The 70646-nt window shown below is 32.4% G+C and overlaps 10 protein-coding genes and 1 long non-coding RNA gene across 12 annotated transcripts; 8 read left to right on the top strand and 3 right to left on the bottom strand.

Moving 5' to 3' along the window:
* The first annotated feature begins 13921 nt into the window (after positions 1 to 13921).
* LOC108472407 (glycine-rich domain-containing protein 1) lies at positions 13922 to 18973 on the top strand. Of its 2 annotated transcripts, none has more exons than XM_053020963.1 (8): positions 13922 to 14252; positions 14332 to 14449; positions 14525 to 14905; positions 15982 to 16257; positions 16581 to 17104; positions 17862 to 17986; positions 18116 to 18276; positions 18349 to 18973. In XM_053020963.1, exons 1-8 carry the CDS (start codon positions 14062 to 14064, stop codon positions 18838 to 18840), a joined length of 2268 nt encoding a protein of 755 aa, XP_052876923.1. In that variant the 5' UTR covers positions 13922 to 14061; the 3' UTR covers positions 18841 to 18973. The 2 variants fall into 2 exon arrangements, with proteins under 2 accessions (XP_052876923.1, XP_017629407.1); XM_017773918.2 differs by having other exon boundaries at positions 18346 to 18973.
* On the bottom strand, positions 17990 to 18419 carry LOC128283556 (uncharacterized). The gene is made up of 2 exons (XR_008273926.1): positions 18382 to 18419; positions 17990 to 18274 (listed from the first exon to the last, which is right to left on the bottom strand). It is a non-coding gene; the product is annotated as an uncharacterized LOC128283556 (long non-coding RNA).
* A 5855-nt stretch (positions 18974 to 24828) lies between the features above and the next one.
* Positions 24829 to 28553, top strand: LOC108474240 (F-box/LRR-repeat protein 3). Its single transcript, XM_017776182.2, is given in 8 exon segments — positions 24829 to 25534; positions 25537 to 25835; positions 26061 to 26186; positions 26295 to 26399; positions 26519 to 26918; positions 27064 to 27193; positions 27292 to 27586; positions 28028 to 28553. Coding segments are annotated over 8 exon segments (1980 nt in total). The 5' UTR covers positions 24829 to 25155; the 3' UTR covers positions 28274 to 28553.
* Positions 28554 to 30561: 2008 nt separating this feature from the next.
* On the top strand, positions 30562 to 32593 carry LOC108472613 (pectinesterase-like). Its single transcript, XM_017774158.2, has 2 exons — positions 30562 to 31632; positions 31724 to 32593. Exons 1-2 carry the CDS (start codon positions 30633 to 30635, stop codon positions 32416 to 32418), a joined length of 1695 nt encoding a protein of 564 aa, XP_017629647.1. The 5' UTR covers positions 30562 to 30632; the 3' UTR covers positions 32419 to 32593.
* Positions 32594 to 34009: 1416 nt separating this feature from the next.
* On the top strand, positions 34010 to 36051 carry LOC108472117 (putative pectinesterase/pectinesterase inhibitor 28). The gene is made up of 2 exons (XM_017773633.2): positions 34010 to 35054; positions 35177 to 36051. The coding sequence occupies exons 1-2, from the start codon at positions 34010 to 34012 to the stop codon at positions 35896 to 35898; spliced, it is 1767 nt and encodes a 588-aa protein (XP_017629122.1). The 3' UTR covers positions 35899 to 36051.
* A 683-nt stretch (positions 36052 to 36734) lies between these two features.
* LOC108470721 (uncharacterized) lies at positions 36735 to 38952 on the top strand. Its single transcript, XM_017772155.2, has 6 exons — positions 36735 to 37059; positions 37695 to 37770; positions 37858 to 37920; positions 38290 to 38334; positions 38419 to 38475; positions 38576 to 38952. Exons 1-6 carry the CDS (start codon positions 36833 to 36835, stop codon positions 38666 to 38668), a joined length of 561 nt encoding a protein of 186 aa, XP_017627644.1. The 5' UTR covers positions 36735 to 36832; the 3' UTR covers positions 38669 to 38952.
* Positions 38953 to 40668: 1716 nt separating this feature from the next.
* LOC108473464 (uncharacterized) lies at positions 40669 to 42319 on the top strand. The gene is made up of 3 exons (XM_017775032.2): positions 40669 to 41276; positions 41358 to 41599; positions 41680 to 42319. The coding sequence occupies exons 1-3, from the start codon at positions 40812 to 40814 to the stop codon at positions 41924 to 41926; spliced, it is 954 nt and encodes a 317-aa protein (XP_017630521.1). The 5' UTR covers positions 40669 to 40811; the 3' UTR covers positions 41927 to 42319.
* On the bottom strand, positions 42080 to 43835 carry LOC108473465 (60S ribosomal protein L18-2). Its single transcript, XM_017775033.2, has 5 exons — positions 43626 to 43835; positions 43433 to 43522; positions 43211 to 43339; positions 42934 to 43116; positions 42080 to 42417 (listed from the first exon to the last, which is right to left on the bottom strand). Exons 1-5 carry the CDS (start codon positions 43719 to 43721, stop codon positions 42259 to 42261), a joined length of 657 nt encoding a protein of 218 aa, XP_017630522.1. The 5' UTR covers positions 43722 to 43835; the 3' UTR covers positions 42080 to 42258.
* Positions 43836 to 46098: 2263 nt separating this feature from the next.
* LOC108473466 (uncharacterized) lies at positions 46099 to 48642 on the bottom strand. The gene is made up of 8 exons (XM_017775034.2): positions 48352 to 48642; positions 47810 to 47891; positions 47637 to 47704; positions 47466 to 47563; positions 47080 to 47216; positions 46928 to 46995; positions 46558 to 46621; positions 46099 to 46387 (listed from the first exon to the last, which is right to left on the bottom strand). The coding sequence occupies exons 1-8, from the start codon at positions 48360 to 48362 to the stop codon at positions 46370 to 46372; spliced, it is 546 nt and encodes a 181-aa protein (XP_017630523.1). The 5' UTR covers positions 48363 to 48642; the 3' UTR covers positions 46099 to 46369.
* A 2576-nt stretch (positions 48643 to 51218) lies between these two features.
* LOC108472577 (bidirectional sugar transporter SWEET16-like) lies at positions 51219 to 53606 on the top strand. The gene is made up of 6 exons (XM_017774122.2): positions 51219 to 51363; positions 51464 to 51500; positions 51812 to 52022; positions 52121 to 52282; positions 52747 to 52866; positions 52948 to 53606. Exons 1-6 carry the CDS (start codon positions 51330 to 51332, stop codon positions 53284 to 53286), a joined length of 903 nt encoding a protein of 300 aa, XP_017629611.1. The 5' UTR covers positions 51219 to 51329; the 3' UTR covers positions 53287 to 53606.
* Positions 53607 to 60815: 7209 nt separating this feature from the next.
* Positions 60816 to 61761, top strand: LOC128283948 (acyltransferase Pun1-like). Its single transcript, XM_053021367.1, has 3 exons — positions 60816 to 60972; positions 61064 to 61299; positions 61420 to 61761. The coding sequence occupies exons 1-3, from the start codon at positions 60816 to 60818 to the stop codon at positions 61759 to 61761; spliced, it is 735 nt and encodes a 244-aa protein (XP_052877327.1).
* The last annotated feature ends 8885 nt before the right edge of the window (positions 61762 to 70646 follow it).

Raw genomic sequence — 70646 nt, 5'->3', positions numbered from 1 at the left:
GATCCATAAAAGCAGCAGGGGCATTTGTCGGTCCAAATGGCATCACTAAAATTCATAATGCCCATACCTCGCATGTTAATGCCGTCTTCAATATGTCGCACTCTTTTACTTTCAACCGATAGTATCCCGACCTTAGATCAATCTTTGAAAATACGGAAGCTCCTTTCAGTTGATCAAACAAATCATCTATTCGGGAAGTGGATACTTGTTCTTGACAAATAATTTGTTGAGTTGTCGATAATCAATGCACAATCGCATCGACCCATCTTTCTTCTTAACAAATAACATTGGAGCTCCCCATGGTGATGTACTAGGTCGTATAAAACTCTCATCCAATAAGTCTTGCAACTGTACTTTTAATTCCTTTAGCTCAAGAGGGTGCCATACAGACGGAGGTATCGATCACGGATCTCACACTGGTAGACTTCAATCACAAATTCTACCTCTCGATCGGGGGTAATCTAGGTAATTCCTCGGGAATATATCGAAAATTCACATACAATCCAATTTTACTACATCGACTTTCAACCGAATCCAATTAATCACATATGCTAAGAAAGCATTACAACCTCGATAGAAGCTTGCTAGCTTTAATGGCCGAAACAATACGAATTGATCCACTAGTCCGAATACCATTTACTTCAATTCTATCTTCACTTTCATTCTGAACAATAAACTTCTTCTTATAACAGTCTAAAATCACTCCATGTTCTGATAACCAGTCCATTCCCAAAATAACATCAAAGTCGCCAAATGGCATAATCAACAGATCAACAGGGAATATTCTATCTTGAATCATTAACGAACATCTTCGACATATATGGTTCACTAAAGTAGTTTGTCCCAGTGGACTAGACACTTCTATTATAACTTTAGACAATTCAAACTCTAATTTTTTTGTCTCAACTACTTTCATATTAACATATGAATGTGATGACCTGTGGTCTATTAAAGCATAAACGGGTGTCAATTCAATAAGAATATACCTGTCACCACATCGTGAGCATCTTTCTCTTCTCGAGTCCTCACAACATACGCCGAGCTGGAGCTCTAGCTTCGATTGTTGTGTAGCACTCTCACTAGTTCTTCTAGTACCACCTCTAGCAACGAACTACTTGCCCGATCCCGACCTCTGGAAGCAAATTCAGATCTTTGCACTCATCTGCTTGTTGTTCCAGATATCTTTGCGCAATCTTTAATAAAGTGATCGGTAGCTCCACAACGGAAACAACCTCCAGTCAATTTTCTACACTCCTCTTTGTGTCGGTTTCCACAATGCTCACATATTGGAATTTCAGATTCGAATCGGACTTGGATATCGCCAGAGAGACATGATGATCGTTTTTCCGACCTCGATCACTCCTTTCTGATCGAGAACTAAATCTCCAATTACCTCGTGATTCCTTTGACCGCTTAGGCTGCGGACTTGAACTAACCATTCCGAGACGTTTTTCAGTCGAATGAGCAACTTCAGACTTTTTATCCCTTCCAAGAATTTGTTCAATCATCTTAGCTCTTTCCATTAAATCCGCAAACTCAGTGATTCTAAGAGGCATCAACTGTAGTCTAAATTCATCACGTAATCCTCTTAAAAATCTTTTACATCGGTCGGCTTCAGTCGGTACAAACTCAAATGGCATATCTCGCTCAATCTCGTAAATTCTCGCTCATAATCCACTATAAGCATCTCACCTTGTTTCAGGTGTTAAGAACTCTTGTCTTTTGTCTTCTATGTACATTTCTCCCAAATACTTATTTTGAAACTCTTTTGAAAGAAGTCCCAACTTATCTGTTCCTCAAGTACATTCGAATCACCGATTCCCACCATACTAAAGCTTCCTCTTGCAGTAATGAGACAACACACACTAAGCTTTCTTGTGGTGTACATTCAAGTTGCTTGAGAACTCTCTTTGTAGTCTTTAACCAATTTTCAGCGATGAGTCGAATCAATTCCTTGGCACCCAAAAATTCTGTAGCTCCATATTTTCTCAATTCTTTAATTGGAGCTCTTGGTAGTAGGGATAGAGGACGTAGCAAGCATAGTTCCTACCGCTTTTGAAGGGCATCGGCGATTATTCTAAAGACTTGAGATTGTCACTTCCAACATTCGGTTGATTTCCTCTGGATTCACACTTGGAGTTGCAGACTCGATTCATTCACATTATATGGTTCATCATCTTCACTATACATCTCTTGATCAGTATCCTCAATGCTTTTATCGACATTCTTAATGCTATAAAACAAAAATATTCAACAAACATATCAAGATCCAATCCCAACTCAAATTTGACTCAAGAATGGCATGTACCTCTAGATTCCCATTGACATTCGATTTAGTCCTAGAACCGACTAAACCTAAATAGCTCTGATACCAATCAATATTGTAACGTCCCCCTACCCGAGACCGTTGCCGGAGTCAAGCAGGAGACATTACAAAACTTATCTTAGCACTTAAACAGTTTTCGTAGTAAACTATCCATCTGCGTCACAGTCGCTAAAAAAATCATATCTCGAGTTACGAAACTCGAAATCCAATTCCGTAAATTTTCCTGAAACTAGACTCATATATCTACTTACTAATTTTTTCTAGAATTTTGGTCAGGCCAATTAGTACAGTTTATTATAAGAAGTCTCCCCTGTTTCAGGGTTCAGCTACTCTGACCCTTGTGCACTTCGAATCAAATTTCTTCCTGTACAGAAATCCAATGACTATTCCATTTGTTTCAATTAAAAATAGACTCAATAATGAATCCATACATATAAAGTTTGAGTCCTAATTCTTAATACACAATTTATGGTGAATTTCTAAAGTCAGAACAGGGAATCCAGAAATTGTTCTAACCCTGTTTCACCAAAACGTAAATATCTCATAAAATACAACTCTTTTACCAATTTTGTTTCTTCCATATAAAAATAGATTCATTAAGCTTCAATTACATATTTTATTCATCATCTAATTCACTTTATACTATTTTTGGTATATTTTCAAAGTTGGACTACTGTTACTGTCCAAATCTGTTTTAGTATAAAATGTTGATAACTAAGTTTATAACATCTTCATTTCTTCTTTCTACAACATTTACCAACAATTCCTCTTATTACTCTTCACTACCATATCAAAACATACCATTCTTAAGGTTTTGGTAACATTTACAAAACATACCAAAATATCATTTAACAACTTAGATACTTTCAATATAACCAAAAGACATCCTAGGTACAATGCCATTTTCCAAAAGATAGAAACTTCACCAATTTGAGTTTGGGGATCGGCTTGTATGTGAGTCCTTATACTTTCAGTACCTAGCTCAAGACGGAAACAAACCGTGACGCTGAGAATACTCTCATGGTATTTCTATAAACAATAGCTTAATCAACTTTAAAACATGGTAATTCAAACACATTATTGCTATTATTCAATATCAATCAAGACTTTAATAACCTTTACTTTATTTACCCTTATTAACATAACTCGGACACTAACGGATACACGGATCCAACCCACACTCCGGATAAGCACATAGTGCTTCATCGAACAAATCCGAACTTTAACATTATAGTACACAAAGTACTTCATCGGAACAAATCCGAACTTTAACGAGAGTCGACACATAGTGTCTCATCGACTCAATGTCGGAATATCCCAATACTTCCAATTCCTATGACATGTCAACTATATCCGACTAGCCCGACATTGTTAATAGGGTATTCAAAATCACATTCATTTCAATATGGTAAAAATACTTACCTCATTCACATTTTCATACAATATAAATATCAAATATAGCAATAACGATTAAGCTCGGTTTATAGAAATACAAACCACTATTTATCGAATTTAATCGATATCTTCGCTCACTTTCTCTTTTCCTTCTTTGATGACGATCCGTGCTACGCTTGCTACTAACAATCATACAATTAAAATTCATCAATATACTAATTCATAAAACTCATTTTCACTTTCTATCAAACTTTTACAAAAATTCCAATTTCGTCCTTTTTCCATTACTAATCTTTTTCTTTAACTTAAGCTTCATATTCTCTTTAATCAACTCATTAACAATTTCTAACTCATAAAATTCATTATAAAACATAAATTTTGAGCTCTATTCAACTTAATCCCTATTTAAACCTAACTTAGAATTCTTTTAATAAATCACTCAATTTTCACTTCTAACTTCAATTCCTATCAATTTAACCCATAAAACCTCAATTTATTCAACTAAATCAATATCTAAAAATTTTCTATTTTTCTTCATTTTAACCTCATACATGTAGAACTTTGAATTAGGCATCCATAAACATAAAAATCATAAGAAAATGAGCTAAAACAACTTACCAATTAAACTTTAGGGCCTTAATCCTCAAATTTCCCTTTTCTTTTCTTTCTTTCTTTCCTTCTTTCTTTCTCACGTTTGCTCTCTGTAACTCTTTCTATGTTTCTTTACTCATTATTATTTATTCATTATACTATATTATTATTAACCTATAAAAAATATAAATTAACATGTGTAATAGCTATAACATAAAATATCTTATAGCTATTACACATATATACCAACTATTACACATGTTATATCATACATTCACACACATGGCACTTAGGGTCTAATTGCTAGATTAGTCCCTTTTACTTCTTTAATCTATAATTAAACTTTTATTCCTTATGCAATTTAATCCTTTAAACTAAATTCAAGCTACTTCACTTAATTAAACACTAAATAACCATTCAACTATAATTCATAAATATTTCTAATAAATATTCATGAATAAATTTCACGGAAACAGTACTCAAGACTCAATTTCCGATACCGTAACTTTCGGTTCATTACACATCCAGTATATCCCGACTCCGCCAATGCAGTTGAGGAAGATCCACGGGATTAACAAGAGAGGAAAACATGGAAATAATTGGAGGTTGTGCAACAGAAATATATTGCAGTGTGGGATAATCGGATGGTGCGGAGACCTCAGATGGATATTTCTTTCAATTTGCAGCCATCGTTAGAGTACATACAATGATACTATAGTACGGGAAAACCATATTTACTAGGTGGACAGTCGACTGTAGTCCCCCCGCACATGCATCAACTTGGAGCATATGAGCTAGAGCTCGAGCTAGAGCTCGAGCTAGAGGTCAAGCTAGAGCCAGAGCCCGGATTATTTCCCGAGCTAGAGCATCGACTTGGAGCATACGAGCCAGAGCTTAAGCTAGAGGTCGAACGATCGCATACACATTCCAGGGATAGTTTTTATCATCCGGAGTTGCAGGTCAATGACTATTTCCCGGACTTGTCAAGACACGGATATCATTCCGGGTTTAATATCTTTAGTCCAGTACCACCACAGTACAACACTCCTCTCGACTCGTATCCACCTCATTACTCCACTTCTCTTGGGTCGTATCCATCCCAGTACAGCACTCCTCCAAGCTCAAATTCATCGATGGCGTTCAGGGCATATGATTTTTCTTCTATGTTTTGCACACCCTCACCTGCGACTGAAGAGAATATTGATTGCCGCGAACACTCACAACATAAACTTCGACCCCGCAGAAATATACCTCTAGGACCACACCATCAAACCATCAATTTTAGGGGGGTTTTTTGCAATTTAAATAGTACAACGTTTGTACTTTTTTTATTCTAAAAAAATATAAATGAAGAAAAAGACAATCTTTGTATTTATTTAATTAGATTAATTGCAACATTAAAACTTAAAACAAACTTTCTGGTCATAAATTACATTAATTGCAACATTACAACATTACAACATTAAAACTTGGAACAAACTTTGTAATATAAATTAAATATATTACAACATTAAAACTTGGAACAAACTTTGTAATATAAATTAGGTACATTGGATTACATAAGCTCAATTCCTACCCGATCGTGACAATTGTCCAATATGGTAGTTTTGCTGTGGGTATTTACTCCAATTATGACTAGCTAATCTGCATAATCCACAACGCTTACCTTCGAATTTCTCCCTAATGTCTATTTCATTATGGATTTTGGATAATTGTGGACGACCTTTCGAATTCCTACGTAACCCTTTGTCTGGGACAAACTCGAAAGTCGTTGGAGGCACCTTCCATGTAGATAGATCATGCAGGACGAGAACTCGTTCTCCCAGACAGGCAACATGCGCTTGAGGGTGTACACATCATCGATAAATTGTTCAACATTGAGCGAGACTTTAGCATATGCTGCCACGATATGCACACATAGATAATAAACTGTTTCAAACCTCCTGCAATCGCACATCTGTTTTGAAGATCAACTCCATAGAATCTAGGTGGTATACCGGGTCGACGACCGACGGTCTCTGTAACTCGAAATGTAATAGTCTAGTTTAGACCCTAGTAAGAACAGTGGTTTCGGGACACGAATCCGAGTAAAAAAAATATTTTAATATTATTTTCTGTGTTTAAAGTATGTGAATTGATATGTGTGAAATTTTCGTACGAAAATTTTATCGTTGTGTGCTTGATTTAATAAAAATGACTAAATCGCGAAAAACGTAAAAGTTGCATGCTATTAGTTAAAGGTGTCAATTGGCCTTCGCTTTTTAATATGATGGCCTTAAATGGTAAATAGCTCATTTATAAGATAGTGGATGATATTTGGTTTGGCATTTGTGTATATTTGAATTTATTTTAATGTTAAAATGGTAAAATGTTAAAAAAAAAAAGTTTAATTAAATAAATCAAAAGCCATGTGTTTTTGTCTTTTTATGCTATCATCTTTCTCCATAGCCGAATGTGAAAAGAAAAAAGAGGAGTTTGGAAGCTTTGAATATTCGGCACTTTGAAAGCTTATTTCGGGTATGTGTTTTACTCCGTTTTTTTATAATTTTTACGTTTTTAAGATCGTTGCTTCGAGTACTAGTAAACCCATGCCTTAATTTTTGGATTTAATGAAGAATTTGAGATTTTCTATTGTTTATTATGTGATGAAATTGTTGTTTGATGATAATTAATAAATCTTTGATGTTTGATTTTCATGTTTAATTAAGTGAATTTTTTTTATAAAAATGTGGATTAAGGACTAAATTTAGAAATTTTTAAATTGAGGGGTCAAAATGTGAAATAAATAAAAGATATGGGTTGCTAGAGACCTAAGATTTATTCGGCCTAACAGGGGTTTGATGAAATTTTGAGTAATTTGTGTTATTTTGAAATAGGGATTAAATTGTAAAAATGTGAAATGTTAGGGGATAAAATACAAAATGCCCAAATTACGTGTCTTTAGATAAAATTTAATGAAATTTTGAATAAGTGAGTTAATTTTGATATTAATTAGATTGGCAAAAGTGGAATTCGAATTTGGATCGGGGGGAAAATCAAAGTGGTTGATTAGTCGTCTCGTTCCGATTATCATTGTCCGAGGTAAGTCCTTAAGTAATTAAATTTGATTTGCTGCGCGCTTAAGATTATATAAAATGATAAGTAATTATTTGACCTTTACAAGTTCGATTTGCAATAAGTATATTGTATTTAGGATATAAAGCCGAATATGAAATGGATGATTTATGTATATAATGTGGCCGAATGACTATTAAGTGATGATGTGAAAGTGTTTAATATGTGTATACAATTTTATTGTACTTGTTTGTATAAAGTCGAATGTGAATTGAATGGTATATATGTGGTGACCGAATAGCTATTATGAAACAAAGTCAAAGAATGGGATATTTGTATAATAGATGAATTGGGACTATTGTTCCTACTTGATCGAGGTTGTGTGTGAAATAATTTGTGAATATGGCCTATAGCCGAATGGTTATTAAAAGTGAAACTGGGATAGTGAAAAGATTATGTGTTCCTTGTGTATGATTATTGAACTGAAAGTTAAAGGGTAGGTGTACATTTTGTGCTTATATTCGAATGAAGCAATTGAATTGCTAATGTGATATGTTATGTGAAATGTGTTTACATGTGAATAAATATGCAAGACACTAGAAATGTATCCGGCTAAAGTCCCATGAGCTTCGTCTTTGGGAATGTATCCGGCTAAAGTCCATGAGCTTCGTGCTGGAAATGTATCCTGCTAAAGTCTGCAGCTTCGTCTTTGAAATGTATCCAAGCTAAAGTCCTGCGAGCTTCGTCTTTGAAATGTATCCGAGCTAAAGTCCCGAGCTTTGTGCTGGTAATATAATTTCGGGTTTTATACCTAGCAGGTCAAGTGCCGATGAATTTGATAAAAGTATACAATTACAAGATCCTACACTAAGTTGACAAATTGAAAGTGCATTACATATTAAGTTGGTCAGGTATGTATCATGTACTCGTATGTGATTTTGATTTGAATTAAATTATAAATATATAAAGTGATGCATCTGTGAATAAGTGTTATGACTATAAATGTGATCGTGATATATTCGGTAAATGTGTGAAGTTATGTGAAGTGATTTTATGTTTATATTCAAATATAAACACTTGGTCCTTGTGGAAAGGTTTGTGGGAGTATATGATTTTATTTTTAGGTGATTACGATCATGGAAAATTAAATGTGAATATGATATTGTATTTTATTCGTTTCAATTGAACTAAAGCTGATAGTGAAGCATTTTAATGCCTATGTTATATGAGTTTGATCTTGAATGACATGATATACATGTTTAGATAATTTGAATGCAAGGAATGTGTGAAAGAGCAAATTTGTAATAAATCTGCTTGGGACAGCAACAGTAGCGTGATTTTGGAAATCACCATAAATTGTGGAAATTGAATTAGAAGCTGAATAAATTATGTAATTAAAGCTTAATGAGTCTAGTTTCTTATAAAAGAAACCGTGTAAACAAAAGAATTGTAGATAATGAGATATTTGAAGTGGCGTGAGATAGATTCAAAATGACTTTGAAATCCCCTATTTTGTTTTTAGAAAATCATTGTAAATTGTACAATGATGATTATAAGATAAAATTTATATTCTTAGACTCGCTAATGAGTCTAGTTTCAAATGAAATAAAAAATAACATATTTCGAATTCTGTATAATGAGAAAATTGATTCGTAGTGAAGAGTGGTCAGATTAGTCAAATAGTGAAACAGGGGAAACCTCAATAAAAATCTAGTATTGATTGGTTAAACCAAAAATTCTAAAAATTTGATGGATGGAAGATATATGAGCCTATTTTCATGGAAAATTAACGGCACTTGATTTGGAGTTTCTTAGCTCCAGTTATAAATAATTTAGTGACTGTTGCTCAGGAAGACAGCTTGTAGTGAATTTGTGATTTTGTTGCAAACATGGTTAAAACTAGTTAATGAGATGCTTTTCGAGTTCTTATGATCTTATTTGTGATTTCAATATTTGGTTTTAATTGAGTTCAGATTCAAGTGAGGTGAATTTGCTAAAAATGCATTATGTTCATGGATACTTGGCCAAAATGGCAATTATCTAGGAATGATTTCTTGAAAATTTGAAATAATCGATCTATAAGTAAATTAATTGTTTGCATTGCTTAAAACTTACTAAGCATTGAAGCTTACTCTGTGTTCTCTTTTCCATTTCTTATAGGTTTATACTTTAGCTCGAGTTGGAAGAGCCGGAGATATCATCACACTATCGAGTCATTATGTGAGTTGAGAAGATTGTATATTATCATGGTTTAAGGCATGTATATGATAGACTATAGGTAGAATGATATTTCGACTTTGTATACTTTATAGCCATGCGAAGATGGCTTGCTCATTTTGTTTAGAGAAGCTTTATAATTGAACTAATATGTTGAAATGTTTTAGTTATAACTTGATAGTAGTTAATTTGTTATTAGATATTTGGTTATGTTTTGATAGTGAGTCATTTTGGAAATTTATAAGAGCTCTTATGGAAAATCAATGAGATAGGTTTGCATTGTTGATAATTTATGTCTGGTAAGTATTTTGACCTTATAGAAGTTTTGTTCAGTCAAGTAATACCTCATAACCTTATTCCAGCAACGGATACGGGTTAGGAGTGTTACACGAAACATTTCAAAACGTCATGAATATACTTTTACATTTATCAACCTCACCATCTGACGGTTTACAACCATTACATTCCTAACATCTCCGATAAATACGTGTCCCGGCTCCATCTGGTTGACTTGTTGCTGATCTATTTTTGGCATCAAGGTAGCCAGCCTGTAGAATGTAACCAAGAAGACAGATGAAATTAGAAGATATCATGTTTTCAACAACAAGGAGTTGATCCCCTTAGCCAAGTTTGTGGTTATATGACTATAACAAAAGCCCTCATCAAAACTTTAAACCTATTTCCACGACTCCATGGTACTCAACCACTATAAAAAAGATGTGTTTGTTTAACCCTCCATGTCACTCTTAAGTCGAGTCATTCTTTGGCGAAAAATGTATGGCTCTAGCTCGTGCGCTGTGTATGTATTAAGAAAAGATAAGTTACAGTATTACCCTAAAGCTTTAAAACTTATATTGAAAAAATAAGGTTATCATTTACCTATTCTCACAACCTGTCTTCACCAGTCTACATTTTTATAATCTTGATGGAAGTTAGTCGCGATGTGTTGGATGTAGTAAACGGATCTCTATGGCACACCGGAATGCTTAATGGCAGAAATTAATCCTTTCCCTCTATCGAAGATGATGCAAATATTATCGTTGTTAATAACATACCTCCGCAGGTTTGTAAGGAAGAATTCTCACGATTCTATGTTCTCCTTATCTACAATGGCAAATGCTATCGAGAGTATATTTTTTTTCCCGTCTTGAAAAACCGCAAGAAGTAGGATATGTGTATATTTTCTGCATAACTCTATTTGCACAAATGGCATGTAGTGGGGAAATGCGTGCACACATAGATCAAACATCCAGAACATCCGATGGAAAATTCTTTTTCCCTGTTGTAGTTGGTCATCCAGGCTATAATAAGGTCATGTTTGTAACTTAATGACAGTCCCCGACACATATTCCCGCATAGCGGCTATCCATCCTTGTAGATCATTGTATGACTCATCGAAATCCCCGTACAATTGCTCTATTACCATCTATTTAGCTATCTACGTCTTTCGGTATGATACTCGATACTGGAATTGTGCCTGGATTTTGGCAATCAATACCTTAACTTCAATGGTCGGCATGTCCTTCACCATTAGCATGATACACGTACAAATAGTTTTAGAATCAAGTTTTAGATGATTTTTTGTCATACGTGTTGACATGCATGTGTGAGGCCCAACAAATTTTCGTATCTCTCACATTTGCGACTTTTGAATAAATACGGCTTGTACCCGCTAATTGCAGCCTTTTGCCGACTTCCAACACTCCTCAATATATAATATCAGTTTAGACACTGCGACTTTGTAGTCCACTGATATATTCATGCTATATCGATTAATAGCAAATATGCATTCTTCCTCACTTTCGAATCTCTGGCCCACGAACAACTCCTCAGGATCGGAATCTACGGCCAGCCAGTGAGCAGGGCGTATTTTAGGGTACTCCGGGAGCTCGACTCCATGCGCCACGTCGGGGTCTATAAGTGAAATGTGTGCCCCAGGATTATTGTGTATCATAATACGTTGAATCTGGTTCCAGACTGAAGACGCGTTAATGTTTCCATTGTCATTCATGTCTTCATCGTCAATATCATCGAAGACTTCTTCCATATTAGGATCATTATCACTATTGACCTCGTGATCACAAGGATCATCACTATCGTAACCATTATTACCAACTACATCAATATCGGGTGCAACATTAAGATCGATATCGATCTTACGTATAGTCGATTGACGAGCAACGTACAATATTGGAGCGACCATACACGGTTCTTGAGCTCCATGTTCTTCACCTAATGCAGTGAGATCTTCAATTAGCTCCACACCAGCTAACTCAGCAAATAATTGAATTGGTGCATTTTGGTCACTCCGATTCCCACAATAAAGAGCGATCATTGTCTCTATGTCTTCATCATCTACAAGTTATATTTCGATAAATTTGATGGGATCTGTCGAGACTGGAAACTTATAGAAAAGTTTCGAGTTCCTTCTCCCACAATGTCTAATAATTTTTGCGCTAATCCTTTCCTTCATATCATTGAACGAGACATTTCTATTAAATCTCATTGCTATTTGTTGGTGACATTCAAATAAACATCCAACGGTTGTTTTCAAGATTATTCCATCGAAATAAACGTATATAAAAAACTGATTATCCATTTTTACTCAACCTATTAAAAAATAAACAAAAATTCTCAAAAAAAATTCGAACAACAAAAAAATACTTACATAAAAAAATTAGTGAATAAAAAGAGACCAAAATTATATCAATATGCCATTTTTTTTCATTCATAAGCTCAGACTTTTTCAATTCTCATTTTGTACATGAACAACATTTATCTTTACATTTAACCACTTAAATTCATTTCTACGTTTTCTTCCATTTTCGATCCTATATCTTCCTCTGGGAAATTCTCTATATTAAATTTTGAATTCTCTTCAAATTCATCTTCTATAATCCAATTTGGAAATTCCTTAGGATCTTCTTCCTCTTTAATCTTTATAACGAGTATTGAATTTAGAAATTCTCTTGGTAATTTCCTAACAACTAATTTATCCATCCATAGTATGTCAAACACATTTTGCTTCACAGTTAACTTTCGTGAACCTACATTTGTCTCGCTATTTTCTTTGCTCCATAAGAGATTATAAACTTCACGAAGTATATAACTAGATTCCAATAGGTTCGTGGTACCAATGTCTTCCAAAGTTGGTCTAAAATGATTTGATGCTTCTGTTCTGTTAATGTCCCTTTTAAGGGTTAAGTATTGCACTTTATTCTTTCTAATCAATTCATGACCCTTCCATAACACTTCTTGCATATTTTGATTTACGGTAATAAGGTGTTAAACGATGTCTTCTTTTAGTTTCATTCTGTAATCTTGCAATTCTCTCATCATCTTATCAACTTTCTCCCTTCGTGCTTAATTTATTATCTCATCAGGCAATATCAAATTTATTGTCATTTCTAACAATATCTATGACAGAAAATATTTTTATTTAGATTTTCAGATTTATCTATTTTTTTCGTTGTTGTCATTAACTAACAATTACATTATAATAGTTACTAACAAAATAACTTTCAAATATATTAAAAATTTTGAAAACATAACATTCACAACCTAACAAATCACGATTAACCTTAAACAAATAATTAATCTAAACATAAAACTTACTAACAAAATAACTTAAAATTAATATAAATTTACATTTATATTCTAACAAATCACAATAAACAAAATAACTTTAAAATAAAACATAAAAATAACACTAAACAAACTATATAATACTAACAAAATAATTTTTTCTCATCATAATCTATTCTATTTGAAAATAACAATAAAAATAAAAATACATTTTCTTTCTTTCTTTCTTTTCACTCTCTTCTTCCTTATGTTCTGTTTTTTTTTTTAATAGATATTTAGTATTCAGTCGGATGGGCGGGGGGGAATTGGTATTGGTGCCGCCTATCAGATAGGCACCATACCCTTGTACTACATCCGTATAAAAATACGGGTTCTATACTATTCCAATACAAATGTGGAGTCGCCTATCAAGTAGGCACCACTATTAATTTTTTTTTTTTTTGTAGTTAAACATGTCAAATTTTTAGGGTGGTGCCGCCTATATACCACTCTCCACTTGCTTGAATATACCATTTCGATACATAATCTCTCGGACATACCATTTAAATATTTTTATTTTATTTTATAATATACAAGTAAAAAAGCCTAACCCCTTAAAACTAAATAATTACTTGATTAGGTTAACATTTTGGATTAAAAAAGTAAATTCATCATTAAGATGATTAGGATAAGATGTTATCACCATCATTAATTTATTACAACTACAAAACAACTATTATTTATTGAACTATCCGAATCATCTAAGCTCTTGTCCTTTCTCAATGCCCCCCGACACTTCCCACCCAAAACCACACCAAAACTAGCCACGTGGCTTCTTCCTTCTTATAAAAAAAAAAAGTTTAACTAATGTTTTTCGGTACTTCTCTTACATATTATTAGTTCAACGGACAATTATGTCTAAGCAAACCTTAAACGAAATGTCGTCGTCGACGATAAGGAGTCTCAGCGATATATCGGAGACGGAGACGATACATCTCAGCGTCGATCTCGTATCGGCGGCGAGACGAAATATTGGGTTCTTGAGAAGTGTTTATGAGTGTCAGTGGCTTCACCAAAGAGCAACAATTATTGAAGCAATAAGGAGGTCAGTTTTTTTTTAGGGAAAGAAGTAATCTGATCAGACGGTAGAGGTTGAATGTGATGAGAGTTCTTTGTTTGTGTAGGTATGATGAGGTATGGATGCCGTTGATTTCTAATCTAACGGTGGAAGGGTCAACACCTCCTATGGTTCTGCCACCTTTCGATGTCGAGTGGGTTTGGTTCTGTCACACCTTGAACCCAGTAAGTCGAAAACTTTTGACTGTAAATTCTGTTTGGTTGACGAGAAAGTGTGAGAAAATTAACTTTTTTTTACAGGTTGGTTATAGGAAATACTGTGAAACAAGATTCTCAAAACAAATCGGAAAACCAGCAATTTTCAATGAAGAAAACGAAGAGTATGCATTGATGAGATGTAAACAAATCTGGGTTCAAAAATTTTCATCCGAGCCATTCGAGAATGAAGTGGAATCAGATTCTAAAAACCCACCATTGATGAACAAAGATCTTTTCAATCAAGTTGAAAAGCAAAAGTTCTTGTACTCAAAATTTGCAGAACCATACTTGAGTGAGCTAGTGTATTTGATAGCAGCTAGACAAAGATACAAAGGATTTCTGTATATGATGCAAAGATTTGGAGATAGGTGCTTCAGATTTGTGCCTGCTTTGGATATTCTACTAATGCTGCTCACTCATGAGGTATATTATCTTATATTATCATTTGTTTTAGATTCTCCAGCTTTGACCTAATTTTCATTGTTTTTGGGTTTAATTTGGTAGCTATTGGCTTTAATTTATGTTTGCTTTAGGTAGTGTGATTCAAGGTTGTCTTAATGGACTTCATTTCTTCCAATTTTCTTCTTTGATATAATTCTGCATTTAGTCCCTATACTCTTTGCATATGTGAAATTTAGTCTTTTTATTTTTATTTTTAAGAATTTAATCCCTCCACTGTTTTAATTTAGAAATTGAAGTTGAACTGATAAGTATTGTTTTTAGTCTCTATACTCTTTATCTATTTGAAAATTAATCCTTTTATTTTTAATTTCAAGAATTTAGGGTGCCTTTAGTTTTAGAAATTGGAAAATAGTGAAGGAAAATTTGTTTGGTTAAAATTTTGAAAAATGATTTTAGAAAATAAAAATAAGTGAAAATTGGAGAATAAAAAACATGTTTTCAATGAAAATGTTTTGGAAAGTTGGAAAAAGTTGAAAAATAAGAGATTTTTTCAATTTTATGCATTAAATTTAATTGCATTTTATTTTATTATTGTAATACATTTTAATAAATTATACTTTAATTTAATTATTTATTTTATTTCTATTTTGAAAAATAGATGTCAAACATGTTTTCATTATTTTTATTGTTGAAAACAAATTTTAATTGATAACATCCTCAAAAGACTTTCCTTCAATTGAATTACGTGACATTTTTTAAATTAAAAAAAAATTCAGACCATTAAATTAAAGCCATGTAAACAAAAGAAAAAAGTATAGACTTTTATTATGCTTTTTTTTTTAAATAGTGCTAAAGAATTTTACAACTTAAATTCATAAGAAAAAAAAAAAAATCCCTATAACCCAGGATTCAACTTTCTTATGTGCTTACTTGACCTTTCAATGTGTGTAATATTGTGAGGTAGTACTTTTTTTTTATTTTAAAAATGTCACAGAATCTGCTCTAACTTAAGTCTTTTTACGTCATTATCAATTAAACTTTAATTATTAAATCGAAAAAAATAGATGGATAATGCTTTATGATGTGCAATGAAGCAGAGCTACCCAAGAGAGTATGTAGAGGATATGAAAGAGATGTGGGATAATATGGGCAAAGTAGTGGGGTTATGGGAAATAGTAGAAGAAAAACAAGTAGAAGAAACCAAGAAGCTATGGGAGACAACCTTTGATGAACCTTATGAGAAAGCTGGGGGAGGGATAGCAGTGGGAATGGAGAAGGTGGTCTTGCCCAACCCACCAATATATTGGGAGGTTTCAGATGTTGATGTCAACACTAGTAAATACAAGTCCATGATACCAAGGTTTCTCCTTGAGGTAATTATTATGGCACTATCCTTACCTTAATCATTTCCCCTCTTCATTAACTCTCTCCAACAATTCTTTAATGCTCATGGACCATGTGGTCCATAAACATGTGGTCCATAGCTTTGAAAATTTTCATATTTTCAGTGGCATTTCATGAAAATGCCTCTAGAAAATTGTAATGTAAAGTAAATTATTCCTAGGAGATATGATTTGATTTTCATAATTTGACCTCTACTTTTCATAGTGTGTATGTCTAGTATTAGCCAATTAGGTTACTCTAGCAACTTATAAACCTTACATATATAGCTTGATTTTGTTGCATAACAATGCAGGCATGTGTCTTTGTAAGGCTCAGTGATCGGACGAAAGCAACAAACGCAGATAATAAACACAAATTTCTTCGTCTTCGGATGTTAAGATGCCACAGGGAGCTTAAACTTGATAAACCGATTACCGATTTTTCATGCGATTCATGGCGGAAAGCCTGGCATTTATATTGTGAGTTCGGGACTAAAGGGCTCATGGTTGAGCTTCGATGTCGCGGTGGCAGCGGTCTTTACTTCAAAGGAAGTAAATTGGTGAAGTCGATGGTGTTTTGTTGGAATGATTTGGTAAGGGCACCGTGTATTACGTTGAGGAGAGATGTAGATGAAATGAGGGTTGTTGCATCTATAACTTCCCCGGTTCAAGCACCGTACTTGCTGAAATGTGTGCCGGATAGAGTGACGGATGATTCAGGAGCCATGGTATCAGATGTGATTCTGAAATTAAACAATTATCGACCCCAGAAAGGTCGTTGGCTGTCTCGAACTGTTCTAGACCATGCTGGGAGAGAATGTTTTGTTGTTAGAATCAGGTATGTTTTTATCCTACAACTTTCAATTTTTACTATGCACCAAACTCGAATCCAAATCCGAAAAATATCTAAATTAGAAATCAAAAAATTATAAAAAAAAATAAAATTAAATGATTAGATTTGTTGGATGGTTGAGCTACCGTCTAAACTCAAAACCTGACTTGAATTTAGGAGGTAGAGTTTGAACAAAATATTATTTTATATTTATATATTAATTGAACAAATAAAAATTAAATCTAGAATAATATACAATATTATAATCTTTATTTAAATTTTTAATAAAATATTAAATATTAAGATAAAAGAGCATAAATTAATTTCTTTCAAGGAAATATAAGTGTCCTTAGAATAGATTTACGTATGTACTTTCAACAAAAAACTGAGGTTTATATTTTAGACTAAGCTGTACTTTAATAAGCATAGATTATTTTAATAATATATAGTTGCTAGGACCAGACCTCGCTCAGTGTGACCCATGTCAACCACGAATGACAAATCTAAACAAGAAAGGACTCCACCCAAAAAAAATCAACAGGCTAAACCAAAATAGCTCAAACCTAGATGTCAAACTCAAATCACAGAATGCAGAAGGATAAGAATTGAAATTATCTAAATTCAAATTCACGCCTTCTAAATATTCTAAAATTTAAATTAATGTGAATTTTAAAATCAACCCCATTTACATTTAAATTTTAGCCTCTTGATGAAACAAAGCATCTAAGTGTCAACCTGATAGAAAATTTTGAATGGGTTGCAGAGTGGGAGGAGGGTTTTGGAGAAGAGGAGCCGAAACTCCTTGTGGTGTGAATTGGGAAGAAAGGATAATCGAGATACGTGAAGGCTCTTGGTCTTATGTGGCTGGTTCCATCGGTAAAGCTCCTGGTATGTTGCTTATTCTGCTTCTTTGTTTCATTCATTCTAAATTCATATTCAAACATCTGATACTAGGGTTTTACACTATGTGCAATCTAATTTAAACGTTGTTTCCTTAATCGTTACCATCTAGTACAGAGAAAGTTGTAGGAACAGCTACACCAAAAGAACCTCCACAGCAATGGCAAGCGGCATGGCTGTTCTCAACAGGCGATGAATTCCTCATAAACTGGGGATCTTCAACGTCAAGTTCTGACCTCACTTTTTGCCTTAAAACTCAACAATCCTCAGATTCATCTGTAAGTTAAAAAGGTTATTTAATTTCTTTCAACATGTAGGAACCACTTAAAGAGTAATCCTATTTTTAGCAGATCATGTTGTTGAGGGGACGAAAAATGCAATACCATGAAGAAACCAAAAGCAAAGTTGCCGAAGCCGATGATGGATTCGTGACTATCGTAAGGTTCACGGAAGATAATCCGACTGGAAGAACGACCGCGTTGTTGAATTGGAAGCTATCGGTGGTTGAGCTATTGCCTGAGGAAGATGCGGTGTTGGTGCTTCTACTTTGTGTGTCGATACTTCGAACCGTATCCGAGATAACTAAGGAAGATGTCGGACAGTTGTTGGTACGGCGAAGGTTGAAAGAAGCGAAACTCGGCGCTCGAGACTGGGGTTCCGTACTACTTCACCCTTCTTCATTGCCTTCGTCTAGTGATTCACCTTATTTGCAGCCGTGGTATTTGAATGCTAACAAAGTGATGGCACAACATGAAGATGATGGTATTACGAGGCAACCGGGGTTTAAGCATTCACCGGTCGAGGGCGGCGATATGCTTTACAAACGTGGGATCATTACTTAAGTAACGCTTGAGAAAAATATTTTGTACCACTTTTTTATGGTAGCAATATGGAAAGATATGCACATAATTTGGAAGACTTTCGTTGTATTGATTAAAAGTTAAATTATGTATACTTTAAGGAATCCAAAGGAAAGCCTATATATATATATATATATATATATATATATATTTCTGGTTTCAGCAAAACCTTGACTTTCAGAACTTGTCTCAGCTTGTTCTGAAATCTTGGGTGGCAGTTGCTACCGACCATGACTTCAGATTTGTCAGAAGGAAAAAAAAGCAACTGTCACATGCAAACAACATATGAGAAATAGTATGCTAAGGACAAAAGGAGGTTGAAGGCTTAGGCCACCGTTCACATAGTGGTTGACGAGGGGAGAACAATAGAAGGGAGGTTGTGGGTGTATTTAGTACAGGTAGATGGTAGAAGGAGAAGCATGAATCCCCTCAATCTTAAACTTTAAAACCTTGAATCTTTATAAGTGAAGTGACCCTCTCTTAATTTAGGATATTCTTAGTACATGTACGGAATAAGTCTCATCATGATTTGATGAACCCTAACTTGGGAAAGCATAGTAACCTATCATTCCATGAAGCAGGCTGTAGTGAGATGCTAATGGGATTAAAACTATTCCCACTTGTGAAAAAGAAAAGAGCATTGGCATTGAAACAGATTCCCAAATACAAATTGAGTTACATCATAGCAGCATTCTACTGGAATATTTGGTGATACAATCATATTTTATTCTCATTTTGCAAGATGATCATCACTTAGCATCATATCAGGATTTCTAGATTCTCAACCATTCAACCTTTATTTTTTCCTTTGACTAAAAAACCCTTGAGTTCTACATGAAATGGGAAAAAAAAGAAACTAACAAATAAAGGAAAAAAGAAAAGATGGGTGTGGCCATCTATGGGCAGTCATAGTACTGTATAAGTTATGTTGATTATCAAAGAACCATGAGCGTGTGACTTTGGCATCTTTATCAATTATCAATTATCATCCCATACCACATGTGGCATAAGCGATGTGTCAGGTGATCCTCACATCTTAAAAAGCTATCATTAATAACATAACAAGGACTGCATCACATTCACATATCACATGGCCTCTCTACTTATTGCCCATTTCTGGTTGTGGATTTTAACATCACCCACCATTTCTTTTTTTCTAAACTTAAAACTTATTACATTTAATTTGATTTTACCATTATTTTTCATCTTTTATTTTAATTTCTAACTACACTATTTTACTATTTATAGTGTGTGATAATGTCTTTTCTTTTTTAATTAATACTACTTGTTCTCTCCACAAGTTGGCCACCAAACAACTTGAATCATTGGAATATATTTTATATTGAAAAATAATTACTAAAAACAATACCCACTATTGTAAAAATACCTAATCTGACAACAATTAATTTCATTTTATAAAAAAATAGAAAAATAGAAAGAAAAGACAAATGGTCAACCCAAACCATGGCCTAACAAAGATTCTAGATGGTTACCTTAGATTAGGTGTGAATTGTGTGGTCCTCATCTCATTTACCAAATGGAGGAATTGTAGGTCCTTCTAATTTACTCACACTATTCCCTTTGGATTTCATTTTCTCCATTTTCTTTGTCTAGATTTGCATCATAATAAATTTAATTTCTGGATTTTATTTTATTTCTATAATTTTAGATTTAAATATTTTATTAATTTAACTTTTAATCTTCAAATTTAATTAAATTGTTTTTTTATTTTTATAAAATAGCTTACTAGACCATTAAAATTTGAAAGTTGAGGACAAAAAAAAAAAAATTAAAACTAAAGTAACAAAAAGTTTATCATTATATATATTTTAGAATAAAGATTCATTAATCAAAAAAATGAGAGAAAAGGGAGAGAGTACGTAAATCCCGAGCCATCAAACTTACCCAAGTATACCCAATCCTATTTCTCTCCACCTTCACTCATAACATTAGAATAACTTGCAATAGAGACAAGACAATTTGCTTGAGATAAAGTCATCCTTGCCAAAGCATGAGCCACTTTATTAGCACCTCTTTGAGTCCAACAATAGAACAAGGATCGAAACAAATAGTTGAGATGAAAGCAGTCTAAAGTAATAAACCCGATTCTGAGGCATCAAAAATACAATATGAGAGAGCATGCCAAAGACGTTGGTTGCCTATTTCTAAAACAATAAAATTACCTCAAACCAAAAATCTTTCCTAAACATAAAGCATCGAGATCATTTTTACAATACTAAAATTATCCAGGGCATGACTTACCTGAAACCAAACATCTTTCTTTAATCCTTGTAGCAAGCGCAACTATAGGGAAATTTTGCATAAGTTATTTGGAAATCTTTACACATTTTCCTAAACACTACCATTAGGCAACTAAGCAATTTTCACTGGTCCCTTTTATTACAGTGAAATATCTTTTTGTCTGTGGGTTTTTATCCTTTTTTGAGGAGTTTTTTCACGTTAAATTTGTGTGTTCAATCTTTTTGACTTCTACTTTATTTACTTGTTTGCTGCATACACGAGTTAATTCCCTACAAACTGGTATTAGAGCTTGGTTGATTTTCGCATTCAACCCGTTCAGAGATGACAGCAACAAGGCTCGACATTGAGAAGTTCGATGGCATCACAAATTTCAATCTATCGCAAGTTCGGATGATGGCAATACTAGTTCAGGATGGTCTGAAAAAGGTCGTTATAGGGAAAAAGCTCGCGGATATGGATAAGTCAAAATAGGAAGAGCTTGATAAGAAGATCCTATTTGCAATTCAATTGTGTCTCTCAAATAGTGTATTGCAGGAAGTGTTAATGGAGAAGACGACATCCACATTGTGGAAAAAGTTAGAAACCTTTTACGTGAAAAATTCTTTGGCTAACCAATTGGTGTTGAAACATCAGTTATACATGTTCCGTGTGGACGAATGTGAGCACCTTAGAGGTCACATCAGTCAATTTATTACTCTTTTGAATGATTTAAAGAATCCTGAGGTTTAGATTAATGCTGAAGATCAAGCTATGCTATTATTATTCTTTTTACCCCCTTCATACAAGTCTTTCAGGAATACCTTGATTAATGGCAAAGATAAACTCTCATTCGATGATATAAAGGGTCACTTGTTGAACAAAGAAAAACTTAACAATGAGTTTGGTTTGAATAGCAAGTCAAATAGGCAAACCTCGGTTTTGGTAGTATTATAAAATTGAAACAAGAGATGTCGCTACTGTAAGAAGCTAGGTCACGTCAAGGTAGATTGTTACAAACTACAAAATAAAAGGGTCGCTGAGAGCAACGAGATAGAATTAGCTGATGCTAATTTAGCCGACTACAAGGGTGATAATTTCTTGTTGGTGTCGACGAGCGAAAGCTCCAAGCTTACATTCGAATGGATCTTGGATTTGGCGTGTTCTTTCCACATATGTCTCAACAGAACCTTTTAGGTATTAGCTTTTAGGGAATTTTGTGTTTAAGTTTTGAGGGTTCTTATTTTTGGGTTTTCAAGGTTTAGTTTTTATCTCCATCTTTGTACTCTTCGTTTTTTCCGGTTCAGTGAAATTATCTTTGCACGTGGTTTTTGTCCTCTTTAGAAGGGTTTTCCTCCGTAAAATAATTGTGTTCGATCTTTTCAAATTCTTTGCCAGTTTACTTGTTTGTTGTTTAATCGGGTTTATCCCCGACACTTATAACAATAATTTTTTTCTAGGGTTTTGTCCTCTAGCTTCTCCGTTGAAAGAGGCTTTCTTAAGTTGGTAAGGACTCGTATTTCTCGGGTTAATGATGATTCCCTCTTGAGTCCAAGCTAACTCGATTTGTCTACATTTTATTAGGAAGATTAACTATATATGAGGATTCACAAGTTTCGAAAGGAACAAGATTGTTGATGTTGGATACAATGCACTAGTTCATGTAACCTAATCTAGTGATTGAGCTTTTAATAATGTTTGTGTTCTTATTGGAATTTTTAGGGTTAGTTTTTTTCGACATGATTTGACTTTTACTCAAATATTCATATTGTTTTTGAAAAAGCTTTTGGTTTGTTCAATGTTCCAAATAGATGTTATAATTGTTGTTGCAATAAGAGTTAAGACAAGAGAAAAAGTCAAGGTGGTGTTTCGAGATAAGCAATGAGAGGAAGAAGATTGACATGATAAGTTTGTTAACACAGTTTGGATTCACCAATCTTACCTTTATGGAGCTTGGCTCAAAGAACGATTTTATTCAACAATTCAATCGAAACAACTATTCGCTTAAACTCAATCTATTCTTACAACAAAGGATAATCGCAACCTCAAAATCGAACTCAAAGTGTTACAATCACTCTCCCAAAAACCTCACCTTACAATCAATAAATAACACTCAAATAAAATACTAAAGTAAAATGTGTTTGAATACACAATAATTAGCCTTTAAAATCTAGAAAAACACCCTCAAAGAGCACCCATTGTTGTGAGGAACCAACAATTGCATAATTTCATCCAAGTTTAAATATGATGGTCAACCTGCAACAAGTCCAATCTCACTTGTAGTAAACCTAATTAGCTTCTTAGCAAATAAGTCTCCTTTTAAAGTAAATCTGATCAACTCCTTATCCTTTACGATGGCAAAGATAGAGTCCAAGTCAAATAACAACTCATTTAATTCCTTTTAAGTTTGTCGCCCCACTTAGATAAGAATTTTAAATCTTTTAAATCTTGCTCTCTTGTACATAAATACACACCCAACACGTCTTACATTTGTTGTTGAATAAAAATATAAATAAGCAACATTAATTTGATATAAATTAAAATTACCAGCAAAACAAGATATACTTTAACTGTGCTAAATTGTTAGAACAGAAAATAAAACAATCAAAGTTCCTAATAGGTTTTTTTTTTTTTTTTTTAAATATATTTGTCCTAAACATAATTTTCAATGTACCAAAATCATTGTGATTTTCTGCCTCTGATTGCACAATTTTCATCAAATTATATAAATAGCCATCTACTTATTAATGTAATTTTGTTTTCATCATCTAGGTTTAAATTTTTTATTTTAATTATTAATTCATAAAAATTATTTAACAGTTTATTTTTTTATAAAAATTCATACAAAATTATAAATAAATGTTATTTTAAAAGATGAGATAAATGAATATTTATTTATAAATATTTTTAATAGTTTTGTATGTATTTTATCAAAAATGAGTTTTAAATAATTTTTATTTTAAATTTTTAATTTTTAAGAATAAATATTAAATTGTAAGTTAAGAATTAATTTTTTTAAAAAATTAAGATCGAATGATAAAATTTATTAATATTATAAGATTAAATTTATTAATATGCCAATAAAAAAGCCAAGCCAATAGTCTATTGATAATTTAACGAAAGAGTAATCAAAATGTCAAAATTTGATAATATGAATGCCTACAATAAAAATCTTTAAAATTAGGTGATGAAAATAAAAAGTGACTAATTATATAATTATATAATTTAGCCTGAGAAAATAAAAATTGATGACTGAAAGCGCTGTTTGGCGATATTTATTTTCCTTTTTAAAAAATTTCCGAATATTAGTGCAGATGAACGTAGACAGATAGGTACGGTCCCCTGCACGTTAAAAGTGGGCCCCAAGAAATACTTAAATCACTTTCCACGTCATTAACCGTACAAAGCAGTAATTTTCAGACACCCCCTTTCTTTCGTAGAAATTGCGGTACTGCCATCATTTTTCAATAATCCAATCCCACCCTTATCTACTTTCTTGTACTTTTCAGTACTACCCTTCCTCCTTCTCGCCAAGTGTCCTTTCCATCTCTCGTCAACCCCCTTTCTTTTTTCCACCCATCCAACGGCTCAACCTTTCCCCCTTAGATGCTACGATTTTGTATGGCTCCGTAAAAAGTGAATTAGATGTTCAACCAATAAGAACCTGCCACGTATACTAAACTCATTTTGAATATCCACGTGGCTGATTTATGTGTGATGAACTTGGTTTAAAGATGTGATCCGGTTCTCAGTCAAGCGTTACGTTTCGTCTTCTTCTTTCAGAATTTGTTTTTTTCTTTCTCTTCGGTTTTTTTCTCTGCAACTCTTTTCACCTACCAAAATAGCTTCGATTTTTTCTTCTTATTTTCTGAGAAAAATCTCCGGAAGAAAATGAAACCGACCCGAACGACCGATTTTATCTTGATTCGGACTCTCTGTAAACCGACACATCACCCTCTCCTCCACCTCCGAGTCGTCTTCTTGTTTGTTCCCACCTAAACACGAAAGTACCCACCCGAAAAGATTGTTGTTTTAAGGTATTTTTTTAACAAATTTTCTATGTTGCTGAAACCCAAAATGTTGTCGTTTCAATCGAGCAAGAACGTCCTTAGCTTAACAGAAGATCTACTTGTCCGGATCTACGAATTGCTGGCCGCTGAGTCGGATCGGAAATCGTTTCGGCTCGTTTGCAGAGAGTTCCGTCGAATTGACTCACTGACTCGGAGGCATCTTCGGGTAATACGAATCGAGTTCTTGCCGATTCTTCTCGGTAAGTACCCTCGGCTACAATCCCTCGACCTCTCAGCTTGTCCCCGCATTGACGACGGGGTTGTTTCCTTGCTCTTAACCCGGGTTGGTCCGGGTTCGAATTCACCGAGTTTGGGTCATTGGGCTTGGGGACTGAAGAGTCTAGTGCTGAGCCGAGCGACGGGGTTGAGGTTCTCGGGTTGGAGATGCTGACACGTGCATGTCCGTGTTTGGAGAGCGTTGACGTGTCGTATTGTTGTGGGTTTGGAGACAGGGAAGCAGCTGCCTTGTCCTCTGCCGTTGGGTTGAGGGAGTTAAACATGGATAAGTGCTTGCAATTGACCGATGTCGGATTGGCGAAGATCGCCGTCGGGTGTTCGAAATTGGAGAAATTGAGCTTGAAGTGGTGTATGGAGATAACTGATTTGGGTATCGATCTTTTGTGTAAGAAATGCGTTGATTTGAAGTATCTTGATGTGTCCTATCTCAAGGTTGGTTTTTTTGTTTTTTTCAATTTTCTGTCCTTATTAAAAACCAATTATCAGGTTGATAGTAAGATATGAAGAAATGCAATGTTTGGTCATTGAGAAAATAGACAAGGAAAAACAATTACAACAGATATGAAGAAATGAAATGTTTTTGTTTATATGTTGTGTTTTTGATATTTGAGGATCGTTCTCTGTCTTAATGTATTGGGGCATATGGGTTTGTTTTAGGTGACAAATGAATCACTTCATTCTATTGCTTCTCTGCTGAAACTGGAGGTTTTGGGTTTAATGGCGTGTCCTTTAATAGATGATGTTGGATTACAGTTTATCGAGCGTGGATGCCCGTCACTAAAGGTATGAAACTTTGACATCTGTGGACAATTTTGTGCATGTTGGTAATGTTTGCTTTTAATAATTGAAGTATTGAATGCAAAGTGAAGTTTTGAATTATGTTGTTTGTAGGTGATTGATGTATCAAGGTGCGAAGGTGTGAGTTCATCTGGTTTAATCTATGTTGTCAGAGGCCATCGTAACCTTCTTGAGCTTAATGCAGGTTATTGTCTTTCAGTAAGTAATTTCTTGGCTGCCTGCATTTCGTGTTTTGCCGACTGTATCTGGATTTGGTCTGTAGTAGTATAACTTTGCCATTTCGATTAATGGATGCTGATTGTGGGTTTTCATGGCAGGAGCTTTCTACAGCCCTTCTGCATCAGATGAAGAACTTAAATCACCTCGAAGTGATCAGAATTGACGGGGCTAGAATTTCCGAGACTAGTTTCCAAGTCATTAGTGCCAATTGCAAGTCATTGGTAGAAATCGGGCTCAGCAAATGTGTGGGGGTGACCAACATGGGCATAATGAGACTTGTATCTGCCTGCATTAATTTAAGAGTCCTGAATCTAACTTGCTGCCATTCCATTACTGATACTGCAATTTCTGCCATAGCTTACTCATGCAGAAGCCTTGTATGCCTGAAAGTAGAGTCTTGTAATATGATTACCGAAAAGGGTCTTTGTCAGCTCGGATCCTTTTGCTTGCTACTGGAGGAGATTGATCTGACAGATTGTTGCGGTGTAAATGACAAAGGTTGCCTTACTTCTAAGTGTTTTCCTCATAACTGTACTTTGGTTACCTTTATTGGTTACAACCTTGAACAATTCTCTATTTTAATTTATTTCCCTTTGTGCAGCTTGTTGACTACAATCTGGTTTCCAATTGTTCTTATCTGCAGGATTGGAATACTTGTCTAGATGTTCTGAACTATCATGCTTGAAACTAGGGCTTTGCACAAACATATCAAACAAAGGACTATCTTACATCGGTTCTAACTGTTTGAAGATACATGAACTAGATCTGTACCGGTAAAATTAGCTTAAAATTAATTAGAAAGCAAAGCTATATTTTCTTAACATGGTAGCAGAAAGTCGAAAGTTAAATATCTGTTGATTTGGACTTACAGGTGCACTGGTATTGGTGATGATGGTTTGGAGGCTCTATCCAATGGTTGCAAGAAGTTGAGGAAGCTCAACTTGTCATACTGCAATGCAGTTTCTGACAGAGGGCTAGCTTATATAGGTCGTCTAGAGGAACTTTCTGATCTTGAAATGCGTGCACTTCATAAAATCACAGGTGTGGGTTTGGAAGCAGTTGCAGTTGGATGTAAGAAACTGGCAGATTTGGATATGAAACACTGTGAGAAAGTTGGTGATTCGGGCTTTTGGGCACTTGCCTATTACTCAAAGAATCTGCGACAGGTACCTTTTGTGTCTGATTTGAATTATAGAAGAATGATGAGAAAGGAATTTACTGTCCTACTGAACTCACTTGAGATATCTGTGCGGTAAACATTATTTTTGGTAAATATGATACTCTACTGTCAAAGGCATCATTTCCAGTCTCGAACATAAAAACATCAATAAACTAAAAGTTTCTCCTACTGGGGGGTCTAAACTCTGCTCGCTTTGTGGTGTTATTTCGTTCAGGAACTTCCCTACACTTTAATTATGCTTTTTTCGCTTACAGCATAGGATAACTCGAGGCTATATTCTCTAAAGTGTCAATTTTCTGATATCGCCATTTCCATTTCTGACATTTCAGTACAAGCAACATGCATGATTGAAGCCTTTTATGGAATTTACGTATTACTGATGGAAACTATATTCAAATGTGATTAAAAAGTTGTATTATGTTGGCAGATAAACTTGAGCTACTGTGGCATCTCTGATATGGCATTGTGCATGGTGATGGGGAACTTGTCACGGCTGCAAGAGGCAAAGCTTGTGCACCTCAGCAATTCCACGGTCGAAGGGGTTGAGCTTGCACTTAGAGCCTGCTGTGCACGGATAAAAAAGGTCAAGCTATTTGCCCCTTTAAGGTTCATGCTTTCATCAGAGATTCTTGAAATCCTGCATGCTAGAGGTTGCATCATAAGGTGGGATTAGATGAATTATTACATCAAGGAAAGTTAGTAATAAATAAACTCCTCACGCCTTGGTTCCGGATGCTTTCTTCGATATAATAATGATGTTCGAAGTTCATATTTTGCTCCATGATAACAGGTTTAAGTTAAAACTACAGCTTGGACCTGTATTGACCGTGGATTTATGTTAACTATCATTTTAAATATGTTGACTTGAATTGATGGCATTATAGCCCCAAACATTCCGATTTGAAGTTTGAATCAAAATTTTGTGAACTCAACAGCAGTTCTAGCGTTAGAAAGTCCTATACTTTTTTCGTGTTTTCGGAACTTTTAGTCCTCCTACTTTTATTTTGTTAATTCAAATATTGTGACCCCATTAATAACTCTCTTAACATTTTTTGTTGACATGAAATTTACTACTAATAAAATAATACTTGGGTGGAATTTAAAATGTAAAGTTTTAAAAGGGAAAGGATTATATGATACAAAGATGCTACATCATCTTCTATCTCTTACTAATTATTTGATGTTATTTCAACATCTTTTTTAATGTCATTGATACATCATTTTGGTAATTTTTTTAACTTAAACTTTGGACCTTAGATCTTAGACTAAGGATTCAAGATTCAAGATTCAAGATTCAAGGTTCAAGATTTAAGTCCAAGGTTCAGTATTTAGGTTTAGATTAATAAAATTACCAAAATGTTAAAAAGATGTTGAAATGATATTAAATAATTAGTAAGAGATATTAAATAATGTGGCATCTTTCTTTCATATAATCTTTTCTATTTTAAAAAATAATCACATAAAAGTGAATCAATAATAAAGGATTCTTTCTATACTTTTAATCTTGTCCAGAAATTTTACCACCTAAATGTTATGTTAACATATGGAATTTTTAAATTAACAAACTCGATAGATTAAATTTTTTAAAATAAAAATATGAGGATTAAATTCTTAGAAGTATGAAAAAGTATAGGGACGATGAGCATATTTTAACCTTGGAACAATTACTGAACTTGACTTGCTGCTGTCTTGCATGAAAAAGGAATACCATTTTTCTATCTCTGAATGCTTCAAATGGTGAAATTTGAAGATGGAGGGTGGATTGAATGGTACGGAAACTTTGCCTTGCCTTAAAACACAGACTGGTATGTCGAATACTGGAATTATGTCTCCGATGCATCATTATCCGGACGGTTGAAATGGCCTAGTTGCCGCTTCATCCAAGGTGCCAGCACCTCGAATTTCATGGTCGAGTGGTTAATTGACGGCCGCTCATGGTTGCTTGCTCCGCCCTCAAGTTCACCTCGGGGTTTCAGCAATTAGGTTACTTCATGTATCTTTTAAAATAGATTGAAAATTTTAGATCCTACTGAAATTAAAAAATATATATATAATTTTAAGGAAGAAGTCTCTGGAAATATTCGTTATTTAAAAGATTAAATATATAAAAAAGTTAAAATATGCACAAATTTTTGCAATTTTTATAATTTTGGAATTCAGTCCGTTTACTTTTATTTGTAAGAATTTAATTTTTTATTTTTAATTTTATTACTACATTGACTTTTTTTTATATTACATGGTTATTAAGTGAATATTTTGTTCAAAATGTTATATCAATAAATTTAATAAAATAATTTTAACAGCATTAATAATTGAATTTAAATTTAAAATTTAAAAAATAAATAGATTAAATTTTAGAGGTAGAATAATTTATAGCAAAAAAATTTAAATTTATTTCGAGTTATTGCTAGGGCTTAGAAAGAAATCAAGAAACTAAAGATCAATTTAAATCTATGGATTTAAATTGTTAATGATTTATAAATCATTTTAAAATTAAGAGAGAAAATTTCGAAATAAAATTGAATCACATGTTTTGAAAATTTTTAAACTTTAGTTGTTGCTGTCAAACATGTTTGAAGGTGCTGCATTAACTTGATGAAGTTCAAAAACCTTTTAACTTCCGTCTTCTTATAAACTGGAATAATCGAACTCAAATCAATTTAAACTCGAAATAATTTGTACCCAAAATCAAATGGAAGAAATGTAGTGAAGTTTGAGCTTCCCTTCCCCTCGGCAGGCGCTGGGTTGACCTCCAAGACGTGCCTCATGGATTCAACATTACATAAAACAAGGAAGTACGTTCAAAATAATACATGGCTACCAAACCTAAGCTAAAACACCTTAACTCCTTTCACAAATTAAGCCTCGTTTATTCCTTACTGCCGTGCACGTTTATTCCTTACTGTATAATCTATAGTGCACAAAAACCCTCCATCCATTCCCTCTATTTTATATTAATTACCATTGTTCCCATCGTATCTATAAATGCCCTAAGGCATCAACCCCTGTTTCATCAATAAGCTTTCATCACAATGGCTCTCAAGGCTTCAGCTCTTTGTACCCTATCTATTCTCGTAATCCTCTTTTCTCCTTCTTTTGCTACCTTTCCTAATCCTGCCTCCGTTTTTAACTCCGAATCGATTTGCAAGCTCACCCCACATGCTGATTTCTGCAAATCTATTTTACCCTCCGATAAGTTCGCTACCATTTTTTACTTCAGCAAGGTTTCGATGCAACAATCGTTGTTGAATGCTCATAGCTTTCTTGGTGCTATCAAGTATTTCCTCAGACTGCCATCGACTTCGTTCCTCAGCACCATTCGGGCACTCCAGGATTGCCAGTTTCTAGCTGAGCTTAATGTAGATTTCTTATCGTACACGTTACAAAGAATCAAATCCGACGGTCTCGATACCTTCCTGGCTGATGATTTGCATGCGTTGCTTAGTGCTGTTTTAACGAATGTGCAAACTTGTATCGAAGGGCTTGAAGCTACACCGTCGGCTTCGAGCATTAAAAATGGCTTATTGCCATCTATTTCTAATGGAACAAATTTCCTCAGTGTGTCTCTTGCACTTTTCAGGCACGGTTGGGTTCATGGATTAATTAAATCTCTAACAGGAAGAAACCATGTGTTTTCCAATTTGGTAAATGGCAGGGACTCTCCTTTGCCTTTAATAATGTCGGACCATGATCGAGCAGTTTACGAATCCGCAAGCCAGCAGAAGCATGTTCGAGCAGATGAGGAAGGGAAGGACAAAGGGGTTTCCGTGAGTCAAGTAGTGGTTGTAAATCCTGATGGAAGTGGCAACTTCACCACTATCAACGAAGCAGTGGCCGCTGCACCGAATAATACTGGGGATAGCAACAGATACTTTTTGATTTACGTGGTCGCGGGTGTCTACGAAGAGTATGTTTCCATACCTAAGAAGAAGCAGAATGTGATGATGATTGGTGACGGTATAAACAAGACGATAATCACTGGAAACCGCAACTTTGTTGATGGATCAACCACATTCAACTCTGCAACATTTGGTAATGTAGAAATTTATTTGCCTTTTGAATCATTTTCCACTATTCACATAATCGTACATTTTTAATAACTCAAGCATTCCCCTGCCTGCAGCTGTTGTTGGTAAGGGATTTGTTGCGGTCAACATTACATTTCGTAACACGGCCGGACCTAGCAAACACCAAGCTGTCGCGGTTCGAAATGGAGCCGATATGTCCACATTCTACCGATGTAGCTTCGAAGGCTACCAAGACACTTTATATGCTCACTCCCTGAGGCAATTTTACAAAGAATGCGACATTTACGGCACAGTAGACTTCATATTTGGCAATGCAGCCGTGGTCCTCCAAAACTGCAACATATATCCTCGACTACCAATGCCAAACCAATTCAACACCATCACCGCACAAGGAAGAACCGATCCTAACCAAAACACAGGCATATCAATTCACCACTGTGTCATTAGACCCGCTGACGATCTCGCCTCGAGCAACGGGATGACAAAAACATACTTTGGAAGGCCATGGAAGGAGTATTCGAGGACTGTTTACATGCAAAGTTTCATGGACAGTCTGATCGAACCGTCAGGTTGGAGTGAATGGGCTGGGAATTTTGCCTTGGATACATTGTACTATGCTGAATACAAGAACATGGGTCCAGGGTCCAACACTGGTTCCAGGGTTCAATGGAATGGTTACCATAAGGATATAAGCGAGAGTGAAGCTGATAAATTCACTGTCTCCAACTTCATAGATGGTGATAACTGGTTGCCTGCAACTGGAGTTCCTTTTCATGGGGGATTGTTTTGATTTTCGAGCACTTTAATTAAATTTTCAACTTTGTTCTTAATTTGTCTGTTGTATTTTTGTTGTTACTTGAAATTTTGAATTTGAATATTATTTGAAAATAAAAGTTTGTAATGATAAAAATAAATTAGTTTATCAAATTCATAAACACTATACTAATTTCAATTTTATTATCAAATTATTGGTTTATTGAAAAAAAACATTTATTGATTTTAAGTTTTGATTAATATTAAGCTATAAAAAAAAGGATAACACTAATTTCAAATCCATTCTAAATCAGCATTCCATAAATCCATTGATTTCAAAAACAATCATAAATATTACTATGTTTTATCACACAACTTCGCTATTTTTAAAAAGTTAAAATATATTTAAGTTTTTATATTTTTATAGATTTAAAATTTAATTTAATCTCCTTACTTTTTATATTTCAAAATTCAGGTTAGATAATTAGTACAACTAAATTTTTTATTAAATTCCTATACAATAATTAAATAGAGCAGTTAAATTCTATAATAATTTAGTTTTATTTCTAAGATTGGATCAAATGAAGCAGTTAAATTTTGCAAAAACTCTCTTTTATTTATGTAATTGGTATTATAAAAAAAAAGTCACCCTAAACTATTTTACAAATTTACAAGTTCAAACAGTGCAGAAAATCTCTGTAGAATTCTCCAAAGAAGTTGAAGCACTTGAAGAAATTCTAACAAACACCATAGTCGCCTTTTGATCCAATTTGATCTAGTTTAATTGTGGAGAAGAAGTTAAAAGTCGTTTATGAGGAAAGTTGTTTTTTGATCCAAATCTACTAAAGAAAGGAGGTCTAAATTTGTTTCAAGAGCAAGTCGTCACGATACATGAAGCAATTTGCATTCATACAAGACCAAGTCTAGATGATCCTTGGATTGAAGGCAAACTGGAAAGAAGAATTAAAGGATATTTTTCTTTGTATTCGAGAAATTTCTAGATATTGTAACTTTCTTTTGAAGTTATTAATAAATTTGATTTTGAATTTTTAAGTCAACTTTTCAACTCAAAATTTGTGTGTACACCCTTTCTTTTCTATAATTTAATTTTTTTAATGAAACAATTTTTTTCCTATTTAAAAGATAGGAAAAAATTACGGATAAAAATAAATATTGTATGAAAAAATCATTAAAATTATATTTGACGGATAGTGTGGGTGCAATACTGTAGTACATATTAGATTTACATGTATTTGAAAACCAATCATAAGACCACTTTGTGAATGGTCCATTGAGAATTGACTAAAAATTGAGAGGGGTACATGTTTGACATGGCTCTTCAACCTCTCATTTTTAGGAAACAGTACACAATTTCATCAAAAGCTACAACCAAAGCTGAATCTAAACCATTTAAGCTTTTCTTCTTCATCTTTATTCATAAACTATTATAGAATCATCAAAATACACTTTGGGTTTTCTTCGCAAAATTATTTTAATCCAATTTTCTGTCTCTCTGATTTGCATAAGGCAGCTTTTTTTGCCTCCCTAATTGAGGGACTTTAAAAACAAAAAAGAACACTTGGGAGCTTTTCATTTTCAATTGCTTCACAGTTTCTGATATCTTCAAAATGTCAGATGATTCACAGAGGGCGAAGAGAATCACAATCATCGCCGTTTGTTCTTGCCTGTTGGTGGCGATGGTGATCGTCGTGGCCGTCGGTGTCAACATCGACGATGACGACTCCAACGAAAAAAACGACAAAGATAATAAAAACTCCCGCGCATATGTTTCAAAGAAAGCAATCGAATCCATTTGCCGACCAACGGATTTCAAGAAAACATGCGAGGAGGAAATCGGGGCCGAGGCTGGCAATGCCACTGATACCAATGATCTTATCCAAGCGGCGTTCAAGGCCGCGATGAAGTTCGTGTCTCGAGCTGCACAGAACTCGACTACCTTGAGAAACCTTCAGAAAGATCCGAGAACGAAGAAAGCACTAGACATATGCATACAACTAATGACTTATTCGATAAACGAATTACAAAAATCATTCAACAAAATCGATCGATTGGAATTACCGATGCTCCATGAAATTTTGGCCGATTTAAGGATTTGGCTAAGTGCTACAATCACCAACCAAGAGACTTGCATTGAAGGATTCAAGAATACAACGACAGACGCTGGAGAGAAAATGAATAAGGCATTGAACATCTCCATGCAACTAAGCCGAAATGGCCTCGCCATCGTCACCGAGTTGTCAAAAGGGTTTCATGAATTAAACGTTGAGGGTATTCAAAGCCGCCGACGCCTACTCGGCAAAAAGGAAGTTACGGTTATCGGTGGGAAACCGAAGTCCGATTTGAGTTCGATATTTAGCCGTCGGCTACTCCAAGTAAACCAAGATACTCAAAACGGGGTGAAGGCTGATGTTGTTGTGGCTAAGGATGGTAGTGGGGGATTTAACAACATTAAAGATGCAATAAACCGTATACCCTTGAATGCTACAAAGCCTTTTGTTATATATATAAAGGAGGGAGTTTATGAGGAGAATCTGGAATTTGGTTATAGGATGATCAATGTGATGCTAATCGGAGATGGTAAAGAGAAAACCCGAATTACAGGTCACATCAACAATGCTGATGGTATTCCCACTTTCAGGACTGCTACAGTTGGTATGATTATGAATTAACCCTTCTTTTTGTAGGTATAATTATGATTTTAATCCCCCTATTTTGATTTGACATTTGACATGATTTACTTATATATTTTTTATAATGTTGCCGAATGAATGTAGCTGTAAACGGAGACAATTTCTTTGCCAAGAACATTGGGTTCGAGAACTCCGCTGGGGCAGCCAAATTACAAGCAGTTGCATTGATGGTGACCGCCGATTTCTCCGTCTTCTACAACTGTTCCATGGATGGTTATCAAGACACACTTTACGTTCACAGCAAACGCCAATTCTACCGCGATTGCACCGTTACCGGGACCATCGATTTCGTCTTTGGTGACTCGGCTTCCATTTTCCAGAACTGCACATTCCTCGTCCGAAAACCTTTAGACGGACAACAAAACGCCGTCACCGCGCAAGGCCGATCCGACGTTCGACAACCGACGGGAATCGTCCTCCAAAACTCCAGGATCATGGCGGCCTCCGAACTGGTCTCATTGAAGAACAAGTACCCAACGTATCTTGGCCGTCCATGGGGCAATTTCTCGAGGACAATCATCATGGAAACTTACATTGACGATTTGGTTAAACCAGATGGGTGGGCAATATGGGATGGTTCGTGGGGTTTAAGCACTTGCTTCTACGCCGAGTTCAACAACGATGGCCCTGGTTCGAACACGACGAGTCGTGTTAAATGGCCTGGGATTAAGAACTTTTCAATGGAGAATGCAGTTGACTTCACTCCAGGGAGCTTCTTCATTGGTGGTGATTCATGGATAAGGGCTCGAAACGTACCGTACACCGTAGGGTTTTTTAAGAACAATGTGCAACAAAAAGCGCAATAGAATGATAGTCGCTGATATAGCTAATTGAGTTGGCTTCTAAGAATTTTGGATAATTGAGTTTGGTGTGTAATCCATTTAGTTGTTTTAGGAATTTAAAAATTTTAAATTAATAAAAATAAAATTATATTTTAACCACTTTAAAAATTATAAAAATATAAATTATTAAAATTTAAAATTTAATTTCGACCTTTAAAATTTTTTTTTACAAAATAAACATTTTAACTTAAATTTGGAAATGCAAATATCAATTGAACGATTTTTCCACAATATAATTCATATTTTTCATAATAAATAACAATTTGTCAATTTCCATAACTCATAAATAAATATAGCTATACATGTTAAAATTAGTCCAAGTAACACATGTAGAAAATATCAACATGAGTTTTTTGTGTGGATTAGGCCAAAAACGAACTGAGTCTTGAATGTATTTTGAAATAAGATAATAAGATCGATATCTAAATTAATACATAAATGACTTAACAACTTAGCCATAACAACATATCAAAGATTCGAGTAAGTTGTTATATTTGCATATTAGGTTGTTTTTATAATTTAAGGTGTGAATACTAACATGATTTTTTTTTAATGATTAGGGTAAAAAAATTCATAATTTCATGTAGAGATGACTTATAAAAAAAAAAGCTGACATGGATTGTTTTCATTGGTTGGGCTTATATCTTAAATGGTGGGAAAGGCCTCTGGTATAATTTCTCCACCATTGTGTGTAGCAAAAATAAGTACCTAATTGAAAAAAAAAAGTTTAGGTACCATATTAAACTTTCAAGCCAAATACAGGTACCGTTTGGTATAGTATCCCTTTTATATTTATGAATACATGTAGGATTTGCTTATTTTACGAAGGTCTGCCCTTTGCCCTTACCTCCCCTCAATCTCAGACCGATAAAGCGACTCTTTGGGTTTTTTGGTGTCTATGGCGGCGTCGTCGTCATCGACTACTTCTTACTCTTCCTCGGATTCTTCGTCTGACTCGTCTTCCTCTCACGCCAAACGACGCCGTCATCGCAGCAACCGTCGCGACAGAGATAGAGATTCTCTCAAAATCCGAAAGAAGAGTCGTTCATTAGGTAAACGCCGTCGGAGGAAGCATCGCCGCCATTCTTCCGATTCTTACTCTTCCCATGACTCGGATTCCTCCAGGTAAAAAAGAAAAGAGGGAAATATTATATTATTTGTTAACTAAATGATGTTTAAGGTTATAAATTAGGCGAATTAATAAAGATTTTATTGAAATTTTCAATCCGGGATTTTAGTTGGAAATGATCTTAGGTGAACCTTATCAATTTTGTTTTCGATTTCCATGTTACGAATTTACGATTGTATTGAATTGTTTAATATGAATTTTCTAACTTTATCCTTTTTTTCTGGTTAGGTAAGATTAGGATTGTAATGATTTTTTATTAATAAATTTACATTCTTTAACAGTAATCTGGGGTTGGAGGCTTGAAAATGAATCTCAATCATAGCTTATACTATATATCTAACTCGTGTGGTTGCCTATGCTTTCAGAAGAGTTTCATTTATGGTACAATGAGTTCATTTGTATTATTTGATGCATGTAATGCAATAATGAACAAACATAAGTGCGAATTTATGTTGTTTGAAGTTTAATGCATAATCTGATTTCTTGCTTAGTAATTGAGTAAGAACAAGTTGCCTTTGCCTTGCCCTATAATTTCCATTTTATAGTTTTTGTTCTGATGCCTTTATGCGGTTAATTGAAAAACTCGGTCAATGAGTTTCTCAACATTCTTTGAATGGTTCAATTATTGCAGAAGTTACAGTTCATCAGATAGTGAACATGAGTCCAGTCATTCAAAGAGGCACAAGAAAAGTGACAGGCAAAAGAAGGTTACCTTTTGGTGCTCCTGTTTATGCTTCTCGTTTTAATGCAGTCACCCATGTGGCTCACCTTATTTATTTTTTTTTCCCTCTTAGTCAAAGCAAAAAGAACGGAGCAAGAGTCATCGACATAAACGTCAAAAGCACAAACTGAAAGAGGTAGGCCACTATTTACAATGCATCGTTCTATATAATTGTGTAAATTATGTATATATCTAAGTCATAAGTTTGCAAGCTGATGGTTTATGTTTTTTTTTTTCATTCATATGCATCTGCCAGGAAACTGGCTAAAGCTCTAATATACGTTCAATAGTTTCATCTTATGGACATCAAGCAAATTTTCAAACTTCCATTATTTTTGAGAATGCTTTAACTAGACATTTCTGAGGTGCTTATAATAATTTCTGCCTGTTCTATGAATTGGCTCTTTGAAATTGGAGCTGGCGTCTGTGACATAATGACTGGATGCAATTGACTTGGATTATTTCTCTGGGTTGGGTTTGTCCTGGCAATCGGAGCTGCATATAGAAACAGCAGGATGAGCGAAGTAGCAGTCCTGTGCAGCTTTCTAAGGTAATTCATTGCTGTCTAGTGATTTATGATACTATCCCCCTGCTCGCTTTCTCTCATATGCTAACCTTTGTATCCATTATACAGTTTCTTGGGCATGACAAGGATGATGGTGCACGCCGTAGTGCTGTGTCTGGCAAAAAGGTAAATCTATCTTCTTCATGTTTATGTGGTCCAAAGATAGTGTTATAGGCACTCGTGATCATTCTTACTCTGCTATTGTTCTTGTTTATATTGTTTCTAGATTCTCTTGAAACTTGACAAGTCAAAGGAGGACAAAGAGGCTGAGAGTAAAAGAAATGAATTGTTGAAGTTCTTAAATGCTAGTTTTGATTGACTTGGTGGAGCAGAAAGTTCAAATTGTATTACGAAGTTAAGATTGTCATGGAATGCACTCGACCTTCTTCAGCTTAAAAAGTCTAGTTACTTCTTAAAGTCATATTTATAGGCCAAGGAATTGTTGAATATTTGGTAACTTCATCCTAGAGGCACAAGTTTCAGTGTTGTGTTTTATGGATTTGGTGCTTTCTTTTATACATTGACTTTATGTGACCAACTTTATAAATTCATCCGAGTATTTCATGCGATTTTTGGTATGTTATAGGCCAAATTTCTGGAAAATCTTTGTACCGCCACCCAAATTTCGTGCATCGTTCCTCCTGGAATCACTGCAGTGAGAATGGTTCCCAGAATTTCATGTGTGCGTTAAGAAATTTTTACTTCAATCCTTTTGTGTTTGAGCCTTATCCCTGTTTTTTATAGTAATGCTTCTCAGAAGTGCTTTCGGAGATTTTCAGTTTATTAAAGAAGTGTTTTTGGGTCAATTTTTAGCTTGGAAGAAGTATTTTTTCTCACCTTATTTAAGAATGATTTTGTCCGAAAGTACTTAGAAATAATACTAAACACACCTAATCATGATTTCAGATTTCATAGTTGTAACAGAATTTTGTAAAAAAACCTTGGAAAGAATAATAATTGAATTTAGGTACAAACTTAAAACAATAATAATGAGGGGCTGTGTAGTACAGTGGTCTCACCCCTAGCCAAAGTTAAAAAATATAGTAAACCCTAATAACCAAAGCTAAAAACTATTGAGTCAGCGACCCTATTCTTTTATGCTAGAAATTAATAATATTCCATAAATATAACTCTAAAGACAAAACCTTTTACTTTAATTTTTAAGATAAATTTAATTCAAGTAATATCTTTTCAATTAGAGAAATTATTTTCTGGACATGATAAATAAATATTAAAATAAAAAATTTAAAATTTTAAAGTCTTGCATGGCAAAGAAAGAAGAGATTAACCACTAAAGTGAGAAAAACATGTTAGTTAAGAAAATTAAGAGGGCTAGAGTAGAGTTAGTTGAAGGCATTCATGCCAAAGGGCGTAAAGGCGGTGGGTTAAACCACTCCCACTCTTTCCCTCCATGGTAATTTTGACACCTGACGTGAGAGATCTGCCTTGCCATTTCCCCTGCTTCTGCTGAACTTTAATGGTTGAAACACGGGCAATGACGTTTCGGTTCATGTGCCTCATTTAAAGCTTAAACGGTTGCAATTCTTATTCAATGTGGGATTCACATAAAACTGGATTCATTTACAAAATTCAAATACCAATTAGTTTCATCAATAAGTTTAGTTGATGATTCAATGTTTAAATTCTAAATATAACCTTTTCATGCATTCACAGATACCTTGCATTTACTCCACCTAACGTCCCCCATAACCCTACCCTTCAATTTTCTATAAAAATTAGGAATAAAATGATTGCAAAACTATTAAAACAACAACCAAAAAAATATATATTTTCCTATTCTCCTCAAACATTTAAAACAAAAAGATCTAAGCTTTAAACATCAAGGTTTTTACACAATTAACATACAACTAATATTTTTTTTTTACCAAAATAAAAATCAATCGAGTATTTTTTGGTGTCATGAGAATACGATGTATCAAATTTTAAACACAAGATTCATAATAATCACAGTAACAAGCAACAACAACTTTTAAATAAAATTATTAAATTGCCATTCAATATTCAAGATTATAAATACAATGATTCTAATTTCTTCAATGATTTGTATTAACCTCTAAAATTTATTACCCATAAAAAAACATTCTAAACTCATTCAATAAATTTTAAAAAAAAACTAAATTTTGTATAAAATTCCTAATCAATTAAAAGAAAAACCATAATATTATTTTTATTATAAAATTAGAGATTTTTGTGTTTTAGTAGTGAAAATAGATTATTTTTTATATAAAATAATTCTTTTTCAAATATTTTGATGAGTCATTTTCAATACTTTTGTGGAGTGAATTCAGCCTTCATAATTTATTTTTTTTGGAAAAAAAAGGGACAAGTATTTTATTTTATTTATCCCCTGGGTGGCTCCGCCCGTTGGCTTTTTGTCCCTATATCAAGCATTCATCGAGCAAAGGCCACAAGGGAACACAGAGGGTGAAAGAAAGAGAGCAATGGAAAGAATACGGCATAAGATGGTGAATGTCAATGGTATATCGATGCATGTAGCTGAAAAAGGAGAAGGGCCGGTTATCCTCTTCCTTCATGGCTTCCCGGAACTATGGTACACTTGGAGGCATCAAATTATTGCACTAAGCTCACTCGGCTACCACGCTGTTGCCCCAGATCTCCGTGGCTATGGTGATACCGAAGCTCCCACTGCTATCAGTAGCTACTCTTGCATGCAGATCGTTGGTGACCTCGTTGCACTCATTGACTCTCTTGGTGTAGAGCAGGTCTTTCTGGTTGCTCATGATTGGGGTGCCATTATTGGATGGTACCTTTGCTTGTTTCGTCCCGATAGAGTCAAAGCTTTTGTGTGCCTCAGCGTTCCGTTCATGCCAAGAAAACCACAGATGAAGCCTGTTGAGAGCATGAGACTTTTCTTTGGAGATGATTACTATATTTGCAGATTCCAGGTTTTTTATTTCTTACATCATATAACACAGAATCCTATTGTTTTTACTCAAACATGGCTTCATTATGGATCTTTTTTGTAGGAACCTGGAAAGATCGAAGCAGAGATAGCTCGTTATGGAGCTTCAAATGTGCTAAAGAAAATCATTTCGAGTCGAAAACCAGGTCCCCCTTGCATGCCTAAAGATAATGCTTTTGGTATCAAACCAGATACCCCTATTACCTTACCATCTTGGTTCTCTGAAGAAGATCTTAGTTATTATGCCAACAAATTCAATAAAAAAGGCTTCACTGGGGCTCTTAACTACTACAGAGCTTTTGATTTGTACGTTTTTACCTGGAAAATATTTTGAAAAAACTCTGATCTTATGAGTTTTAGCCTAATTCCTATCCGATATATTGCAGAAACTGGGAGCAGACAGCACCATGGACTAACACACAAGTGAAAGTACCTGTGAAGTTCATTGTGGGGGATCTTGACAGCGTTTATACCACACCAGGGATGAAGGAATATGTTAATGGTGGAGATTTCAAAAGAGATGCGCCCATGTTGGAAGAAGTTGTGATAATGAAGGGCGTTGGTCATTTCATCAACCAAGAAAGAGCTGATGAAATCAACTCACACATTCATGATTTCATCAAAAATTTCTGATCTGCTCTGTTTTATCTCTACGCTCAAAGCTGCTTTGTTTCTCTTTTGAGTTTTATTAATGTGATTTCTCATGTTAGATTCTATGAACCAAGTTTGAACTTTAAGAAATCATAAAAAAGTGCTTGAAGAATAATTCAGACAAAGAATTCCATGTTTGAGTAAAATATAACATTAAAACGCTTAAACATGCTCCACTTCGTAGCATAAGAAAGGTTCATCCTCAAACAAGCTATTAAACAATCCATGAATAAGATGCAAACATAAGCAAGTAAACAACTGAAAGAGAAAACCTAAATAACAAACAGGCCTCAAAATCAAGTAGTGAAGTAATATTAAACTCTAAATCCCTTGCTGTTCCTTCTTCCTCTAGCCCTCTCATACTTCCTTCCCTTCGAGCGCACATATGGCTTGGTGTGGCTGTGAGGAACACCGGGAGCAGGACCAAAGTGTTTAACTGCCTCACGGGAATTCTTTGGACCTCTGAGGAGAACCTGCATTTCCACCCAAAGTAACTCTTAAGAATCCAGACAAAACAGTTTCTTCTTTCAGAAGACAAGAATTATCAGAAGCTAGCAACAGATCGGGTTTAAGGCAAGACCAATGGACTTCACTTCCTATTGAAGAAATGACATGGCAGAACATGGTCCATTACCAATCAAAGAGTGCATAATTTCTATGTTCGTATAAAGAGAAACAAAGAAAAGTTGAAATAATTAAGGAAATCCTTCCAGGTGAAGAAGGAATAGCACAAACCTAAATGGACAATGTAAACAGGTAAGTTGCACATATTAGTTTCAGAAGAAATCATTACTACCCTCGATCAATTGTGCGTGAAAGTAACATCAACGTTTCAATTTCAACGAGCTTTTGACAAATGAACAAAGTTGGAAATGAAATTTTGATGAAAAAACAAATCAACATACATACATTTGAAATAACAAAAAAAGACCAATGACTAATTAATGTTATGAAGCATCAAAAACAAATGAAACAAGAGATCCCCATACCGTGTTTTGACCCAAAGGAGCCCTCAAAGCAAGCTGATCAAAAGTCAAGCATTCTCCACCAGCTTTCTCAATCCTAGCTCTAGCAGTCTCAGTAAACCTAAGAGCAGTAACCTTCAAAGCAGGAACCTCATAAACCCTAATATCATCTGTCACTGTCCCCACTACCACAGCAATCTTATCCTCCTACAAATTACAAGAAGCATTAAACCATATATGAATACCAATATAAGGATCCTAAAAAACCCAGAAAAATCTACTAATGTAAACAAATAAATACCTTTCCCTTCATGAATTCAATAAGCCTAGAGAGAGATAGTGGAGGCTTGTTAACTTTGCTCATAAACAAGCGTTTCAATATCACAGCATTGAATTTGCTCCCAGTTCTTCTTACAAGGAAACGGTAAAGCTATGACCCAAAAACAAAAATCGCAACATTTATTCAAAAACACAAAAATAAAAGGCTACATTTTTATGCAGAGAATGGGGATAAAGGTGAAACCTTGACGAGGAGTTTGAGGTAAATATCATCGGATTTGGGGGCTGTCCTCTTCGTCTTCTTGCTCTTACCTCCTGCGACTAAATCGATCCCCTGTTAATGTAAGAAAAAATACCAAAAAAAAAAGATTAGATCTTTTGTTGTTGTCTTTAAGAGAAACAAGAGTTTGAGAAATGTGGGAAGAGGGTAAAGAGACCATTGGTGAAGCTTTTGCTTTGGTGGTTTGAAGTTGGGGGAGGCGCCGCGACTTACAAGCAAAGTGATTCAGAATGGAGGTTAGGGTTTCGATCATGAGAGGGTTTTATTTGGTGAGGTTGGGTTTGTTTCGGTGTGGTTGAGTTTATTGATTTGGATCTTAGGTCTTTATTTTCATCCATACACGTGTATTGAAGCAAGGGAATCAGTTAAAATATGGATAAACTCCTTATACTTTTTATACATATGAAATTCAGTCCCCCTACTTTTATTTTCAGGAATTTAGTCCATTTACTTTTCGGATTTCAAAATGCAAATCTAAATTCCTAAGCTTTTAAATCTGAAAAAAATAGAGGAATTAAATTCCTAGAAATAAAACTAGATGGACTAAATTTCAAATGTGCAAAACGTATGAGGACTTGGAACATATTTAACCCCAAGGGAATGTATACTTAAATGTAATTGATTTTGAATGTCAAAGTTAGTCCTTTACTTTAATTTGATAGTTTGGTTCTTATACTTTAGCGAAATTAATTTGATAGTTCTTATACTTTACCGAAATCGACAATTCAATGTGTATATGCAATAATTTAACAAAAAAAACGGTTTAAGTTCATGTATTTATCAATAACTAGATTAATTTTTTAGTTTTTATAAAGTACGAGGACCAAATTCTTATAAATTAAAATAGGGTTAAGTGTCAAAACTATATATGAACTTTGATTCAATGTGAAATGTCATACATGAATTTGGATTTTGTGCAATTTTATACATAAAATTTGACGTGATTCAAATTTTGCAAATCGCTAACAACATTATCGAATTAGTACCCTTTTATATTGAAATATTACATAGACAAACAATTATATTAATCCAATATGAAAATAAATATATGTATTCATTTCTTTAAATGTGTACAATTGAATCAAAATCAAAGTTTCATGTATATATATGGATCACAATTCAAGCTTCATGTGTATAATTATACCAAATCAAAATTCATATATCAAATTATACATTAAACCAAAATTCATATGCAAATTTAATTTTAATCTCGATTAATTTCTCAATTTTATAGAATTTATCATCAAACCATTCTTAAATGCCTTGCATGACTTAAATTCAAATAAAAATCGAAAATGCCTTCATCATTTCATCAAGAATCAATGTCAACAAATGTATGTTTTAAATTATTAATCATGTTAAACAAATGTTGAATTTTTAGATTCAACAAATGTTTTATATATCCATAATTAAAATGTTAAAATTTTTAAAGCAATTTTTCTTTGATGGCTTTTTAAATCACTATTTTAGTTACTACCCTTCATTTATTTTCATATAAAGTTAAAAGCAATTTTGTTTTGAATTTAAAAATTTAATTCGAATAGTTTAAATACAAATTCAATTCAATTGAATTTGATTATAAAAGCTAATAATTCATACTTCAAGCTGATTTGAGTTCGAATTTAAATAAGTAACTCAAAATGACCTAAATTTAAAGTGGTCAAAATAAAATTTATAAGGCATTTTTAAATGACTAAATAGAGTAAAATTAGTTAACCTAATTCTACTTTGAAAGTTTGAAACAGCAACAAACTAGCAACAAGTTTTGGATGGACCGAGAGTTAACATAATTGTCAAGATAGATATGTAGGGTTGTTTATTAGCTTTCCCACATATTTTGAAATGCATTAATCTAACTTCAAAAACTGATTGGTTTTTTAAAAGTATACACATTTATATGTGTTAATTCAAGAAATTACGAGTTGAAAAGTTAAAAGATTGGTTTTGGACATGTTTTAATTTTATTAGAATATGTTTTAGTTTAATGACTTATATTTAGGAGAAGAGTTACCTTTATTTTATTCCATCAGAGTTGTTTGTAAGGTGAATGTTAAAGAAGTGGAATTCTTACCCAGTGGAAACACATTTTGTGGTAAAAACTGATCACCGAAGCTTTAAATTCTTTTCGAACCAATAAGCAGTCACCACAGCCAGGGTTGCTTTAGCCTCTACCAATCCCACAAAGGGTATTGATCTTGTGGAAGGCTTTCCAAAACCTAGGGGCTTTGACACTGTATTAGTTATGGTAGATAGGCTGTCCAACTGAGCACATTTCATTCCTTTGGTGCATCCTTTCACAGCCTTGTCAAATAACCTAGGTGCTTATGGATCAAGTTCTCAAGCTACGTGAACTACTTAAGAGTATTGTATCAAATTGAGATAAGGCCATTGTCAGCCAATTCTAGAAGAAGTTGTTTAAAAGGTTTGGAATCTCCTTTTGTTGCATGCCATGGGAACAACTTAAGGAATGGGTGAAATGGTTAACTTACATAAACTGAAATAATTTGAGCCAACCCAAAATCAATTTGACTCACCCTATTGATCGGTCTAATTCTTTCTTGTATAGGACATAGAAGATCTCGAATAATGGTGAGATAATTAAAGGACAGCAGATAGGAGATAAGCTGCCATTTTGTTCAATCCAAAAATCCAGCCGCAATATTTGTAGTCATATGGAAAACAAAGATTCTCTCTACAGTATTGGCATACATCAAACACAAGGGAAAAGGATTTGACAGATTCATCATGCAACTTCTTTCAGCTGGTTACAAACATCTCAAAACATATAGACAAACTGCAATGCAAAGAAGAACCACAACTATATTGTAACTTTTCCTTCTTCAAGTTTCACTTTAACTTTTTGCATGTATGGCATTGCTGTTGTTCTCCCCCGAGATTTACTCATTCTAGCTTCTCCATCTGGGAAATAACAGAATGCAAAGACCGATTTAATAATAATATCAAATACCATGATGCATGAATGCTCATTGTAGACACCTCGCAATAAACATGTTGATCTTCAATAGAAAAAAGCAGACAAATACAAGTGATTTATAACATCAAGAGATGACATGGTTATGTATACATACCTTCCATAGGCCATCATTGAGATAATGCATGTTGTCTACCCCAATTCCCTTGTTGATTGCCTTTCTGCAAATAGAAATGAACACACAGTTATTGAAGTTTAACAACATTTAGCTAGGACAAAAATTCTAGTCAGTTTGGAAATAGAAAGTGTGTACAAGGACAGGAACTAAACCCCCAAAAAAGAAACAAAGAATATTTTAACTAGGAGGCAAGCGATCAAACAATGAACACAGCTAGCAAAGTGATGCCATATTCTCAGCAATGTTACTCTCCTTTCAAGTAGGAGGAAGAAATACACTATGCTTTTCAAGTTGAAGTTCGGAAGTCCGTTTAATGGAAATGCACAGAAACAACCAGAATGTAACTCACATGTCTTTAGCTGACATTTTGGTAAAGCCAATGGCAAGAGCATGTTGTTTTCCTTCAGCCATTATTGCCTGAATGGATGATTAGTTGACATATCAGATATTAGGAAGATGCCAAAGCAATATATACACTGTGACTGAGAAGATGATTCATACCACGGGAGTTTCTGCTTCCACTTCATCATCCAAAGCACCACCAGGGGATGTAAGCCCAGGACACATTATGTTTGCACCAGCAAGGACAAATTTTATCGCACCACGATCCACTTGAAACTTTTTCATTATGTTCGGATCTGCAAAACGAATTTACAGAATGGATATATTTTGATCTCCACAGCAATAGGATACATAAGAGTAAAGCACAAAGCTATCATAGAAGAGTCAAGTAAACAATCCAACAATGAAATGCATAGTCATCCTATAATATTGTCTGAATATCACTCAATAAATGAGGATCAAAGTCGAAACAGAAGAAAAACCCAATTATGAAGTAGCAAAGCTACAATCTATGAAAGGTACAAGTACAATGATGAAATACTTACACTGGTGAAGGAGTCTGAGAGTGGGCATGTATGGTCCATCACGAATATTGAAGAATAGTGGAACACTATTAACCAATACCAGATTCAAATGGTTTTGACTGCAAACGAATGAAACTGTTAGCATCATGTCTCAGGGACACATGCCAAAGCAACAGTAAAGGAGAAACAGACCATTTCACAACAATTAAAGGGGCCTTCTTCGGAAGCAAATCATCCAACACAGGCTCAAGTCCTGGGTACTGCATAAAGGCATCAATACAATAAACAAAACAAAAACAAGTTTCAAAGCTTAACTGTTATCATAATTTTTGAAACCAAAATAATGAGATAAACTAGTTTTATACCTCCTCAGCAATGCTTTGCCGAATTTTCCGCTGCACAGATGCTTTGACTTGGTTTTGTGAAGACACATCTTCAGATGAAAATCTACAAAAAGGGGGGAGGGGGAAAGATATTTACAGAATATGGAAAAATTGGCATTCTAACTACACATAACTCAAAGCACCAAATTGAAACGTTGATAGTATCCTAAGCATAAAATATCTTAGCTATTAGTAATTGAATGGTTACAGTTCTGTAGAAAATGGCTGCAAACTTGGTTACATTGGGCATTATAAACAATCATTAAACTATACCTACGGACAACGATTATTGCCCAAAGCTTTACGCATCCTATAAAGCATTAATAATTAAAATACCTGCATAGCACCACAAATATTCCATAACCCAATTACAGCATACAAAAACTTTCCTTTATAGAAAACAAATCACCAGAAGTCGTGATTCCTTGCATCTTAGCAACTCAATTGAAAACAGAACTATAGATAAGCAAAACCGTGAACCTTAAAGCTAAGGAATTAAAAACAAACCAAGATAAACGCCTTACTTTTTGAACATCTTGGTGAGAACTGTAAAAGGAAAGATTTCAGAAGGGATCAGAGTTGGGATCTCAAGAAATGAAAAACCTTTGCCGCTGGATGTAGCACTTCACTTGATTGGAGTCCGAATCTGAAAATCAATTCACAGAGCGACGCATAATCGTTGCGCCCACGCGTTGGTATCGACAGACCCAAAAGGGAAGAAGATGATAATAGGCACTTGGGTTTTGGTTGGGCTTCGTCTAGCTGGGGCTTTAATCGGCCTTTTTATGCCATGAGAATCTGATATAGTTGGACCAATGTTAGACTCATTTTGGATTTGTTGTGTATAATTATATTTTTTAACCAAAATTTCTTAATTTTAATAAAATTTATGGTATGTATTTTATTTAGGAAAAAAATATTAGGTACACTGTTAATGGAGTTTTTAGACTTCACTAATAAGATTAGGGGTTGATAAATGTCTTATATGGGTATAGTAAAAATCAGCATTAGGTTACGCCTATAGGATGATAAATAATTGAAGATAAGGCATGCTTTTAAACAAAAGATATGATGGGTTTTCGAAATTAAGGATAACATGATACTCATTGAGGTTTTAGTTGTCTATTTTGACTTGTGTACATTTAAGATTTTGGGGGTGTTTTCTCATATTTGTTCAAATAACTAATTATTTGTTTTTAGAGTATTTTGTTATTTTTGTATGACTTAATTTACCTATTAGGTAAGGACGGTGTCAAGAGGGGTAAGTAGGCCCTCGACCCCTCTTAAAATGACAAATTTTTTTTTAGCCCCTTAAAATTTTTTAAATTATAAGTTAATTTAATGGTAAAAATATACTTTGCCTCAAAGGATTAAAAAAATTAGTTTAATCCTTTTAAAATTATAAAATATCAAGCATATACAGAGATAAAATTACACTCTAACCCTTTTAAAAATTTACAATTTAATTTTACCCCCTAAAGATAAATTTTTGATTTCGTCCTTACTACTATAGGTGATTGAGATAATAGGTAGTCAAAACTACATTTTGATGTACAAAGGTGATGTTGCAATTTGAGAGTCTTGGTATCACGCTAAAATTGCTTATTGTATTGATGTTATATTAGTGAATTGGTTATTTGAGTAAGGTTTTGTAGACATAGGTTAAGTCTAAATTGTACTAATAATCTTTGTGTGCAAAGTTTTATTGTTGTTGTTGTGGCCACTATGATGGTGTAAGAGAAAAAACCTAATTTACTTGGTGATGGTTCTGTGTCTAATAAGTTAAAATACAAGCTATAAAAAAAGGAGGATCGACTACATAACCACTACTATTAGATGGGTTAAACTATTCATATTGAAAATTATATACGAGAGTTTTCATCAAATCAATTGATGAAAAAGCTTGAAAAGTTGTGTTGATTAGGTGAGAACCACCTTAAATTATTGAAAAAACACCAAAACCTGAAGCAACTTGAATTAGAGAGGAAGACAAGGTTGCAAATTGCAACTTGAAGGCAATGTATGCTATTTTCAATGTAATTTATCCACAAGAATTCAAAAGGATATCTAGGAAGGAATATTTAGAGTAAAAATGTCAAAATTTTAGATGCTTACTATAAGGTTGAATCCTTAAAAATATCTAAATTTGAATCTATATTTGAGTTTTACGCTTGTTTATGTGATATTATTAATGAAACTTATATATTTGGTGAGAAATTTATTCTAAAAATAAAGAGTTCGTAAAGTTTGCGGCAACTACTTGAGAGATTTGAAATCAAGGTAGTCATTATTGAACAAGCAAAAAACATTGATTCACCGTATGTTGACAGGTTTATAAGTTATTTTTAAACTTTTGAGATGAATCTTGAAGAAATTAAATGAGAAAAAAGGTTTATGAGTTTTGACATCAAATTTAAATCGTTATTCTTTGTATTGAAGTCATATTAATCGATTAATTCTTTAAATAAAATTCTACAGACGAAGTTAAGTTCAAACTGTATAAATAATTTTTGTGTGTAAAATTAATAACGAAAGATTTTCAACGTAAAAGATCCCATTACTAAGAAACCAAAAACGTGATTCGAAAATGATAGTTTATAACGTTACTAACATGTGATGTTAAGTCACCATGCATGAATAGTTTTAAATACAAACAAAACCCATTGTCGGCAGGGTGATGACTGATGAGGACAGTCTTAGTGAAAAAGTCCTACCATTATACGAAAACATAAAAAGCTAATCAAATTGTTCAACCAAAATTAGCACCTTCACTTCCAACTATTCTACAACGTTGCTTTGCTTGTCTTCTTTGATGGGAAGAACCAAAAACCATCCCCCCCACCCCCACATATACCAATGTAGATATGTCATGTGTCAAGTCTTTATAAAAAGCAAATGTGTTAACATGAAGATATCATGGCCCTCCATCCATGACATTGATAATTTCATTTAGGTGTTTAATTTTTTACAATAATTTAGGATAAGATTAAGATAAGATCTCTTAGTTAGGCCTACATGTTGTTGAGTTACCATGGTAAAGGCATATTCAACTTGACTTCTTAATCTTAAAAAGTAAAAAAATAAACAAGAAAAATAAGGAAAGGTTTATATCCATTCCCTATGACCAAATAATGTTGTTTCAAGTTATCTCAAATATATATTTATTATATTTCACACCTACAATTTAATTGGACCGTTCCTCCCCAAATATTTTGTGTTTGAAATGAATTTGTGTTCAAAGGGAGCTGGAAGTTTTTGTCCTAACATGGAAAATAGTAAAGCTTTTCAAGACATAAAATCATGTTTTAACCAAGAGATGGTCCACAATTCGACAAAAGTACAAATTAGATAACGATTTCAGACCAAAACGTGTCGAAGAAACATGGATTGATGTTGGACCTTATGTTGCAAAAAGAGTTTATAGCTTCTTCCCCATCTTTCATTCACCCACCACACAACATAGCCTCATTTTCTTCATTCCTTCCAACCATCCTCTGCTTCAATGGCTAGCTTGAGCTTCATCATTGGCATTATTGGTTTAGTTCTTTTCTCTAACAGCCTTAATCAGTGTCGGGTTTTGTGTATCTTTCTCCAAATTGTATGATTTTGATTTTTTGTTACTCAACTTTTTTGCAGGTAATATAATTTCAATACTGGTTTTTGCTTCTCCCATGTAAGTAAAATTCAGCAATTATCTAAGACTAGTTCTCTACATATGTACCATCTCTGCATCAGGCTTTCTGCTTATATTACTCGGACTCGGATTAAACGTCACAGTTATGTGTTGGACATATGTATGTTCATATATGTCCATTTGTATATACACATCATCATGACGTTTATACCTGCATACAAAGTTAAGTTAGTACATATATATTACTATCAAAATGGTTCATATCTCCACTGGTACACTAAAGTTGATACTTTAAATTGACATGGTATTTGACTTGGTACAAAATTTTGGGTTTATGTTTGTTTTTCCAGAAAAACATTTTGGTGGGTGGTAAAGAAGAAATCAACTAAGAATTACAAAGGGGTTCCATACATAACAACCTTATTGAGCACTAGCTTGTGGACTTTCTATGGAATTATGAATCCAGATGGTTTACTTGTTGTGACAGTGAATGGTGCTGGTGCTATCTTTCAGCTCATCTATGTTATACTCTTCCTCGTATATGCTCCTAAAGATAAGAAGGTGATATTCCTCTTAAGTTGTTCGATGAAATAATTGACTGAACAGTGGGGCTTAATTCCATACATGGTTCATATATATACATATGTGCTGTTTTCCAGGTTAAAACAGCAAAGTTGGTGGCTATATTGGATGTTGGTTTTCTTGGAGCAGTTATTGCGGTGACTCTTTTGGCATTTCATGGGACAATGAGGCTAACCTTTGTGGGAATCATATGTGCTGGTTTAACCATTGGCATGTATGCATCGCCTCTATCTGTCATGGTGAGTTTCTTAACCAAACTGACTGATTGCAAACCCTTGAAATCCATTCAGTATACGTAATACTAAAATTGATAAAAGTATCGTATAGGCTCTTATATTAAGAATCAGAATGCATTTTACCTCCTTTACTTAAAAAATAAGTAAATTAGTCCTTATACATTAGTTCAAAGTGTAAATTAATCATTTCTATTAAAAACTGACATGGTTGATAACCAGAAAGTGCCACGTAATACGTGTATCTCATTTTGACATATAGAGATAAGTTTTTAACAGTAGAAATAGATATAATTTTTAATAGAAAGACTGATTTGCCCTTTAATTTAATGTACAGGAATTATTTTATCAATTTTTTGAATAAAGGAATAAAATACAATTCAGCTCTTAGTTTAAGTTTCTCCATAAAAGTTTTACCTACTAAAACTACATTCCAAGGAAAGATGCATAATTTTTTGATGTTCCAACAGAGGACAGTGATAAAGACGAAGAGTGTGGAGTACATGCCATTTTTACTCTCATTTTTCTTGTTCCTCAATGCTGGTGTTTGGTCTGCTTATGCATTGCTTGTGAAAGATATCTACATTGGAGTAAGTCCACATTTTCTTTTCCCACATTTCCTCTCTAATCTCCTCATACCGTAACAAGTTTGTTTCATAAAAAAATTACAGGTGCCAAATGCAATTGGTTTTATCTTGGGTTCAGCTCAGTTGATCCTCTATCTCATGTACAATAACAAAAAATCAGCTGAGGCCGTAGAAGAAGAAGAAGGAGGAGGAGGAGGAGGTTCAGCTCATTTGGTGAAAGGAGGCATTGAGATGCATTCAGTTGAGGACAATCTAAACAATCGAAGCCTAAACAAATGGAAAAGCCTCCCAAAACCCAACTTTAGCCGACAACACAGCATGCAAAAGATCATCAAGACAGTTTCTTTGACTCCATATGAGTTGCAGTCGAGTTGGCCCCTTCATGAGAGTGATATAGAAGAAGGAAACCCTGATCTTCCATGATATGTATATATATTTTTTTTGGGGGGGGGGGGGGGATTAAGCTCACGTTTTTGTTGTATAAACTTATAACTATAAACGAAGGAGGACCAAGGAGACAATAGTTCAGGGTGATATAAGTGGATCAATCTTTTGCGAATTTAGGCGACAAATTCAGACATTGATACGTCCTGCTAAAACGGTAAAATTTCCATAGACGACATGGTTTAGGCGGAACCTTTTTAAAGGTAAATTACACTCAAAGTCACTAAACTATTAATAAATTTATATTTTAGTCATTTAATTTTAAAAAGTTACAAAATAGTCATTGAGTTATTCGAAAATTTTCATTCAAGTCACTGAACTATTTGAAAGTTTCATTGGGTTGTTAAGCTTATATATATATATATATATATATATATATATATATATATATATAAAGTTCAGCTAGTGAGCTTTAAGCGATGATTTAACAATCGGTATGGTGAATCAATATCCACTGGTGAGTAGAAGAACGTACCTTAAATCCAAGTCAATATGACGATCAATGTCGAAAATCATAATTTAAGAATTTCTGTAGAATTTTTGTACAATTAATTCTGCTTTTATTAATAAAATAAAGTAAAATAAAATGCATTTATCAAAATTCTATTCGGTTGATGAAAGAAACGAATAGAAAATAAATATTAATTACAATTATTTATTTAAAAAGACACTTAATTCTCGAGTGCTATATGATATTTCATTTTCATTATCTAGAAGGGATTGTATGAAATTATGATTTTACGTCATCCCTATCCTTTTCCAATAGAAGAATGACAAATCAAATTTTTTCTCCTGAAAAAATCCAAATTCAACTAAAAATACTAGAAATCAGGAGGAAAAAATTGATTTGTCATTCTCCTATTGAAAAGGTATAAGGATGACGTGGAATCACAGTTTCATACAATCCTTTCTCTTCATTATCACCTCCAAATTTTGGATTCATCATTCACTCTCTTTTTTAATATTTTTATTTTCATTAATTATCTTTCAAAATTTACACTTCCATAATTTTTTCAATTATTCCATCTAAAGTATCTTCACTAAATTCAATCTTGGTAAAAAAATAAAAATAAAATTCAATCAACATCTGTATTATATATAAGGCTTAATACATTATCCGATATCTAAGCTTGACATTTTCTTTTAATGTTATTCTTGTGTTTTCTTGTTTAATATGGTATCTATATTTTATAAAAGTTCTACATTTTGACACCTAATGTGATTGTGTTAAATCTTTTTAGCATTCCATTCGAGTTTTAAGGTTGATTTGGTGAAATTTCATTGCTAAGATTGTTAGTTTTGAATTTTCATGATTCTGTTGATAGAATGAATTTAGTGTTACTTGTAAGATTGTTTAATTTTGTGTTTAATTTGTCATATAAATCTTATAGTTTTTTTTTCTTTTTTACATTTAGGCTTTGTTTAGTAGAGTGAAAAGAAAATTGAAAAGATGAAAACTTGAAGGGATAGAAAAATAGAAAGATAAAAATATGAATATTCTTTTCATAGGTGTGATTGGTAGAAAAGATGGAAACATGAAAAGAAAAAGTAAATTTTTTTCCCTCAATTGCTTAGTAAAGTTGAAAATTGAAAGAAATTAAAATAAAACATTTGAAATGACTGATTTTTATACATACACTTCTCTCCCATTTTTTCTCCTCTCATCATTCCAATTTGGAATTATTGGTTTTTATACATTAGGATAGAAAATGATCACCTCTCATATTTTCTTTCTTCTCACTTTTATTCCTTACCAAAATACACTCAAATTTTATGTTTTTTTCAACTTTTCTACCCCCTCCTTCCATCTTTCCACTTTTCTACCCAATCAAGTACACATTTAGGCTTTGTGTTAATGAGTAAGGAAAAAAATAAACTTATGAGAAATTAATAAAAGCTTCAAGGCATGTATCAATGTCACTTTCTTTAAGGTTCTGTTCGCCCCACCTTTATTATGGTGTGCAAAAGAGTTACTAGCAAATGAACTTAAAGGATACAATAAAACCCAATAACTGTCTACGTTTTGCATTGACAGAAACAATCCATTAAGCACTGAATGGATCATAACAAGGATATCAATTTCTATAAAGAATTTCTGTAATAATTCTTTATAGAATAATCTTGAAATATAAAAACATTGGTGGGAGATTAGAAAGAAACTTTTTTTTTTCTATATTTTTTGGTTTATCCTACAAATGAAATTTCTCTCCTATTTATAGGAGGTCTCATGACTCTTCGTACAGACATAACTACCCAAATGGATAGTGTTAGAGTTGTGTAACTCAAATCTCGTCATTTGTTAAAGAAATAAAACAGAGAGGAAAAATAAGGGGATCTATGGAGGTGAAGGACCGAGGGTTGCGACCTCCCCGCAGTACAAATTATGCCGCACAAGTTGAATCTATATAGGACTAAACTTCTTCTATTAGAAATTGATTATGATAGGATTGTTTAACCCTTAAATAGATATACTCGAACTCCTCTTGTATCGTTTGTTTTTCAACATAGTGAATTTCTCCTCCTGTGCCTGTGATTTTTTCCAATAAGAATTTTTCACGTAAAATATGTGTATTTTTATTTTTCCTTTCTTATTATTTCGTGATCATTGTACTGTCATTATCGACATTTATTATAATAGATAGTCATATCTTTAGCGATAAATATAATTATTCAACAGACGTCTACTTGAATAATTATGACCCTGTGTTATTAATTAAGTGATTAACTTTTGGTGACAAGACACATAATTGATCACTATGAATAGTGACAACTTTTGCTTAATAACCAAGGGACATTATTTTTTGATCACCTATACTTTTTTATTTGTAACTATTGAAACACTATATATTTTGAAAATGTTCCAACACTTTGCTTGGTAGAGTGGAAAGAAAATTGAAAGACTGGAAAATTGAAGGGATACTAAATTAGAAGGATAGAAAAACATAATTTTTTTTCTTTTTATAGGTGTGCTTGGTAGGACTGATGATAAAATGGAAAGAAAAAGTAATTTTTTTCCCCTCCATTACTTAGTAGAGTTGAAAAATGAAAGGAAAGAAAATAAAAACATTTGAAAATGCATAATTTGAACTAACATACATTTATCTCTCATTTTCTTTCCTCCTATTATTCCAGCTTGGAAAGATTGATTTTTATGCATTAGGATGGAAGATGACCATCCCTCCTATTTTCTTTCCACTCACTTTTCTTCCCTACCAAACACATTCCAAATTTATTTTCTTTCCACATTTCCACCCCTCTTCAAATCCCTCCACTCTTCCACCCAAATAAGCACATCCTTAGAGTTGATTTGATAAATTTAATTACTAATATTATTAGTTAATTATGAATTTTATCAAATTAACATCAAAACCCGAATCAAACATTGAAAATTAATATTGTTACCTTCAAGTATCAAATTATATAACTTTTATCAAATACAAATATCACACTGGATAAAAAAACACACATACCACATTACAAAAAAGTGTCAAACTCCAAATGATGTATTAAGCCTATGTATAATAATAAATTTTATAATTTATTATGGATCAATTGCAATGGTATTTTTTTTCTTTTATTTTATAAGTAAATAAATCTTAAAAAATAAAACAAAAAGAAAGAGAAAGCATAAGAACTCATCGAGCTGAATCAAATTAAATCGGTTCAATTTATTCAACATTTTTTTTACTTTGATTCATTCAATTTTTTTATATAAAAATTGAATCAACCGAATGCACTTAACCTTTTGCATCCAATTGAGTCTTTAAACTTAAAAATTGACCAATTAAGCCCTTTGATTATTAGATTTAATAGTTGATTATTAAATACTAACAACCTTATTGATGTGGTTGTTAGCAACTGATGAGTCCACTATTGTTGCTGACGTGACATTCTACGTATACCAATTTATTAATGTAATACTATTTTAACTTATATGGCGTATCAATAAATATTAAAATTTATTACAATTATAAAATTTATAAAAATCATTAAAAGTTATAAAAAAAAAATAGTTCAGATCCTTTTGTTCTAGTTGTGTTGGTTGAAGGGAAAGTTCAAATCCTTTTATTTTAGTTGTGTTGGTTGAAGGGAAAGTGGTTGCCCAAATCTTTCTTGGAGTTTTGAACTTGCTACCCCATTTAATAAAAGGGTAAACAATAAAGTTATTCACCCAATTTTCATAAATTTTTATTTTGAGTATCAAAAATAAAAAGTTATAAATTTGGTATTACTTTTAATAACCGTTTTCATTTTAGTCATCTAGTTTTAGGGGTGAGCGTTCGATCGAATCGAACCGAATAGAATGAAAAAATTTCGAGTTAATCGAGTTGACGAATCATATTTTATCATCCTAATTTGATTTTAAATTTTCTCGAATCGAGTCGAGTGAGATGAAATTCGAATCGAATCGAATATATTTGTTCGAGTTAAATTTTAAAAAATAATTTTAGGTCCTTATAACCACTGTCACCCATCGTAATAAAATTTGTCCACCTTAACCAAAATTTTTATTAACTTTCATCACCTCATAATTTATTTATTAATTTTTTATATACACTATGTATTTTGAAATTAAAAAATATTAAATGTAAAAATGTGATTTTTTAATAAAAGTTATTTCAAAGATAAAATGTGAAATTGATACCAATATAAAGTTTTAACATGAATATTTAATGGCATAATTAATAATTGAATTTTAATATAAATATTCAATATGACTAAACAATTTAATAATATAAATAATATAAAATGTGAAAATTAATTTAATAATATAAATAGCAGATATAAATAAAATTATTACTATTTATGTTTAGTGTTTTTTTTTGGATAATTTTGAATTTTATTTGAGAGTAATGGGTGAGAAATAAAAGTTTAAGGGAAAAATAAAAAGTTTTGGGCAATAAAAGTTTGAGAGAAAGTAAAGAGTAAAATTTTGGAGGGAAAATATTAAAAAAAATTGGGGGGATTAGTTTGGGGTAGATGAGAGATGGGATGTGAAGGAAGTAAAAATTTTCGGGGGAAAATGGGAGGGAGTAAAAATTTTGGGAGAAAATAAAAAGTTTTAAGGGTTTTTAGGAGTAAATTTTTGAGAAAAAGTAAATGGATGAGTAAAATTTTGGTGGAAAATGAATTTTGGGTAGATTGGGGGGTTGGGATGGAAGGGAAGTAAAAGTTTTGGGGTGAAAGTGAGAAGGGGTAAAAGTTTTGAAGGAAAGTAAAAAGGTTTGAGAGTTTGGGGTAAAAATGTAAAATATTATAGTTTGATATTCAAATTATTCGAATTATTCGAGTTATTCGAATTATTCGAGTCATTCGAATTCAAAAACTCAACTCGATTCGAACTCGAAATTCGAAAAAAAATTCGAGTTGACTCGAACAACTCGATTAACTCAAATAATTCGATTCCTTTAACTCGAAATTTGAATTTTTATTTTATTTTTTCGAGTCGAATCGAGTTTTGCTCACCCTATCTAGCTTTAATAAGTTTTCATTTTACTCGCCTCATATTTTAGGTACCCAACTTTAATAAGTTTTCATTTTGATCACTCATTTAAATTAATTTAATTTTTTTTCCAAAAACATTGGGTTTTAACAAAAAGAAAATTAAGTTATTATGTTGTGGAGATGAAACCAAGATTTTTCCTGCAACTCAAATCTATGTAGAAACCTCGGTTTTCCTCTAGAAAGCCCATGTTGTTCCTTTTTATTGAAAAGACTAAAAATTAATTCTTAAAAATAAAGGAAATTAAGAAGATAAAATTATTTTCCAACTAAAAATTAGAGTAACTTTTTATAAAACTCAAGTTTTTTCCTTTTACTGAAAAATTAAAATTAATTCTAAAAAATTAAAAAGATAAATTGGTTTTCCTTATAAAAATCAGATAATTTTCTGTAAAATTTAATTTTTTCCTGAAAAACTAAAATTAATTCTAAAAAGGAAAAATAAAGGAAATTAAAAAGATTAGATGATTTTTTCTAGGAAAATCCAAGCTTTTTCTATAAAAACGCAAGTAATTTCCTCTAAAACTCCAGGTTTTTCCCTTTTATTGGAAAACAAATAAAATTAATTCTATTTTTTAAAAAAAAAAAGATAAAATGAGTGACCAAAATGAAAATTTATTAAAGTTGGTTGATTAAAATGAATGTATAATAACATTGAATTAATGGTAGGTCACCAAAATGAAAACTTATTAGAGTTGGATGGCTAAAATGAAAATAATTGTTAATGATAGTGCTCAATTTTCAATTTTTTTTGGCACCCAAAATGAAAACTTATAAAAGTTGAATGACCATCTGTGTAATTTACCTTTAACAAAATTAGGTTTAATTACATCCTAGAGCTCATCTTGTTCAGACTGGTTCAATTCAACGATTCTATTTCTTCATTCATAAGTGGCTCTTCGTTCTATTTGATTTGTAAAATTGAACCATTTTAGGGCTTCGTTCAATTTCATCCCTCTTCCAAATATTATAAATGAATATATTTCAATAGATATTTATAACAAATTAATAATTAATATAATTTAATAAATATTTATATTATAAAGGTACTATTCATTTGTCATCGTTTTAAATATATCACTTAAGATTATTTTTAAGGACTTTGTTGTATATATTATATGACTAGTTTTTTTTATCCGTGCAATGCACGGATTGATTAGATATATTAATTTAATTTAATTATATTATTTGTTAAAATTTAGAACAAAATTTGAATATATTGAAAAACTAAAAGACAATAATAATTGTACAGCATAAAGTTATATACTAATTTTATTCAACAAATTTTTTTAAAAATATTTACCTTTTAATACTAATTTAAATGTAAAAATTAAAAATTAATTATAAATAAAAAGACAATAAAGTAGTATATAAAAATTTAAATTTAAAATTTTCAATATTTGTAAAATAAGCTAATTATTATTTCTTGAATGTTCAAAATTAAACATTAACATATTTTAAAATTAGACAATAACTTTTCAGTATTTGTAAACAATTTTTTAATATTTAAATTTATTTAATGCTCAAAAGTAGGTGTTACATTTTATAATTAAAATTCATATTGCATTATTATAATTAAAATATGTATTTCAAAAAGATATTGCCGTCTTTTTCAATGTTCTTTTTTCAAAATAATATCATAAAATTATGATTTTGTATATTTATAACATTTATTGCCATAAATAATAATTTTCATTTAAATTATGAGATATTCTATATTAATTTAAATTATGAAATAATAATTTTCTTTCCTGATTTGTAGTTTTTTTATTCCTAAAAAAAAATTAAATCTAACTAAAAATATTAAAAGTCACCAAAAAAAAATTAATTTATTAAGGTTTGATATCATCCCTTCTCTAAATGTGATTAAAATTTTAGAATATAGCTAAGAACTTTTCTTAAGATGGATAGATACAATTTGTTGTTTGTTTGAGGTCAAGTTTGTGTTCAAAGTTATATAGCACTTGCTTTTAACGGTGACCAGCTTAATCATTCTGCCAGAGAAAATGGTTATGGAGGTCGATATAGTTTCCAAACAACTTATCAAACCCACTTCTTCAACACCTCACCATCTTACAACACACAAGCTTTCCTTTTTGGATCAGTTCGTTCCTTCATCTTATTATCTTCCTACGGTATTCTTCTATGTGAACCAAGAAACAAGCATTCCACCAGCTGATATCATTGCCTCCAACTCGATCCATGAGGTCCCGATCTCTATCACAAACCTTAACTCTCTTTTATCCATTTGCAGGAAGGATCAAGGACCATCTTTCCATCGCTCGTAATGATGAGGGAGCTTACTATGTAGAGGCTAGAGTTAACCTTCCACTTTGTGTATTTCTCAACCTCCCTGATTCATCTTATGTTTCTCAACTCCTCCCTGAATCTAATTGGACTGAAACGAGTGCAGGAGGTTATTATATAGCCATGATACAAGTCACCAACTTTGCATGTGGTGGCATTGCTATTGGCGCATTCCTCTCCCACGTAATCGTCGATGCACCTGCCGCCGCCACGTTTATGATCAGCAGTTGAGTTGCACTGACTCGAAAAGGTGGTGAAGAAGCTCCATGTTCGAATTTCGACGCCTCTTTTGTCTTCCCACAGAGTGTGGCATACCCCAGGAAGGCAACCTATTTAGGAATGGTCAACCCATTTGTCAAAAAGGGAATATGGCAGTCGAGGAGAATTGTTTTTGATGCGTCAGCAATAGCTTCACTGAAGGCCAAAACAGCAAGTTCAAGTGTGCCATATCCAACACGGGTCGAGGTTGTTTCAGCCCTCCTCAGCAAGTGTATTATGGCTGCTTCCAAAGCAAAATCCGACATCCCGAAGTCAACTCTTATAACGCATGCAGTGAATCTTCGTCAAAGGGCTAGACCACAAGTCCCAAAGTATTCAATGGGAAACTTCCTATGCTTAGCAGCTGCACTAGTGACGGCAAAGTAGACACAGTTGGATAACTTAGTTTGCCATCTAAGGAAAGCAATAAGAAAAATAGACATTGATCTTATTACCACCCTACAAGGAGATGGTGGATGGCTTAAATATCGCGAGTACGTGAAAGAGATAGGTAAGGCATCGCCTGGTACAAATGATAAGATTGATGATTTTATTATGTTTAGTAGTTGGTGCAACATGCCAACATGGGTGCCTATGAGATAGATTTTGGGTGGGGAAAGCCAACCTGGGTTGCCTATGCCCCTAAAACCAAATCAAAAACTGAGATGGTGAATATGGTTTTTCTGATGGATACAAAGATGAGAAATGGAATTGAAGCATGGGTATTCTTGGAGGAGCAGCACATGGGTATTCTTAGAGGAGCAGCACATGGTTATGCTAGAGCAGAACCAAAAGCTACTTGCGTTTGGCATCCTGGAACCAAGTCCACTGAATTTAATAGTGAGTTCATCTGTCTGAGATTATATCTACAAAACAAGCAATAAAAAGTTAGCAAATAAGGAATAAACAATCCAGTATTTGATAGATATATTTGTTTGGTTATTATCTATAAAATATCATTTGTAGAAAGGAAAAACTTTGACAATTGTTTTATAGTGAAAATTTTTAAGTTAATTGAATTGAAGAGTTTTATTTTTTATTTTAATTTGATTTTAAATTTTTTCGAATCTAATCAAGTGAAATCGTTCAAGTTAAATTAAAAATATTAAATATGTCAAATTAAAATCTTGTTATAATATAATTAATTCTGTAGGAGCCCAAATTTAGCCCAAATACATTTACAACCCAACCCTTACAAACCCATCAGACCCATTTACTACCCAAACCCAACTAACTAACCCAATTCCTTACCCTTAACCCACTTACAACCCAACACCTGCCCAAATCCTACTAGCCCACGATTAACCTAACCCTAAGCCCAAAACAATCCTAACCCCAAATCCCATCAGCAGCGCCGCAACCACCCCACCCACCGGTCACGTCTGCCACCTGCTCTGCCACCATCAGCACTGGCCATACCCTACAATCAGACAAGCACACGCAAACAATAAACAAATATTTGTAGAAGGGTTATAAAAACCCGAAGGAAAGAGTGTAATAGGGTTCCTCTTTTCTTTTCTGATTTTCGGCATTCTCAATACAAGAAACGATAGAAATTAGGAATTTTTCAGCAATAGCAGAGCAGATTTAACTTAGAGGGAACAGTAAGCAGTAATCAAACCGAATCTAAGGTAGTCAATGTCCTTTCTTTCCCATACTTACATCTATACACCGCATACATAAAGATTTCATTTTTATCAGTAATTATACGTAAATACATATATTAAAACGTATAAAAGAAATAAAGAAATAATTTTTTTTAAAAAAAGAGAGAAATTACCTACTCCGGCCACCATGTACGGTGGCTGGCGCCGACGCCGGCGAGCCTCCGGTGACCGGACGGTCCCCTTCCCCCTGGCCAAATTTCTCCCCTCCCCCCTCCTCTCTCTTCCTTTCTTTATCTTTTTTTTCTCTCCACGGCGCAAAATGAATTTTTTTTAAATTTTTTTTGACTTATATAGGGGTCCAAAACGCACCGTTTTAGACCCCCATCCGTTTAAGCCAAAACGACGCCGTTTTGGGCCCCGAGTCTGGTGGACCCGACCCGCTCTAACAAGATCCGCGTGTTTTTTTAGAGAGGGGTTATTTGCGCGTTTAACCCCTCCGCTTTTTAAACATCTTGCAATTAAGTTTTTCGTTATTTTAATTCGGCCCTGGAATCTTACCCGTTTTTCAATTTAGTCCTTACTGCCACGCTGCGTTTTGAGGATCAGGTAATATTGCTGTTTTGGTCCTTTCACATTCCTCGCGTGTTCTAATAAGTCCTTCCCTGTTTACTTATTTTTTAAATTTTGCCCCAAAATGGCGTTTTATGTTCAATTTAGTCCTCTTTGTCGATTTATTGTTTTATTTTCAATCTACCCGCTTTCATTTTCTGTTATTTATTGATTTTAATATTTATATTTATTATATTAAATGTATTTATTGCATGTCTTAATGTATAATTATTCATATATGCATGTGTATGTATGTATTTGTATTTAGTCTTTTAATTATTTTATTTTAATATTTTAATGCTATATTTGTCTTTATATATCAATATTATTATTATTATTATTATTATTATTATTATTATTATTATTATTATTATTATTATTATTATCATCATCATAGTACATGTTTTGTTATATATGTAATTTATATATTATGTATATTATCATTTTATTATATATTATGTATATGTTGAATGTTGTATTGTCCATGTATTTTACTATATATGTACATAGCTTTAATATATATATAAGTATATCTTTATGTAATATTATTATTATTTTTAATATGTATTTAACCTTGAAATCATATGTGTATATATTATGTAAATGTTTTAATATTATATTATATATGTTTTTCATATATGTTATGTAAATAATTTTTAATATTATATTTTATATATATTAGTATATATATTTTAATATTATTAGTTATATATTTTTATACTATTATATGTATATTTCTAATATTATATTGTATATTTCTAATACTATTATTTATATATATATATATATATGTGTGTGTGTGTAAGTATGTGTGTAGTGTACAAAATAGTTCTCTTATTATTATTATCATTTCTAAGGTATGTATGTATTGTATATGTTCTATATATTATATATATTTTAATATTACTAGTTATATATAGTTCTTATACATTTCCATGTACATATTTTTATACCATCTTATGTATATATTTTTAAATACTATATTGTATATATATATATATATTTTCTTAGTACCACATTACATTATATATCATGTATATATTTATTTTTACCCATATTGTATTTATTATTAATTTTAATACATTTATTTTATCATACATATATATATACCTTTCTTATTTGTATTATTTGTGTATGTCGTATTATTGATTTTGTATTTATTATTTTCCTATTGCTACTTATTATATTATTATTTGGTGTACATACATCTTTTACTATTATTAGTATAAATGTATTTTCCTGTCCATAGTATTCCTAATATTATTGCATATGTTCAATTATACTATGTGTACTTGTATCTAGTACGTATATATTTAGTAATATTGCACATATATGTCTATTAGGCATTATATTTTCATACATCATGTATATATGTCATATATTATATTTTTGCATATTATCTTATGTATATATTACCTTATATTATTATTACTAAATGTACTTTATATTCGTTCATGTTTGGTTTTATTTCTCTTTTAAATATTATTATTATTGTTTTGCTAATGCTCTAGTATTATGTTAACATTTTTCATTGATAATGTCATTGTTTGCATCTTTGATTTATTTTAAATTCTTATTTCATGAATATTTTTTATGTTTTAATTACTAATCGAGGCAATATATCAATTTAACATTAAGACGTAAATTTCATCGCTATGTTGGATGGAATTTGTCTGCTCGTGTTAAAACGGTATATCCTTCTCAAAAATCAAAGATTGAAAGTTCTCGTCTTTTAAATCGGATCACGATTGGAATTTAAATTGAATTAGCATTTTTGAAAATTAAGACAACACATGTTTAAAAGATACCAATTTTGGGCGTCGCGAGGGTGCTAATACCTTCCTCGCGCGTAACTGACTCCCGAGCCCTACTTTGTCTCTGGATTTTGACGTGGACCTAAACTTAGCCTTCTTTTTATTTTAAAAATAAAGAGATCTAATAGGTGTCCGATCACACCTAGGAAAAAGGATCGGTGGCGACTCCTTGTTTATTCTAAAATAAAATTTCAGTTTCCAAGTTTTCAATAAATCGCCACAATTAGCGACCAAGCCAAGCTAAAATTTTTACGTCGCTACAAATTCCATGTTAGAGCGCATAAATTTGAAATTATATATATTTGAAAACTTTTTTAAAAAACAAAAAAAAAAGAAGATATTTTAATATGATAAATTTGAATCACTAATTAACTTATTTAGGTCCTAAAATTATTATTTTAGAAAATTTTTAAAATTTTAAATTTCTTCATATATTCTTTAGATATTATTTTAAAAAAATTTATACTTTTTTTAAAAATATAAATTTATAAATATTTTTAATTTTAAAAATTATTTTTAATTTTTGAAAATTATTTTGTTTTTGTTATATTTTTTTTGTTGAGAGAGACCAATTTCTTCATTTTCAAAATTAAAATGGACCAAATGGGCATTTACACCAACCTGTTGTTCAATATTATTTGAGTTATTCAAATTATAAAATTCAACTTGACTTGAACTCAAAACTCGAATTACTTATTCGAGTTAACTCGAATTAACTCGAATAACTCAAACAACTCGATTTAATTACCTCGAAATTTGAATTCTTTTTTCAATTTTTTTAATCAAATCGAGTTTAGCTCACTCCTAAATATAATATAATAGTTATATAAAAGGAGACAAGTTTTGAGAAAAATACGTTTAATTTTTTTATAAATATATATTGCATAAAAGTTATATTTATGTAGTTTTATATTTTTAGTTAATTTATGTTTATTTTATTTTCATATATATATATTTAAATTGATTTTTTACTAATTTACATTTAATGTTAAGGTAGAAATGATTTTTTTATTTTATTTATTTTTCTGAGGTTTCAAACTAAACTTTTTACAATTTTTGATTTTTTTAACCAAAAGTTCAAAAAAAACAAGTTTATGATTTTTCAAGATATTTTTTAGATTTTTGTTGTTCATTGGTGTAAGATATTTCATGCAGTATTATTTTTAAATATACATATTTATTTTTATTTAAGTAAATAAATATATTTTATTATAATTATGTTTAAAGTTGATTATTGTTATTATTTATCATTTGAATAGATTTTTAAAGTTTGATATATTTCTTTTATAATATTTTATTAAATAAAAAAAGATTAATATACTAAAAAAGTACTTACAGTATCACATAATGTTTAAGTAATTCCTCGTACTCAGTTTGTAGTTAAATAAGCCTATAATCTATAAATTTAGTCATCTAAACCCTTAATTTTAATTGAATAGGTTTTTATGGATAGCGCACTTCAGCGCACTCGAATCCATATTTTCCTGTATTGATAGCAATGTCTATGCTAATCAAATTAAGACTCAATCGACATACTTATATGCATGAGTCAAAAATTAGAAGGGTTTGTCTAAAAATGAAAATAAACACTCATGTTCACATTGTATTAGTAACACCCCTAACCCGTATCCGTTACTGGAATAGGGCTACAAGGCATTACCAATCAATTACAACATACAACATACATTTCTCATACATGAACACATTATCACATAAACATTAATCAAACATAATCATATTGTCCTTTATAAGGCTCTACAAGACCTTAAAACATGCTTAGAAGAGGTTCGGGACTAAACTGATAACATTTGAAAACTTTGAGAAACTTAGAAAATTTTCATGTATAAAAGGATCACACGCCCGTGTGAATAGGCCGTGTGCCTCACACAACTATCAGGCACACCCGTGTCACAGGCCATGTGAAAACAGGGCATACATACTGTATAACGCCCCTAATCGGAATCCGTCACCGAAATAGAGTTATGGGGCATTACCGGAGTTACCGATTTATTTATCAGATATTTTATTTCATCTAATGTTCATATTTGGAACTAATTAAAATCAAACATATTGTCCTTTAACATACTTATTTTTCTCGATATGTTTTACTTGAATTTATTACTTGTCTCAATTTACTTAATTTCCTTGTATCAACGTATCAAAAATAATCACATATTTACATGTCATGATAAATATCATTCTCTTGCCATTTCTCCATAAACATAAATCAAGTGATTCATTATATCGATATTTCATGCATTTAAAAATACAATTCAAGCTACACTAACTTACTTCATTGCTTGTTCATGTTTATAATTTTATTAATCCGATATCTTTTTTTTTCCACGTTCAAGTCTCGTATTCGAGTCATCCGGATCTTTATAAATAAATTTGATCGTCATTTTCATTTATTTCATGTTCTAATACATTCAATTAATGCTTTAAACAAAATTACCATTCTACCCCTAAACTTTTAATTAATGACGATTTCATCCTTAAGCTAAAAAAATAAAATTCTTGCAATTTAATCCTTATTTCCAGCAGCTATTCTCATACAAATTGATAACAACCTATGAATTCTATGAAATATCAGAATTTTCCATAATTTTAACACTTTTCAATTTAATCCTTAGAACATGTTTTTTCCCGATCTTGAGCTAAATTAATAATTTCATTTAATTTTGTAATTTTAAATAATAAAATAATCCATTTCATGCAAATTGGTCATTTCTAACATTTTTACAAAATTACCCATAAAGTTTTACTTTTATTCAATTTAGTCCCTGAGCCTAAAACATACAAATTAGCCATGCTAGCTGAATATTCATACATATTTTCCTCCTCCTCCTCTCCATTCCACATCCTTAATTTATATAACATGCTACAAATAACATTATCAATAATTTCACTATTTACTTATATGTATATTTGAAACTGTCCATTTGCGTCATAGTAACTAAATTATTTATATATTGAGCTACAGAACTAGAAATTAAGATCAGATAATTTTACATGAAACTATACTTACATGTATTCTTACCATAAAATTTTCAGAATTTTTGGTTTAGCCAATAAGTACATTTTATTCTTTGAAGTCACCCTTATTCTGCTGTCTGACAGTTCTAACCCTTCTTTACTAAAAATTAATTATCTCATTGTACAGGATTCGGATGATGTTCTAGTTTATTTCTATTGAAAATAGACTCACTCAGGATTTTAAAAATATAAGTTTAATAACCTAATTATTTTTCTCAAATTTTTGATGATTTTCCAAATTCATAACAGGGGAACCCAAAATCATTCTGACATTGTCTCACAAAATTTATTATATCTCATGATTCACAATTCCATTGACTGCACCATTTCTTCTATAAGAAACTAGACTCAATAATATTTAATTCCATATTTTTTTCATACTCTAATTCAATTTTCACAATTTATGGTGATTTTTCAAAGTTAACCTACTACTGCTGTCCAAAACTGTTTTAGTACAAGATGTTTATTTACCATGTTTATAACACCCTTATTTTCTTTCTCTACACTATTTCTCATTACTTTCTCTTATTTTCTCTTCACTAACATATCAAGAACATAAGACTATATATATTAAGAAAACTCTAAATTAACATCAATTCCATGCTTTTTCAATAATATTAATCTTAAAAATATATTGAAATCTTAATGTTCTTACCTTATTCCATTGATTTCAATCTTTAACTTGATTTTCTCTCCCCTCCAGCTTCTATTTCTTGAATCTAACTTGATATTCTAACTCCCCATAGTCTTCTTGTCATCTTTCTCTCTTGATGGCTATGGAAATTCTTTTGATTTCTAAGTGAAAATGGTAAATTTTTGGTGGAAGGACCAAATTGTAAGAAAAGGAAAACTTTCTTTCTTCTTCTTCTTCTTCTCACGTTAGTTGCATGAGAAGATGATCCCCCTCCTCTTTCTTTCCTTACATATATATATATTAAATAAAATAATAATAAAATAATAAAATATCATTTAAAAATTAATTTAAAGTATTAATAAACTAATATTTATTTAATTTATCTAAAATATCTCCAACATCATCATTGTCTCTAGATTTCTCTCTCTTCCAATTGGCCATTTTGCCCTTTGTGATCTTTTAAAATTCCATTCTTGAGTCATCACTTAATTTGATAAAATTGTAATTTAGTCCTTCATAATTCTTTGCCTATTCAATTTGGTCCTAATTCATCAATTTTTCTTGGTTTCTAGATCATTCCACCCTTAAAATATTTGTACTATTAGTCCTTCAACTTTTCATATTTATACTTTAATCCCACAAATTTTGAGTATTTATTCTTGGGCCGCAAAACTTTTCTCACTTTTACTATTTAGTCCTTTCTTGAATCAATATGTCATAATATACTTCCCAGTGACATAACTCAAATTTCCCTCTTCTTATCACTTTATTTCCTTATTTTACTATATTAAGGATAATGTAGCGACGTAAATTTTTTTTGCTTTGGGTCACTAATTGAGGTGATTATTTGAAATTTTGAAAATGGAATTTCGGTTTTAAAGAGAAAAGAGTCGCCACCGATGTCTTAATTTTCCAAAATACGAGTTCAGTATTTAAATTTTAATCGTGATTCGATCAAAACACGAGAATTTTTAAAATTTCAATTTCTTTTGAGAAGGGCGTTCCGTTTTTAACATGAGCCGATGATATTCACCCAACATAGCGATAAAATTAATGGCTTAATGTTAAATCGGTAGCGTTGCCTTATTTATTGAAATTAGTTAAAACAAGAATGAAAATATTTCTAGATAAAGAAAGTAAAAAGAAACTATATTGATGTCGAAATAAGATATGAACAAATAGGCTAAATTCGAACGGATAAATAATAATAAAAAGTTAAGAATATATGAAGCAAATAATATATAAAACATTAACAATGTATATGCGATAATAATAGTATAAAACAAAAAATAATGGATATGATACTAAACATGATAATAATAGTAATAATGTAAACATGAAATAGTAATGAACATATATATAAAACATATAATACTAGATTAAAAGTATATACAATATGTATTGAAAGCAAGAATAATAATAATAATAATAATGATAATAAAAAAAAACAATGATAATGATATATAAATGTATGTATGTATTAAAATATATAAGTAATAATAAGAATAAAATATATATACATAGTATTAAAAATATATATAGAATATAGCGTTAAAATACGTGCATAATGTA

The sequence above is a fragment of the Gossypium arboreum genome, chromosome 11, assembly GCF_025698485.1.
Source record: "Gossypium arboreum isolate Shixiya-1 chromosome 11, ASM2569848v2, whole genome shotgun sequence".
Classification (NCBI taxonomy): domain Eukaryota; kingdom Viridiplantae; phylum Streptophyta; class Magnoliopsida; order Malvales; family Malvaceae; genus Gossypium; species Gossypium arboreum.
The sequence above is the reverse complement of the archived record's forward strand: the minus strand, read 5'-3'. Positions and strand labels throughout refer to the sequence as shown.

Coding starts and splice junctions, on each gene's coding strand:
- LOC108472407 (XM_017773918.2), top strand. CDS start 14,062: ATGTCTAAGCAAACCTTAAACGAAATGTCGTCGTCGACGATAAGGAGT. Junction 14,253..14,331: donor ATTATTGAAGCAATAAGGAG/GTCAGTTTTTTT, acceptor TTGTTTGTGTAG/GTATGATGAGGTATGGATGC. Junction 14,906..15,981: donor TAATGCTGCTCACTCATGAG/GTATATTATCTT, acceptor GCAATGAAGCAG/AGCTACCCAAGAGAGTATGT.
- LOC108472613 (XM_017774158.2), top strand. CDS start 30,633: ATGGCTCTCAAGGCTTCAGCTCTTTGTACCCTATCTATTCTCGTAATC. Junction 31,633..31,723: donor ATTCAACTCTGCAACATTTG/GTAATGTAGAAA, acceptor CCCTGCCTGCAG/CTGTTGTTGGTAAGGGATTT.
- LOC108472117 (XM_017773633.2), top strand. CDS start 34,010: ATGTCAGATGATTCACAGAGGGCGAAGAGAATCACAATCATCGCCGTT. Junction 35,055..35,176: donor TTTCAGGACTGCTACAGTTG/GTATGATTATGA, acceptor GAATGAATGTAG/CTGTAAACGGAGACAATTTC.
- LOC108470721 (XM_017772155.2), top strand. CDS start 36,833: ATGGCGGCGTCGTCGTCATCGACTACTTCTTACTCTTCCTCGGATTCT. Junction 37,060..37,694: donor CATGACTCGGATTCCTCCAG/GTAAAAAAGAAA, acceptor CAATTATTGCAG/AAGTTACAGTTCATCAGATA. Junction 37,771..37,857: donor AAAGTGACAGGCAAAAGAAG/GTTACCTTTTGG, acceptor TTTCCCTCTTAG/TCAAAGCAAAAAGAACGGAG.
- LOC108473464 (XM_017775032.2), top strand. CDS start 40,812: ATGGAAAGAATACGGCATAAGATGGTGAATGTCAATGGTATATCGATG. Junction 41,277..41,357: donor ACTATATTTGCAGATTCCAG/GTTTTTTATTTC, acceptor TCTTTTTTGTAG/GAACCTGGAAAGATCGAAGC. Junction 41,600..41,679: donor TACTACAGAGCTTTTGATTT/GTACGTTTTTAC, acceptor GATATATTGCAG/AAACTGGGAGCAGACAGCAC.
- LOC108473465 (XM_017775033.2), bottom strand. CDS start 43,721: ATGATCGAAACCCTAACCTCCATTCTGAATCACTTTGCTTGTAAGTCG. Junction 43,340..43,432: donor ACCTCAAACTCCTCGTCAAG/GTTTCACCTTTA, acceptor TTTGGGTCATAG/CTTTACCGTTTCCTTGTAAG. Junction 42,418..42,933: donor CTCCTTTGGGTCAAAACACG/GTATGGGGATCT, acceptor GTGGAAATGCAG/GTTCTCCTCAGAGGTCCAAA.
- LOC108473466 (XM_017775034.2), bottom strand. Junction 46,996..47,079: donor TGGAAGCAGAAACTCCCGTG/GTATGAATCATC, acceptor TCATCCATTCAG/GCAATAATGGCTGAAGGAAA. Junction 46,622..46,927: donor AAAATGTCAGCTAAAGACAT/GTGAGTTACATT, acceptor TTCTATTTGCAG/AAAGGCAATCAACAAGGGAA.
- LOC108472577 (XM_017774122.2), top strand. CDS start 51,330: ATGGCTAGCTTGAGCTTCATCATTGGCATTATTG. Junction 51,501..51,811: donor CTGGTTTTTGCTTCTCCCAT/GTAAGTAAAATT, acceptor TTGTTTTTCCAG/AAAAACATTTTGGTGGGTGG. Junction 52,283..52,746: donor CATCGCCTCTATCTGTCATG/GTGAGTTTCTTA, acceptor ATGTTCCAACAG/AGGACAGTGATAAAGACGAA.
- LOC128283948 (XM_053021367.1), top strand. CDS start 60,816: ATGGTTATGGAGGTCGATATAGTTTCCAAACAACTTATCAAACCCACT. Junction 60,973..61,063: donor CTATGTGAACCAAGAAACAA/GCATTCCACCAG, acceptor ATCCATTTGCAG/GAAGGATCAAGGACCATCTT. Junction 61,300..61,419: donor TTGGCGCATTCCTCTCCCAC/GTAATCGTCGAT, acceptor GTCTTCCCACAG/AGTGTGGCATACCCCAGGAA.